Genomic DNA, 72,089 nt, shown 5'->3' on the forward strand with positions numbered 1-72,089 from the left:
TAGCAATCCTGACAGACGAAAAGGAGGATGCTTTCTCACAGAGCAGTTCCTCTGCTTTTCTCTGGAGTCCAGGACCACTACAGCGTCCCTGGAAAGGAGGCTTCGGGTCAGCAACCACACTTCATTCCCTACGAAGGCTAAATTTCCCAAGTGCTGCAGGAGACCGAGGCATTTTCCCTCCAGACATCACAGACTTTAATGAGCAGTGAAGACTCTCTGTCCAGTGCCGTCTCATCTGGTTTTGACCGTGGGGGAAGGTGGACAGGATAGACACTTCACGTGAGCCAAACAGCGCAGGAAAAAAAAAATTCCCCCCCAAACGCAGTTGTTCTGTAGTGTTTCAAATTAGGCGCTTCAGATTATCTATTCACCAATACATCAGAAAGTGGAAGTCTACCATGAGCAATTTTAGCAAAACTTTGTGGTTTAATTTGTAGGATTATTTGAAAGATTTCTTTATCATATGAAAGCTTCTGAGATTTGAATCCATAAAAACCATAGTCTAAGTGAAACTAACATCGCACTGGTGCTTATGTCTGTTGTCTTAAAAGAAAATGAAAAGAATATAACTACATCAATAGCCTTTTTAAAAAAAACCCTGATTCCATTTTGCTGCGTCCTGAGGCAAGCCGTTTAACTTTTCTTGTTAATTCCTTATTTTATATAAGGACATACTCTTGCCTCACAAGATTGTTTCAATAAATTAAAAATAAAGGCACTGTGCAACCCTGAAAATTGGAAGACAAAATTTCCTTTTCTTTAGCCTTTTTTTCCTAATAATCTATGTCTTTAAAACTTCTGAAATTTTGGTAGTTTTATTCAATGGGAAATGAAAATTTTACGAGGTATTTTTTCTTTGGCATTTACTTTTTTCCCAGTCACAGAAGTACTCACTGAAAATGTACAACACGTTCATCTTTCGATGTATCAGATAAAAAAAAAGGAAGTAAAAATATAAAGAAAGAGGGGCCAGCCTGGTGGTGTAGTGGTTAAGTTCACACACTCTGCTTCAGCAGCCCAGGGTTTGCGGGTTCGGATCCAGGGCACGGACCTACTCACTGCTAAGCAAATCATGCTGTGGCAGTGTCCCACGTGCAAAATGAGGGAAGATTGGCAACAGATGTTAGCTCAGGGCCAATCTTCTTCACCCAAAAAATGAATAAATAATAAAATAAAAGAAAGAAAGATATATAAATAATTAGGACATTTACAGGTTAATGAATGACTGACATCCATATTTAAACAGATTTATAATAATTTGTATTTTAACCCCTGAGTTATACTCATTCATTTTTCAGATCTCTGTTCTATCTTTGAAAAGATATGCAGCTTAGAGCATTGGCATTCTCCTAATCTTCAATTTAAAAATTACATTTCTAAATATCTTAGTATATTTACTAGCCATTCACCAGAGTCCTTCCCTCCACCACCAGGTTTATTAGATTAAAAACTTTTCTATATAAGTTATGCATTGTTGCTTATAATGTAGATAATGCAATGGCATGAAAAGGAGATTTAATGACAGAAGCATGGATTTATAAGAAAGTTGCAGAGATAGGTAGAATAATAAAACATTGAGTTGAGAAAGAAGAAAGAGAGAGACTACTTAAAAGAATTTTTTAAACTCTTAAATGCTATACATGATATAAAATATCAATACATTTTGATAACATATTCATTTGATCTTTCTCTCTCTCTCTCTCTCTTTCTTTCTCTCTTTCTTTCTCGTTCTTTTGAGGAAGATGGGCCCTGAGCTAACATCTGTTGCCAATCTTCCTCTTTTTGCTTGAGAAAGATTGTCACAGAGTCAATATCTGTGCCAATCTTCCTCTGTTTTATGTGTGGGACACCACTACAACATGGCTTGATGAGCAGTGTGTAGGTCCATGCCTGGGATCTGAACCCGTGAACCCCGGGCTGCTGAAGCAGAGCATGCAAACCTAACCACCGCACCACCAGGCTGGCCCCTCATTTGACTATTTCTTTTTTTTTTCTGAGGAAGACTAGCCCTGAGCTAACTACTGCCAATCCTCCTCTTTTTGCTGAGGAAGACTGGCCTTAAGCTAACATCCGTGCCCATCTTCCTCCACTTTATATGTGGGATGCCTACCACAGCATGGCGTGCCAAGCGGTGCCATGTCCGCACCCGGGATCTGAACTGGTGAACCCTGGGCCACCAAAGCGGAACGTGTGCACTTAACTGCTGGGCCACCAGGCCAGCCCCCTGTCTATTTCTTTTCATTGCAATTTTGGGCCCTGCTACTGTTATGTGGATCATGGAATAAAAGAGAACAAATGAAAATATTACATACATGGACATACACATATATCGAAAATCAATACCATGTAAAACGTGAAAAATAATCATCATGTCATATTTGGAAGAGTTCCAAGAAATAACAGAAAATAAAGTAAAAATGTTTTATCTAAATATTATCTGAAGTAATTTCCAACCATTTTATAGCAGCAGAATTTTTTCCAGTAATTGTATGAGGAAATTCAATAATTGCAAAAAGATAAAAGAGAATATCATTTAGAGGTTAATTAGATTAATTACTATAGATACATAAAACTATCTTTTTGTGTTTTTCCTTTTTTCTCTGATTATAATTTAACTCAGGTTTCCTAAAACTAAAACAGTACATGACTTAGAAAATACAATTCTCTTACATTATCAACACATTCCACTTCCAAAGTGATAACCACCTCTATTAATTGTGTGTCCATTTCACCAGATATTTCCCGCATAAATATAAATATGCAGATAATAATGGTGGTAGTAACTATTATTATATATAGAAATGTGATCACACCTTGCTTACTCTTTTGGAATACTCTCTTACAGAAAGGAAAACATATTGATTATCTTTCCATATCAGTCATATGTTTGATCTTAATCATTATGCACAAATTTGCAGGGGTTTTTTTTCAGGAAAAATATAACAAAAAATAGGTGAACATATTAAATCTAAATGTAACTTACAGATTTGGGATATTTTTGTTTAATTCTTCATTTACTTTACTGAGATGCTTTAAGTCAAATTGGTTGCATTCTAGAGAAATAAAAATAATGAAAAATTAACATAGTTGAAGAAGCATTTTTTACTGAATAACATAGATTTTAAAAGTTACATTATGCACATAGTAAATGCTTTGATTTGTATTTTTATTAGACAAATATGGGGTATAATTTAAATTTATCTCATCCACTTTGTTCTGTAATGAGCTAGACAACATGATAAAAGAATGTTCTAGATGCATTAAAAACATAGCCTAATTTTGCATAAGTTTATATTTCATATATTTTGGTTATGTGTTATTACTAGGCTGGAATTTCATTTTTAAATTGAAATTTGACTACATGAAAAAATATTATAATATTACTGGACATCTAAAAATCTTGAAAATTAAATTTTTACTGTTGCCTTAAACTTAGAACTTTGGTCATAAGGGTCAAATATTGTCTGGCACTGGCACTATTTTTGGGAAGGAGGGAAAATTATATATTTTGAGGCAAAACATAGACTTGTAGTTTTTAAGAAAATCTGTATGAGTGACTTAAAAGTTATCAAGGATCCTTTTTTCCACGTTTAAAAAATTTACTTGGTAGTGTCATATGGAGTTTTATTTATTTATTTATTTATTTGCATAGTTAGTAACAGAGAAAATATTAGACTTTAGTTCTACTTCTATTGAAGTTTCTGAAAGAAAAAATGTTATACAGATTTCTCCTTTGCTACATTTATAATACAAGTCTATAAATACACACAAAAAAGGTAGATGTGGACTGTGAAAAATACAGATTAAGGAAGGCAAGGAATATTGGAGGCAGAGATGATATTTTGAATGCATTCTTGGAATATTTTCTGACTTTGTCCAAAACTGGTGTGTCACTCTGCGTAAATCTCCCAGTTTTATTACACCAGGTCATAGTATTCCCAACAATAAAATACGGTGTAATGAACCAGTTTGGAAATGAAGGCTTGTGTGGGTGTTATTAGGCAGAAGGATTTCAGATCTTCTGGGTTTTTGAGTTCTGTTTTCTTTCATTGATTTACAGCATCAATTCCCTGCATGATCTGATCATTTCGAATTCTGAAGGGTTTGAAAACAGCAAGTAACCTTGTAAGAGTGATTTAAAAACCTTCAAAAGTTCCTAGTTTTATTTCTCATAAATGTCAAAACTCCACAAGCTACCTGTGGCCTTCACAAAGGGAATAATCCTACATCTTTATTTTGCTCTGATGGCAAACATTTCTCATCTCTGTCAGATGTGAGTGAATAACTCTGTCAGAAAACTATGGCTGTTGGTCATAGGGCTGTTTATCACTTGACATATGAACCACATTGTCTGTAGCAAAGTTGAAGATCTAGCAGTGTCAATTCACGTTTAGTTCCCTGAATGTCAACAGCCTCAGGGTCACAATAAAAGCCCACAGTAGGTACAGAGGACAGGGAGATAATTATGTTTATTTTGACTATTGCCATGGATATGAATAAAAATTAAGCATTCAAATAAAAAATACTGACCTTTGTGTCTATAAAAATTCCTAAATTAAGGCCACATCTGTGCAGTATTTTTGAATTAAATATAATTTCTCTTTTGATGTTGTATTTTGCCCTTCTATGGTAAAGAAAACATTATGAACAAAAGACAATGAGGGGCGGGCCCCATGGCAGAGAGGTTACGTTCCTGTGCTGGGCTTTGGGCCTGGGGTTTCACTGGTTTGGATCCTGGGTGTGAACCTGGCACTACTCATCAAGCCATGCTGAGGCAGCACCCCACATAGCAGAGCCAGAGGATCTACAGCTAAAGTACAACTATGTACTGGGGGTTCTTTAAGGAGAGGAAGAAGAAGAAAAAGAAGAAGATTGGCAATAGATGTTAGCTCAGGTGCCAATCTTAAAAGAAAGACAGACAATGAGTAGAACAGGGAAAAGACACACCAGTATACTCTAATGGGCAACTAGAAGGCTAAAGATAACTGAGCTGATTTTTAATATTCATAAATTTCTTGAAAACTATCATTTACTCATCTAGAAAGGTAAATGAGAATATTTGTTATTTGTCTTTTCACTCCTTGAAATCATTTTCTTATGGAAAAAGTGGTTATATGGGGAAAAGCAGTTGTTCAAAGCATTTTCTTTCCTCATAATGTCAGAAATATTTCAGACTTTAGCTTTTCTATAATTTTGCTTGCTAAAATATTACAAATCACAGCTTTCTACCATTAAGCTCACAACTGAGCAATGTTTGATTGGGGAATTATTTCTCCTATAAAAGATTATCTGCTTATGTAATTAATTTCTTGAAAATGAATGTGTACAAAACGATTTATTATCATATAATTTAGCTTTAAGACATCAAATTTTATAAATTTTATAAATCAAGGTTGGAAAGCATAAGACATGATTGACTTGTTAATAATTCTGCCATGATACTAATATTTTAGTAATATCATTAACAGTGGAAATTGCCACAATTCTGCCATTCATTTAGTTGGATCTAGGTTTTAAAACGTATTTGTTTGATTAAAACGTTTAAGCAATTTTTGAAATCTTTTTTTAATTTTTAAAAGACATTGATATCGGGACAACTGCCTTTCTCTCTTAGAAATTTGGATCTATGAATAAGAAAGGTAATCTCTAGCAAGTCTTTTTTTATTTTATTTACGTTATTCATGGAAAATATAATTCCATTTAAAATAAGGAGACATTAGCCTATCGCCGTCTAAGCTGAAGACACTGTAGGAATGTTAACATATCCTGATTTTAAACTAATGCGACAGACACAGAGAAGAGATCTTGAGAGAGAAGAAGACATGTATCAGAATCACCCTGAAAGTCTATTGACACACAGATTGCTGGACCCAACTTTGAGTTTCTGATTCAACAGTTCTGAATGAGGCATTTCTAACCAGCTCCTGGTTGGCAGTGATGCTGCCGGTCTGAAGACCACACTTTTGAGAATCATCTCACCAGGGCTGTACGGTATACCACGATGGCTTTAATACTTATACTAGGCAGTTATTTTTTTCTATATAAATTTGTGCTAAAAGTTGAAACTTTCATTTTTCCCAAAAAAGAAACTATATATCTAAAAATGGTGTATTAACATTCAGTCACATTGAGACTTAAAATATCACATTATCAACTGAAGAAATTCAGTTTAGAAAATAACGTAAGAGAGCAGTTTGATCAATGTTAGGAGGAAAACTTTGGCTCTATCATTGCAGGTTTGAATGATTGGGCACTTGGAAGTTAACTAACAAAAGACAAATTCACAGGAGAAAAGACAAAGCATATTTATATGCATAAGAAGGCGCACAAAAGAAATGGCTTTCTGAATAGCTAGGGGTTTATGTACACACTTAATAAGAGAAAGAGAGATGGAGAAAGCCTCTCAGGGGAAGAACACATGGATTTAATGGGAGAAAGACAAATGAATTTATAGGGAAACGAATGTAAGGTAGGAAAGTTTGTGATGATGTTTGTTTCTCATCAGATTTCTCTCCCTTCTGGACATGAAACTTCCCTAGAAGGGGAATTTAGGGCAGTTTCACTCTCTATCTCCTTCCTGAGAGTGAAGCTACCCAAACAAGGGGTTATAGCAGTCTCCCTCTCAGAAGGCAATGCCTTTACTCAGGTAAGGGAAACTCCAAAAAGACTTCTTTCTACATCTGTTAAATCTCAGATGCCTTCAGTTTAAAATAATCTCCATGCCAAACTGCGATCCTTTCACCAATGAAATATTCCCTCTATATAAACAATTAAATCCTTGAATACTGGAAGACATACTCAATTTTAAAAGCAAATTGAGTGAAACTAACTGTAACTAGTTTTAAGAATATATGTTTACAATTTACTGCTTAATTTGTTCCTATTTTTCACAGTAAGGCAGAAAAAATCGTAATCTATGAAAGTTTAATGAAGTAACTAATTTGACATAAGAAAGTTTGAACCTTAGAATTTTAGACATATTCTATATCCTAAAAGTACACTAACTACTGTCTAAACATTACTTTCAGTTACCTATTTCTAAATATTTTCCCACCAGTTTCTAGCTGGAAAGGTTTCTCTTCAACAACATTTTGTCGATAACTGCCTTTAATTTTTCCCTGTGCTGTAGTAGACGGTAAGCCAGTGTTTTGGACATTTAATGGATAACCTATTTTGGTAGAAAGAAGGCAGTCTTAATGGATTGGAAAGCAGTCATTGAACAAGGATCCCATTTACTTAAGCTGCACTTAAATATAAATTTATATTCATCAGTCATATGCACTCTTTTCTTTGCATGCTTCTTCTCTTCCACTAATAAAGGGTTTTACGGGATCCACATTCATTAGATTTTCTGGACTGTACCAGAAGTTGACTCTAAATTTTGGGCAACTGAAAAACTCCAAATTTACACTTTAAGGTTTACTAAGTGGGACTCCATTAAATGGAAATTTGGTCAGTGAAAGTAATGGTCAATTACATAAAAAAGATTCAGTTATCTAATTGCTGCTCTACCATTGCTGACTATCAAAAAGATATAACAATGAAAGACAAAGAACAAGTTTGGGTGACGCACGACTTTTCTTGCCACCCTGGGCAAAGTACAAGTCAAAAAGAGAAAGGGGAGGCACTGCAATTTGTCAGAGGGTGATAGGGAGGATGATGATGGAGAAGGAAACCAGGCTTCCTGACTTGTGGTGCCACGGTAAGTTTTCAAAAGAAAAATTGACAGCTTTCTTCAACTAATGAAGATTTAATTCTTCAATATACAGAAGAACTGTTTTATGACATTATAGATGCTTTAAAGTCAGGAATCAGGGGCTGGCCCCGTGGCCGAGTGGTTAAGTTCGCGCGCTCCGCTGCAGGCGGCCCAGTGTTTCGTTGGTTCGAATCCTGGGCGCGGACATGGCACTGCTCATCAGACCACTCTGAGGCAGCGTCCCACATGCCACAACTAGAAGAACCCACAACGAAGAATACACAACTATGTACCGGGGGTCTTTGGGGAGAAAAAGGAAAAAATAAAATCTTAAAAAAAAAAAAATAAAGTCAGGAATCACATTTCATACTTCCATGTCCACCATTTATAACATTTCATAGCACCTCAGACACTAACCAAATTGGTCTTTCAAACAAATACTGGATTATTTTGTAATGAGCTTATTGAAGCTATCGAGCTGAACCTACCCTGATGGGTTGGTAGATTTTCCCTTACTGGATATGAATGACTCTAATATCAATTATCTAAAAAGGTATTTTTAAATCTATGGCAGGAAATAAACTTCCAGCCTCATGAATTGAGGTATGATCATCTTTCTCCTATTCTGGAACCAGACATGTTTGGGTCCATATTGAAAGTTGTAAAAGGGCTGGAAAATATTTTGGCACAACCAAAAATATATATTTCTCTTTGCCCCAGGTTCCTGGCATAGAGCTCCTAAAACTCTTGGACTCTCCCAAGTGATAAGAGTATCGTTTGTATGCTAATGGGATAACTGCTGGCTCTGGGCCCCTAGATAGTTTCATGATGGGGGCTCATCTCTAGAAAGACTAAGCCATGATTAAAGAGTAGGAATTTTCAATCCCACCCTGTATCTCCAGGGAGAGGGGAGGGGCTGGAGGTAGAGTTCAATCACCAATTGTCGATGATTTAATTAAGCCTACATATGTCAAGAAACTTCCATAAAAACTCTTAAACAATGAGTTTGGAGAGCTTTGTGGTTGGTAAACACTTGGAAGTGCTGGGAGGGTGTTGTGCCAGAGAGGGCACAGAAGCTCTGCACCTCTCCGTCCATACCTTGCCCTATGCATCTCTTCCACTTGGCTGTTCCTGCGTTGCATCCTTCATAATAAATCATTAATAGTAAGTGAAGCTCTTTCTCGAGTTCTGTGAGACTTTCTAGTCAGTTATTGAACCTGAGGGGGGGTTGTGGGAACAGCTAAATTTGTAGCCAAGTCAGACAGAAGTGCAGGCAGCCTGGTCACCCCAATGTAGCTGGCATCTGAAGTGGGGCAGCCTTGTGGACTGAGCCCTTAACCTGTGGAGATGATGCTGAATCTAAGTAATTAGTGTTAGAATTGAATTGAATCATTGGACACCCAGTTGGTGTCAGAGAATTGCAGTATTGGTGTTAAAAAAGATACAACTGAGCCAGCTCTGACAGCCTCGTTGTTAAAGTTCTGCACTCACCACTTTGGCCACCCGTGTTTGTTTCCTTGGCTTGGAACCACAGCACCCATTTGTCAGTTGCCATGCTGTGGCAATGGCTCACATAGAAGAACTAGAACGACCTACAGCTAGGATATCCAACCATGCACTAGGGCTTGAGGGAGGGAAAAAAGAAAGATTGTATACTTTTAAAAAAATGTAAAACCATGTATTTGGTGTGTGTGTGTGGGGGGGAGACACAAAGGGTAAATTATTACCCTTGATTACAAGAAGGCAAGTGAGGGAGAGGAACTCACATGAGATAAAATTACAATCTAAAATGCTGTGAACACTCATAAGAAATAACCTAAAATCATAAATCTTCATTTCTATCTCAGTTAAAATTTATAAGATATATTTCTGCAAAATTAATTAAATTGATATATAAAAAAACTTCAAGGGACATCTTTTATAGATTCTTACAGGTATATATGTGTATATTCTCAAAAAACCTGGAATTACTGTACCTAACTATTGTATTGGATGTTCTCAATTAATAACCCTGTACAGATTTCAAAATACATTTATACAAACTTTCTAAATGATAAATTATTGCAATAATAAAATTTCACACGTATTATAAAGAAGATATGAATAATTCATGAGAAGAGAAACAGTGAGGAAATTAAACTAGGCATCTAGATGTGCCAAAAAATTCCACTTTATTGCATGCATTTCTCTGTAATATCTAATGAATCTCACAATTATAAGTGATTATCTAATACAAAGTTATTGTCTTGCCTTGTTTTAAGGTAATTGATTAAATACTAATCAACTAAATTGATCATTTCTTAATGCCCCTTTTTTTCTCCATAGGATTTATTTATAGTGCTAGCTCTTATTTCATTGAGATAGTGTTTTGATGAAGTCATTTCTGGCACCATACTCTCTTTTAAATGAGGAAAAATGTGACATAAGCAGTGTAAACATTCCTTATGCATATTCTAGATCAGATCTGCAACACAAGATGGGAGCAAGTTACTTTTACTCTCACCTTTACTGAGCCAGAGTAAAATCATTGGTTTCTTGTAGATCCAGTGGGCTGTAAACTGAATACTAAAATTCTCTGAAAATAAACAACTATTTTTTTCTTTTACATCAATCATGAATATTGTAATATCTACAACCATACAGCCAAAAAAACCCAAAAAAAGCTAGATATTGCGCCTCACCACTTTTTAATGAAATGTAGAGAGGATTATGCACTAATTTTCTATGGTTCCTGTAACAAATTACCTCAAATTTAGTGACTTAAACAACACAAATTTATTATCTTATAGTTCTGGAGGTAAGAAGGTCTGACATGGGTCTCACTGGGGTAAAATCAAGGCATTACCAGGTCTGTGATCCTTTCTCAAGTCTCAGGAGGAGCTTCAAGAAACCATGCGTATTACTTGGCTCTTGGTCCTCTTACTCCATTTTCAAAGTCAAAACTGTTGCATCTTTCTGACCGTTCTTCCTTTGATCATCTTTCTCTCTCTCTGAACTCAGTCAGGAGAACATCTCATATTTAATGTCTCATAGGATTTGGTTGGGATTACTTGGATAAAAGAGAAGAATATCCCCTCTCGAGATACTTAAGATATCTGCAGATATTTTTTACCTTATGTTTGTGAGGTAACATTGTCCCAGGCTCATGGACATTAGAACATGGACATCCTGTGTGTGAGGGATTATTGTCTTAAGAGAAAGAGAGAGAGGAAGAGAGAGGGAGGGAGAGACAGACAGAGAGAGAAAGAGAGAAAAAAAGAGAGAGAAGTAGGAGAAAAAGGAGGAGAATGAAAGAGGAGGAGGAGGAGGAAGAAGAGGAGGAGGAGAAGTAGTATCAGTAATAAGAGAAGTAATAGTATTTCTTATGGGATTAAACTAAGCATTTTGAAAGAACAGTTTCCACAAGCACACATACAAAAATCCAATTCATACATTCAGGTACAATTCTCTTAGTAATAAAAATGATTTATGATATTATAGATTAAAACAAAAGACTTTAAATTAATCTCTTTCTGTTGATAGAAGATACATAATTACTAACCAGCTATAGTTTAATATGCAATAACAGGAAAACACCGGTTTAAAGATTTAAAGGAGAGTCCACATTTATTTTCAGTATGTATACATTAACAGTGTGAGGCTAAGGGGGAAATCTAATCTAATTAAGGCAATAGCTCCTATACTAATTCACAGCTAGAAGGTCAAAGAAAAAATTCTTTGGGTGCAAAGTTCTTGGGTGCAACTTGATGTATTTTGAAAAGAAACGAAAGTACTTAATATTGTTGGTTAAGCCTCATTTGCATTTTACTTTGTTTCCATAAAAATAAATGTACCTAAAAGTCACTGTTTGAAATGATACAATTTACATTAAATTGCTTAATATGCTAACACTTAATTAGCTTTTCTTGAGATCCTATTCAATGGCCAATGGGATCTTCAAGGGACTCAAAATAAAGACATTGTCTGTTAAATACATGAAATACTTTTGTGCTAATCATTTTAGTAATATTTTCCTGAGACACACATACAAATGATAATCTTTGAAATACTTTTCCTAGTTATTTAATGCACATGATCATTCAATTAAAATGACATTTTACTTTGAGTTTATTATAGCACTTAAAAAGATGAATATTTGTTTAATTTGTAAACTGAAATCAAAACATAATAAAAATATTTTTTAAGAGACTCCTTAGTACGGCCGGGTGGCGCAGCGGTTAAGTGCTCACATTCTGCTTCTCAGCGGCCCGGGGTTTGCTGGTTCAGATCCCAGGTGCGGACATAGCACCGCTTGGCATGCCATGCTGTGGCAGGTGTCCCACATATAAGGTAGAGGAAGATGGGCACGGATGTTTGCTCAGGGCCAGTCTTCCTCAGCAAAAAGAAGAGGACTGGCAGTAGTTAGCTCAAGGCTAATCTTCCTCGGAGAAAAAAAAAAAAGAGACTCCTTAAGTGAAAGTGCTATAAATGTCTTTTTTTACCTACACTGGGCAGCATAATTATTATCCTTCACAATTACATAAGGCAATGCTTAGTACAAAGCAGGCAACTAGTAAATAAGTTTGGAATAAATGTAAGGATAAATATAGAAGATTTCCCCAATTTACTCACCTGCCAGAATATAATCCTAGATTTTCCAACATAAGCTTTCCCTTTATCGCAAAATATTGTTGCTATAATACATGATCATTAAAGATCTATATCACTCACATATTTTTAAATCAAGCTTTTAAGAAATAATTGCAAGTGTTAATGTATGTTTTATCAATTTGTAATTCCTAGGTCCAGTCTGTTTCTGAAATATTGCAATCAAAGTCCTTAAATATGTCCTCCTCGCTTCACCATCACTGTTAGATAGATATTCCTACACTATTTACTGAGAATATTTGGCCTCTGGCAAAGTCTAGTGCTGCTGTCTACCACCTACACTTCCTACTGTCATTGCCATTCTTAAGCTGAACAGAATTTTTCCATTGCTTGAATAATAACCCTTTTACAAAAAATTATTTTCTGCCAGACAATGCTTCATTTCAATCCTATGCAAGATGAAGGGCTTGTTTCTGTCAAAGTTTTAGAGCGTGGGTTGCAAGCTCAAATATCCAGAGTTAGTCATCTACAGCATTAAAGGGAAGAGACCTTGCTCTACTCCGGTATGTAAGACATTGTAGGATGTTCTGTTCATCTTTTGAATAAAATAATTCTCTTTACTTACTTTGAAATACCTCCAGCAGGGCTCTGCTGCTACTACAGCAAGTGTAGAGTTCAACTGCCCAGCCAGATGGAGCATCTGGGGCCAGATACTCACTCTCCACGCCCAGTGTTCGGGGTGCCTGGTGTAGTGGCAGACTAGTTGCTAAGCTGACACTCTTAGCTTTTGAGACGCTCCGTGAATGAACTTTCAATAACATTTGTATTCTTTTTCTGACTTAATGGAATGCATTTAGGCTTTCATTTTTTTCCTTCTTGCTAATTGCTGTGATGTATTTTCATTTAACGTATTTCCTTTTATTCCAACTATATCTAAATTTGTATTTTTCTAATTAACTAACTCTAACAGTAGAGTATTTTCTATGCTTTGCTCCCTACACACCTAGTGACACACAAAATAGATCATATCAGAAATATCCGTATGAAATATAAAAAAATGAAACTGTTGACTTCTACGTCTTCTTCTATTGGGCTCTTATTGAGATGTTCAGTGATACATAATTTTAATTGTCCATATATGTTTCCTTCTATTTTAATGTGAAGTCAGCAAAATATATTTCTTAATATGGCCTTTCAAAAGAACTAGCACACGAAATATTCATAGAAATAATTTATTTGTCATGCTGAAATACGTATTCCTTCTTGTTTAAGAAATATGCATTTTCTAAGAGATGAATGAAGAAATTTGTTCTTTCTGTACACGTGAAACACTTAGCACAATGTCTGTGCATTGGGGAATTCTAAATAAACTTTAGATCTCTCTTTGTATATCTGTGTAGAATTGAGCTCATATTCAGCAATGGAAGAGAACCAATATACTTTAAGCAGTATCCTGCAAATTGCCATCACTTTTGTGCCATTATCTCTCATTTCTTGCACAGTTGGCCACTGTCTCTGACATTGCTATATCCTGAAATGAATTTCCAGTTGCAGAGCTATTCACACATCTGAAAATATAAAAACTACAAATGCATATGGGGTAATGCAGAGGACTTTTGCTTTGGAAATAGGAGATGTAAGCTTCTAAGCCACATTTCATCACATAACATCTATGTGACTTAAAACCTACTTTTCTCATTTAACATTGTCTGACCTAATATAGTAAAGAAGAAAAAACTTAGGTCTAATAATCAGGCGTTATGTGAGCTTGAGTAATACTTAACATCTCCAAATACTCAGTCTTTTTATTTATAGAAATAGAAATATACATTTAATAAGACTTTTGAAAGTATGTTTTTATGATTGTGTATATGCGTGACCCCAGAACAATTCATGACTCATTTTTATATCATGGCACATTTGCTCAACAAATGATAACTTCCTTCTGCAACTGGAAGAAGATAATTAAATATATCACAATCTATATTTTGTGACTAGGGTAACCACATTCATGATAATATAATATTTGATGAAATAAAAGGATGTATGAAAGTGAGTAACAGAGTGTAGAAGAGGGCATTTTCAGTGATCCTAGAAAGTCAGGTAAGATAAAGCCTCGAAGCCAAGGACAATTTTGCACAACACAATTTGAGAGCTACCCTTCTTTCTTGATAATAGAAAATGTCTATTTCTGTTTCTGAGAGGAAGTTTTTAAGGGTCAAAAGCTGAAAGCAAATTATGAAATGGATGTCAAAGCATTTGTCCCATTACCAAGACCAATTTTCAGCTCAACATTGTTAAAGTTTGAGTAACGATAAGTATACGTGATCATCTAATTGCAAAAAAATTCTCATGAATGGGGCAAGAAGGAGGACTTTCACTGACATTTGAATTTTGCAAAATTCAAAATCTAAATGTGGAATGTGGAGGTTTCTATATAATGCTACTCTTTTCCTTGTGTTGGCAATGAACCAGAAATTTAGGATGTAATGTTTGAGATGATAAAAAAATATTTCTGTTGTGATCAAACTTTTCAGGATGTCCTTTCAAGAGGAGTTGTCAAAAAGATCTCATGTTTAAGCATGCAACTTGAAACTCCAGGCACAGACAGAAAAACAGTAAAATGTTAAAACAACAACAACACTGTTTAGCTGGGATATTCCAATTAATATCACTGCATAATAAAGTACATATAAATTAGTGACATAATCACAACTATCATTTTATTATCTTTCATAGTTTTGCATATCTGTGTCGGTGTCGCAATCCAATGTACACATCAGGATAGATGCGGAGAGGGCTGATGGCCACTCTGAGTTTATTATAACCAGCATTTCAATATATACATAGCTTACATCTGTTAAACATACACAGGTGTTCTAGATGAAGTAATTAGCGAATGCCAAGAATTCTTAGTGATTTCTCAAGGAGCCCTCCCTTGGCCTCTGTTTTGATATTATCATGTTGTTGCTGTGCTCCTATATTTTTATCTAGGAGCAGGCAAGGTCTCTTAGGCAATGGTCCCTCCTGCTCCTGATATCGATATTGTTTCTCCATCTGTGCCCCTCCAGCAGCCGCCGCCTGTCTTAGGTTGCCCCCCCGGGGGTCTTACCCGTCATTAGCTAACTGGCCTTCTCACCTCTGGGTAAAAGTTTGTTGGCAAGCTTTTTCCAGTGGTTACTAACCCTTCCTGTGTCAGGGGTGGCTATAACACATACAAATAAACATATGTTTTAAGAAGAGCAGATACGGGTGGGATTCATCCAATCAGTTGAAGGCCATAAGAGCAAAACCAGGTTTCTTGTAGAAGAAAGGAATTCTGTCTCAAGACAAACACAGAAATCCTGCCTAAATTTCCAGCCTGCTTCCAGCCTCCAGAAGACATACCTGACTACAACCGTATGTGGAATGAAGTTCCCTGTATTTTGTGCCTCATAGCTGAATTATAACTAACTTCACATCTTTATCATCTGTACTCTACAAAGATACCAACTCCTTTATAATAAGTGTTTAACATTATTTTTTTTCTAGTACATAACATAGGGCCAGACACCTACTTAATGCACAGATATTCATTGAATGAATGACATAATTTTTAAGACATGATATGTTGGTGCTGAAAGTGCAGTAGTTTCTTACAAATAGAATCCATAAAAGAGCAAAATTATACAAGATTTAAAGAGAAAAATGCTTTGAGTGATTAATATTAAGCATAATTTCCAACTGGAATATTTATGTTTGATACTGAAATTTCCAAGATTTAGGAGCTCCCCTGAATATGTGTATAACGTGTCACTAATAACAATCTACTACTTATAGCATTGCTTACCGTAAGCATCTCCTAATCATAATTTCTATGACAGTGGCAGATTCTACCACAACCGTACAAACAGATGTTAATTACAGAATGAATGAAGCAGATTGTTAGACCATGTAGATTGCACATATCTGTTATTTTGTGAAATTAATCATCTAATGACTCAGATGAATTGCATCCACATTAGCAATTAGATGTCTGAATCAACATTTGGGAACAAAAAAGGTATTACTGTTGGAAATACTTGATTAGTAAGACTTAGACTCATTTCAGTGGTACCAGATAAAAATATTTACCATAAGCAAACTACCACCTGGTGAGAGGAAATCTAGACAAATCTTACATAGGTCAAAAAGAGAGTAACCACAAGTTTTCTTCTATTATAAGCCAGACTGAAAAGTGGTCAGTTTGTCATTGTGTGCTGTGTGCGCATGTGATTCTTACACCAATTTGTTGTAATGGTTCAATTCATAAAACCAAATTATTTATAATTTTATTGTAACTATTACGGAATAATCATTTATATACATACTTTAAATATCACCAGATTTTATTCTACATCTTTAGTAAACATTAAAAATCAGATGAGTAAATTAACTCCTTTGAATTTTACCTATTTCATTACCCTCTTTATTATTAAAGTTCAAGTAATAGAAAAATGTTTGTCATGTTTATGAGAAATATAATTTTAAAATTAAATCCTTTATCTCTCTTGTGATTTTTTTTCAGTTGGACATATTTAGTGCGAATGCACTTTCAGAAATAAAAATCTATAAAAGTGGGAGACATACAAATACATGTGATTTGGATGAAGAAAAGCATATGGACGAGTAAAGACTGTGTATTGTACAAAAGTTTTACAGCTCCTTATAGCACATTCACTGTTCATCTTTTAATAGCTCTGTTCTTTTCCTGCAATGCTATTAGCAAGTAAAAAATAAACAATGGGTGGGGTATAATTTAGTGGAACATATGTCTGTTTATTGATACAAGTGAGACAGCTTCAAACAACTGGGATCGGCCCCTGTTCCTATTTCTATGCACAATTGTATATTACCACATTTAGCTACATATTAAAAGCCAGAACATTTAATTTTTGCTTTTTAGGTATAGTTTCTCAATCCATGAGGCTTTATTTTTATGCTCCATAATAACTACATTGTGTTTTATTATGTTGTTTTACTCAAAATCTAGCAACAAGTTTAATACAAGAATCCATATTTTCTCAAATAAATGCCTTTTAAATGACGTTCAAGCAAGCTGAAATTTAGACATTTGCTTGCAGAATATCAATGAGCCCAAAATGATTGATCAGGTAATAGTATTGAATTTCTAGCACTTTCATCTTTGAAAAGGAGAATATGTCCTAATTATTTTCTGATTGATTTAGAAATCTTATATGTAAATTTTATAATTCCCAATAGTTGGAGGCATAGAGCCCCTGAACTTCATATTGCTTTATTTTAACGTTTGCAAAACCTCAGCTCTGGGAGTACATGCAGCATTTAGATGTGAACAAACACACCCTATCTTCCGATATGTGATAACGGTGCCTTTTAAAACAGCATAATCATTAGTTTCCAAGCTCTGCAGAGCATGAGGGATTTGATTACAGTACTAAACTTTTCATCTCATTCCAAATAGGGATACCCATTTGAAGTGAAGATGTTAATTCACAATGCTAAAGCAACATCACCTCCGGTTAAGGAAAACGTCTCATTACATCAACAATTCTTATGAGTCTCTGAAGGTGGATTTCTCTATTATTTCCATCACCTATATGTTTATGTGACAGTAAAGCTAAAACTCCTTCCTACTGAAACAGTTTAACAAAATAGTCAAGGTTAAAATGCACTTTTAACAAGAACAAGAATACCAAGACTAATTGTCTGATAAAGGAAACATAATTTGGTGTCTGAAAATTAATAATGATTACAAACAGGCAATACATAGATCCTTAAAAAGTGCCATGAAACAACACAAAGAAAAATTAGAATCATCAGAAAACAGAATTAAGTTTGTTTTAGCAAGATCAGGAGGCAGACATACGTAGGCTGTAAGTTAAGAGTATTATCATTCAGGCATACTGGCTGGAGAAGAATAAGGCCCACAAATCAAATTGCACCTCAGGGGAGATGAACTGAGGGTCCTAAACACCTCAGTGGCTCTCCTATAGCCCTCTGCTTTCCCACCTGTCAATAGCTTTCAGAATAATCCCTGGATACTCAGGCTACTTGCTTTGCGAGTCACTTCCTATGAGCACTATGATTACATAATGCACACTTAGGGAAATGCCCTCTCTGATTGTCTTCCTGTCAATATTCGGATAACTTTTTGGGCTTTCAGATAAAGAGACAAAATGAAATTGTTCGAATAAAGCAGAGTGTTCAGTTGTTTTGCTCTTACTAAGCTACAAATTGCATTTTTGTGTGTGTGTGTGAGCAAGATTGGCCCTGAGCTAACGTCTGTTGCCAATCTTCCTCCTCTTGCTTGAGGAACACTGTCATGGAGCTAACATCTGTGCCAATCCTCTTCTATTCTGTGTGGGATGCCACCACAGCATGGCTTGATGAGCGGTGCTAGGTCCATGGCCGAGATCCAAACCTGCAAACCCTGGGATGCCGAAGCAGAGTGTGTGAATTTAACCATTACACTACTGGGCCAGCCCTGACGTAAATTGTATGTTTTATCTAGCATCTTCCTTTGAAAATATTTATGTGTATAAAGAGAAGGATCAATAATTTTTAAGTATTTATTAAATACTTAAGGATACTCAAAGTTTACCTACAATGAGACACTTTTTAATAGATATAGGAATATATTGGATATGTTAAAATTTTGAAAATACAGAATAAATATACATTTAGTAAAAAGCAATATTGGGTTATTAATAGAGTGCTATGGCAAAAACTAGGTGATTACCCTTCAATAAAAATAACCTCATCTTCCTTGGAACACTACTACACCATGTTTTCCAGCACACTTGCATCTATTTGGAGTCATGTGCCTGGTTTTCACCAGGGGAGTACGAATAGAAACGATGTGTGTCACCTCCAGCCTAAAATGGTTAACAGTGTATGTATCTTCTTGCGTGGACTCTGTCTTTCTTGCTGTCAGCCAGATGACTCAGCTTCAAAATTCCAAACATTTGAGCACTAATATTGATGGATTTTTTTTTGTTCCTGAAATATAGCTTGGAGCAAAGATCCTTACTTCATTTTGCATTTGCCACACCCTGGAATGTGGTTTGAGGGGGAAATAAGCTTTGTTCTGTAAAAGCCCCTGAGATTTTATAATTGCTTGTTATAATATTTGCCCTAACTTAATAAATAGGAAAAGTCACATTTGGGTGTTGCTGAACAAACAAACAAAAACTCCAAAATATACGCCATTCACTTAGTAGTTGTTTAGCAGTTGGAAAAGAAACCAACTTCAGAGGCTGGAAAGAAGCAGTTTTGTGTCATTGTCGAGGCCCCTGGAGAACTGTTTTCGAACACAGTTCCCTTGTTGTGCTGCTCAGCAATGTTTTTTCTAGCCAGTGAGAAAGTCCGAGATAGCTTGCTGGGTGATGAGACACATTTAGCCATTGCTCCACTTGACAAAGAGTAAATCAGAAGATATTTGCATAAAGTTGTTCCCCATACCAACCAGCCTGCTAATTCCCATAAGTTGAATGAGAACGCCAGAACCCTTGAGACTGTCCACATCCGCTGAGCTTGCCCAGATAAGAAAATATGCCCTGACAACCCACAGCACTATGAGAATGAACACATAATTCTTGTTTTAAGCTAGTACATTTTGAGATGATTTGCCACGCAGCAAGAGCAAAGTGGCACAAAATTTGATGTGAAGAGAAAGATTCTTCCTTAACCAAAATTTAAACCACTTGACATTGGCTGGAACCACGTCAGCTGGCAATGTGGCAAGGAAACAGTTAGCAAAGGATGGGAAAATGATGTTCAAATTTTTATCAGTGCAGGAAAAACAGTAAAAAAAATTTTTACCAAGCTGGTAAAACTACGACTATTGGAGTAGTGGCAGAACAATTAACAAAATGGTTGTCTGCAGTAAAAATGGAAGATGGAAAATGTATTTAATGTACTTGAGCACCTGACTAATGCAACCAGGCAAGGTGTTGTAAATGTCAATGGCTGGGCCTAGCAGTATGTGATAAGACAAGGGAAGAGAGAGATGATCTAATAAGGAAACTGTTTAGTTTGCAAGCAGGATTTAGAGGAAATAGACAAGATCCAGGTCTTGCTGAATATCAGTGTCATCTTTAGTCCCCTCTGCCGATAAAGATTCACAAAGTGAAATGAGATCTGGTATCAAAAATCAAATCAAGGTTCTAGCTCTAAGAATCCTATTGTTAAGACCTCTAAAAGATTTAAAGAAGTACCTACTAGTCATTCTCTCCTTGACTAAAAAGACTTCTAAGAATTTTAAGGGTGTCATCTCTCAGCAGCCTGACATGCAGGCTAAAGTAGACAAATGTATGATGGATGTGGCTTTTGGCACATTGAGTGGAACCACATCAGACGTATCATAAACTCATAAACTTTGAACAAAGTTGTACTGGTAAGAGCACCACCAGCTTGGAGCAAAAAGGAGAAGACAATTAAAAAGAAAAAAGGAAAAGAGCAAAAAGGACTTTGGGCTTCCAATTTGCTACTGCTGAGAAACAGGCTGAGAAATTAAATATGGGCAATTTCTTATGAAATTTAGACAAATACAATGCATAATGATGCACTGGGAAGCCACTCTCATGGAACAAAACGAGATCTTCATCAAGGAATATTTTCTCTCCTGAAAGGAGGAAGACCTGGCAACAATTGCTTGCCTGAAATTCAAAATTGCCAAGGGCTGGTGGTTCTCAAGTTCTCCCAAACCTTTTTGAATGGCATTGTTATCATAATTATCCTGTTCCTATTTCAGAGTTGCGTGTTGGGTAACTTGGTGAATGAATTACTTGACTATGCAGTTCACTGTTATCTGTCAAGAGAAAGCCACAATTTGCCAAGATTGGCAGACTCATTGCCTGTTTCCATTTGCTTCCTGTGTGTACACTGCCGCAAAATTTCTAAGCTTCTTTTGCAGCAAATTTATTTCAAGATTCTTCTAGTCAGAAAGAAATTCAACTTTTATTTTAATGGTCTGAAGAAAGAGAATTTGGTCAATGCTGGAAATAATGATTCAGTCCCTTTTGGTTCAAACCAGAAAGTAACACGTCAATATTTGTAGCTTTCCCAAAATGAATGGTGTTGTCTTATTATGTAATAAGTTCTTCATTCCTGGAAGTGTTCAAGCAGAATCAGGACAATATTCTCAGAGGTATATGTGACAGAGAGAGAATTGGATGAAATACAGAATGAAAAATAGAGTTAATCTTGACTCCTAAATAGGATTCATTGAGTGGCTGCCTGGAGGGAGGTTGAAGAGCATTGGGAAACCAAGTCCATGATGTTCACAGTAAGAGTGTTATGAGCAATAACCAATGCTTTGCTTGAGAAAGGAAAAAGTAGTGAGTGATAACATATTTAGGTGACATTTAGGATCTAATTCAAATTCTGTAATTGTAGCAAGTAATCTCTTTTATATGGCCTATGATCTATATTATATTTCAAAACTGTGCTTATTATGTCCAGATGAAAGAATAGAGATTACATTTAAAATATGCAATGTTGCATTTTCCTTTGAAACAAACAATGATAACTTTAGCTCTAAATTCACAACACGTTTAGGTATGTAAGTGTATCTAAACTGAGAGTGTTATCTTAGAAGTGTTTTACTGTGATTTACAAATGTGTTTGAATTTCTCTTTTAAGAAGTAAATTTCATTTGGAATACGGAGCTTTTCAGAGAAAGTAAAAAACTTGCTAATAGTAATGTTCTTCAGGCAATAAATACCCTAGGGACATCCTTAGTGGAAAAGGCTGCTGAAAAAAATCTATTGACTTTCAACAGAACTTCGTAATTAACCTCCTGGCAGTTTCCTTCAAGCTATTTTGTCAGTCTCAGCACAACAATGGTAACTTAATCCTACAAACAGAAATTAAATAGGCTTTGGACCAAGATCCTTTGAAATAATAAACTTAATATTCCATGTTTACTAAATGTACCTTTTAGGACTGACGTGAAATGAGATTTTATTCTCCTGCTCTTCTATCTTACAGTAGAGAATTTGTTGGTTGTAAAGAATCAGAAAAAACTGGCTTCACGTTATATATTGAATGTGGTTACAAAAATAAGAATTATTGAAAGGAAAACACAAATGTTTTTGTGCACTCCCCTTGATACTTAACACAATACAAATAATCTAGTATTCATTTCATAAAATCAGATTATAGAACATTTTATAGTATGGCACAAAATTATAAAACAGATAGAGATAGTATTCAGACTACTTAATTAGGACATTATTTTGAGAAAGGCATTGCACTAAGAATAAAAATTATCAATATTAATCCTCAAATTAATCCTATGAGGAAAAAAAATGATCTTTTCAATTATGCACATAAAACGAAGCCTAGAGCAGTTGAGCAAACTTCCCAACATCACAATTTAGGTAGAGAAGGAGACAAGGATGGAAGTCCAGGCAGGCTAATTCCAGAACCTATGCTACTACCTACAGTAGCCCGATGGCTATTTATACACGGAAAGCTATATAGCATTGTAATTTTTTGGAAGACTGCCTTACTTTCCAGCACTGAAAGATTTTCCAGATTCATCTTGTCCCTTTCATACCCCAGTCCTAGGATAAGTCATATCTCTAAGAAGTCACGATTCCTTTTATTGAAGAATAGATAAAGGCTCTAGATGCGCTCATTGCTACTGGGGTGTTTTTGCTTCTAGGGCCTCTCATTCAAAAGAGCAAGCAAGCAAATATGTGTATAATAACCCGTGTATATACACACATCTATAAATATTTCTATATGCAACAATTTATACTCATATTAAGGTAACTGTGAGTTCTTACTGATGTCTCCGACTCTATTTCATTAACTAATGGAGAATTCTAGCTTTCTCGCTTGCTTCTCTATAAACTCCTTCTTCAACAATAGGAAACTTGGTTTCTACCATCTGCCATACATTAACTTAACTGTTCAGTGCCAGTATTGATGCATGGCAGTACCAGAATTGTTAACAAATAAGAAACTTTATAAACTATAGCACAGTGCATATACAGTTTCTTTTGCCTTTAGTCTTACAAACTCAGTTCATTTCCAAAGTTCCGTAGTCAGCACATTTTCCCCCAGCCACGTCAGTGAGATAGTGTCAGACATTTGTAATGCAGTTTGATTGTTTTGTCGCACTCTGCACAACATCCGAGGATCCCAATACCTGAATAATTTTATTTGCATACGTTAAGATTTACTCATTATGCTTTAAAGTTTTATAGATTTTGATAAATGCTATGCTTACATATCCACAATTTTGGTATCAGACAGAATAGTTTCACCACTCTAAAATATCCGCTTTGTTTCACCTGTTTACATCTCCTTTCCTCCCCCAAGCCCCTGGTAAGTTCTATAGTGTTGCCTTTTCCATATAACTGAACATACCATATGCAGTCTTTTTAGACTATCTACTCTCAGTTAGCAATATGTATTAAATATTCATACATGTATTTTGTTGCTTGATAGCTGATTTCTTATTACTAAATAATATTCCATTGTGTGGATGTACCACAGTTTTTCCATTCACCTATTGAAGGACACTTTGGTTGCTTCCAGTTGTAGGAGATTATGAATTAATCTGCTATAAAAACTCACATGCATGGGGCCGGTCCCGTGGCTGAGTGGTGAAGTTCGCATGCTCTGCTTCAGTGGCCCAGGGTTTCACCAGTTTAGATCCTGGGCGCAGACATCGCACCACTCATCAGGCCATGCTGACACAGTGTCACACATAGCACAACCAAAAGAACCACAACGAGAATCTACAACTACGTTCTGGGGGGCTTTGGGGACAAGAAGAAAAAAAACTCATATACAAGTTTTTGAGTGAACGTACATTTTCTATTCAGTTTGGATTGTATGGTAAGACTATGTTCAACTTTGTACAAAATTGCCAAAATCTCTTCCAAAATGCATTCCCCCTAGTATTGAATGAGAGTTACGTTTGCTCCACATCCTTGCCAGAATTTGCTATCGTCAGATATTTTTAGATTTTAGCCATTCTCATAAATGTCTAGTAACTCAATTTTGTTTTACTTTGCAATTCCCTAATGACAGATGATCTTGAGCATCTTTTCATATGCTTATTTTCCCTATGTAAGTCTTCTTTGCTAATATGTCTGTTCATATATTTTGTCTATTTTTTAATAAAAATTTTTTTCTTATTTTTGAGTTTAAAGTGTTCTTTCTATATTTTGAATACAAATCTTTTATTAGATGTGTGTTTGTAAATATTCTCTCTGGCTTATATTTGATTCTCATTATAATGTCTTTTGTAGAACAGAAGTTTTTAATATTAATAAAGTACAACTTATTATTTGTTTCCTTTATGGATCATGTATGTGATATTGTATCTAAAAACCACTGATCTTCCAAATTCAGCACTGGCAGACTAGTATGAAGTATTTGGACTACTCTATAAGAAAAAAAAAAAAGTAGGAAGACCACTGAGTCAGTATCGAAATAACAACATGAGAAAATGGCCAATAAATATTAGGAATCTCAGATAAAAGGATGATAGGCAAAGAGATTTTTAAGCAAATGATCTCTCCTACCTGATTGACCACTCACCTCAAGCCATTCAAAATACTAAATCATTTTTCTTAAAACACTTAGCAATATATGATGACAGCTGACAAAGTTAGCAACTATTTAGATACATTAATTTGTTTCAAGATGTTAGAATGTAGTAAAATTAAATAATGAAACATAACTCAGTTGTTTTTAAACACTGCATAAACAACTACAGGAACACAGTCACTGTATCGTTATTTCAATAATATGAAACATCAGCTGATACTCTAAACAAAGGGAACATTTTTTTAGTTTCTTATAAGATTTTAAGACAAATAATTTGGCAAAGTGAAGGGAACTCAGAGAAAGATATTTATGTTAGATATAGTTCAAATGAAATTTTAGAAAGTGAATAAATTTTAAATTAATGAGAATACATGTCCCCTTGAGTCTTTAATCTGCTCCTTGTTTCTTCTATTAGACTTGCAAAGGCATAATTTATTCCAAAAGAATGACAGTGTTGGTGTGGGTTCTAGCTCAGAGGACAGGAAAATGGCACAGAGGCCCTTCCCTTTAATTTTTATAAATTTTCAAGAGTTTAAGGCCATCATTGCTTTCCTCATGATATTAATCAGCTATTCAAATTATAATATTATCCACACACCACTTTGAAAAAAATGCAATTCAAATATTTGAATAAAATATTTACTTAAAATAGATTCTGTCTAGGTGAATTTTAAAGAGTTGGATACAGTTAAGATTTATAGAAGCTCTTCCTGGAATATCTGGTAAAACAGAAAAGTAATCCACTTTGAGATTGAAAAGTATTAAACAAGAATTAATAGAGAATTACATGTGATTGGAATTGAAAAAAAGCTCTTTTTCTCTTCCACTTTGATACCATTTCTGTTCCTATGTTCCTTTTTACAAATATATGTGAAAACTGTATATAAAAGTAACAGTAGAAGCTTGGTATTTCATAGCAATAAGAAGACAAAAGTTGTATTATATTCACACTATGTTATTTTTTTCAATCAGTACAGCAGAGTTCCACTTTCAATCATAACTGGAATATGAGTATATTTGAGTAAAGATAATACCCACCTTTCAGTGCCACTTCCATTTCCCCATGACTTGGCATTCATCTTTGGATACAACAGAGTCAGTGTAAGCCATATTAAAGATGAGATTTTGTACTGTCAGACACTTCCACAGGTCTAACAGTCAAAAATAAATTTATTTACAAGGTTTCTTTCTTTCTCTTTTTTTGATGGCTTCAACATAGGTATTCTAAGTCTATGTATATAGCATATTTACACACAGGCTGAGCAATTTCATTTACATTCTTATTGAGTTCAGAAAGAAAATGCCAGATATGCACCAAAATGTATTTAGAGCTCTCTATTTTACTGTCAGCACAAAGATTTACAAACATATCTCCTCACAAATATGCACATGCATAACTCCATGCAGGCCAATAAGTTAGGGATTAGAAATGCTTAAAGCAGTCTTTGTGCAATATGATTTTCCCCTCCAGTATTCTGTCATTTTCCTGCATGCAAGATATACAAAAATGCAGGAAGTAGTTTTCCCAAAGGGATGCTAAGTATAAAAATTATATGCATCAACTTCTTTCATAAATTCTTTGCAATCTGACCTCAATCTATATTTTAACAAATAGATATCTATCCAGCATTTACTTAATGCAAATCATCATGATATTAAGGAGTTTGGGTTAATAGTGGTAGAAAATTACTAAGACCCTTGTCTTGCCATAAGGATCATTTAACCCGATTGAAAACAGACAAATGAACCATTCCATTGATTATAAGAATATACAATTTAAATAATTTATATTTATATGATAGTTAGTGGGAGTACAAAGAAAAAAACTAATTAAGTTTTTCAGAGGAATACCAAGCAAGGCGTTAAGTAGGTTACTCTTAATCTGCACTTTGAAGAATAGATAGGAGTTAGGAATATAGAGAAGGAACACAGTAGGCCAAGGGCAAAATCAAAGAAATAGTGGCATTTAGCTGTGCTATTACATGCTCTGATTATAAAAGTACCCTTGATTGTCAACAGTGGCTATCTGTACGATGTGTGAGAATTTGTGCTGTATAAGCGAATAGGTAAAGAAGAAAAACTTATGGCAGCCTGCATCAAATGCATTTAAAGTGAGCAAAAATCTACTCTGGGTTGATTGCATCACAAATCTCCATAGCCACCAAAAAGGAGCTAAAATATTAAACACACACCACACAGAACTGAAATACTAAATTCATACCATACTTCTCACACACACACGTACACTCATAGATGTCTTTTTCCTAAGTGTTTACCATTCACCAATCACTAAATTAAGTTGTACATGTTCTTTATCTCCTGGAATCCTCTTTAGAGCTCTAGATGGTCAGTATTTATATTTGCATTTTATTTTCAAGTTAGTTCAGGCTCAGGAAACCTAGATAACTTGCTCACCACCTATAATAATGAATAGAATCAAGATTTATTTCCATAGGAGAACAGAACCAATATCTGCTTTGCATTGAATTCGAACAAGAGATTCCCTGGAATTTAAACCCAAACAACAGCTCAAAAACTTGGTTAAATATACTGTTCCCCTCCTTTCCTGTTTCATGTGTGGTTAAGACCATAGTCTCTGGAATTAAAGTGCCTCTGGCTCTACCCTCTACTGGTTATTTGGGCTTAGAAAAGAAATCTTACACTCTCTGTGAAACAGTTTATTCATAAGTAGAATGGAGGAAATAATGATCTGATTGTTGCCCTGGGGGTTATATAAGATGTTACGTTTAATGTGTTTATTATTATTATTAACATGTTTTAATTTGAATCTCAATATGTTGATATATCTCTTGATAAGGTGATATTTATATAAATATAAATAAAATGGCAGAATAATACTAAGAAACAGGATGTAGAAGGTTTATGAAGCATCTGCTTAGCTAAGTTTGGTTCTGAAAAATTGTCAATAAGAACAAAACATAAATATACAGACACAACAAATAGACCTCCACAAACATTAGTTCCCATGTAATTTGTGAGGAAAGGACCAAATTCCTCTCTTGGGGGAGAAACATTGATACTTGCAGCATCCTCACTTATAAACTCAAAAGTTCTAGCCAGTCTTCTAAGCTTCAGACTCCCCACTTTAATCTATCTATGACAGAAATAATTTTCTCAAGTGTCACTGTGATGATACCAAATCTATCACAGAAACCTACAGTGACTCACAATGTTTGTTGACATGGAAATACAGCTCCTTTTTGCAATATAAGACATTTGAATTCTTCTAATTCAACCTTTTCATTTTAGAGATGTAAGACTTGGAGATTCTGAGAGGTTGTGACTTTCATTTATTCTCACATTCAACATTGTCTCCACTGGATATAGTCAATATGGCAGACATTGGAGATATAAATATGAATGAATAATGTTACTACTACTCATGGGCTCGTATTTTATTGTGGGACATTGATATGTAAATAAATACATACTGAAAAGTGTATGTATGATCTAGTGTTTCATAGAATCTACTTTTGCATCAGCCAGAGTGTATTTGAATACCAGCTTACAACTTATTGCTTTTGACCCTAGAAAATTTTACATCTCTGAATCTTAAATTTTATCTGAAGGATGAGGATGAAAACGCCTTTCAAAAAGAATACTAATGAAGATTAGTTTATACAATGTATATAAAATACACATAAGTTGTCTAGACATAGTAATTATTTCCTGTCTCTCATTTGTAGGATTTCTGATAGAGTTAATACAGGGTTTTGGTTGGGAGAATATTCAACTACACATAGGAAGTTGCTCCTAACTGACCCAATTAGGAAAATGAAAGATTGTCTGCCTTGTCCTAAAACATATACTGAATTTCACAGGAGAAAAAGAAAGAAAGGGAGGGGTGGAGCTTCCAGAATGGCAGAATGAGGACCTCCAAAACTATGCTCCATCCTAAAAGCAACAAAGGCATTAGCAACAGATTGTCAAAGTCAAGATTTTCAGAACTCTGGAAATTAATGAAAGTATTGAAACAAACGAGGGAATGTTTCTTTGAGAAAATCGGCTGAGCATCAGTAAGAACTGCAGGATTTACGGCACTATCACTTGGCCTATTCCCATCCCCATCTTCCAGCTCTGCGGCAGCCTGGAAAACTAGCAGTAACTGAGAAAACAAGCAGCCTTGTGGCCCTGGGTGAGGGCAGGCCAGATCTGGAGTTCCTCAAAAAGTCCCATACCTAGAGTTGGTTCATTATTTGAATTGTCTGGCAGCTCCCTAGAAAAGTCTCAGTTGCAAAGTAATGTCATTATTTAACCTAACTGAGAGTTTACACCAAGGGAGCAGCCCTATCCCCAGGGTCTTTGTTGAAAATAATGAGTGAAAAAGTTTTTAAACATCACAGTTGCCTAAAGCTGTGACAAATGCTGGAGCAAAGAAGAGATGGGACAAAAAGGAAGATCTAGAGAATGAGATGTCCATAACGGACTCTGAAAAGCTCTGAAGTATTACAATACACCTACAGAGTGTGCAAGTGCAAAGATGTGTTCAGATCTTAAAAGCTGGGAGACAGCCCAAACTCTGACTTTTGGCTGACCTTGAGGTCCTGTGTGAGCAGGAGGTAAAGGTCAAGGCAGAATTGTAAACTGTGTGAGCATTAAAGGCATGCCCCAAAATGCATACAGTTCCTCTGGCAATAGGGAGAAGATATACAGTTCAAGATGTTTCAAAGAGAAAATTCTCACTAATCATTAACAGCCCCATAAGCTAACCGAGCAGAGACATCAGTGGTCACACGTGACAGTGAATACTGACTTTAGAGAATTAGTCCTGAAAGGCAAAACTATGGAGACAACAAATAACAATATCAGTAGTTGCCAGAGGTAGGGAGTGGGGAGAGATGAATAGGCAGAGCACAGGTTTTTAGGGTAGTAAAAACACTCTGTATGATATTACAATGATGAACATATGTCACTATATATTTGTCCAAATCCGTAGAATGTACAACACCAAGAGTGAACCTTAAGATAAATTACTGACATTGTGTGATTATGATGTGTCATTGTGAGTTCATCCTTGGTAAAGACTATACCATTCTAGGGGCCGGCTCCATGGCTGAGTGGTTAAGTTCACGCGCTCTGCTGCGGCGGCCCAGGGTTCGGATCCTGGGTGCGGACACGGCACTGCTCCTCAGGCCACGTTGAGGCGGCGTCCCACATCCCACAACTGGAAGGACATGCAACTAGGATATACAAGTGTGTACAGGGGGATTGGGGGAGATAAAGCAGAAAAAAAAATCCCTTTAAAGACGATACCATTCTAATGAGTAATGTTGATAAAGGGGAAGGCTATGCATGTTGTTGGGCAGGGAGTATATGGGAAACCTCTGTACCTTGCTCTTAATTTTATTGTAAACCTAAAACTGCTCTTTAAAAAAGTCCTAAAAAAGAAAAGAATTAGTCTTGAAAATTCATTAAGCAAACAAACAGCAGCAAAACAACATGAGAAAAACAGAAAGCAACAATATGGTCGCTTGAAATATGCTGCAGTCTCTCCATCAAAATAGAAGCTGCGGCATACCTGGCGAAACAACAAGAGGAGGGAGACTTCCTTAGGAGAAAGGTAGAATACTAGACAGTAGATTAGAACGATGTGAAAAGAAAAGTGGGATCTTGAAGGTCAGGATAAATAAATGTCAATTTTAAAAAACATGTTTTAACTGGTCTTACAAAAGACATTAGAATGAACTAAATATACTTGTTATTAGATCTAAAAACATGACTGAGGCACAAAGAAACTTAACAGGAAAGGGACAAGACATTAGAAAACTATTTAATGAACATATGTATAGGTCAAAGGGCAAATGAAAGGGAAGGACTATATTAACTCAGATCTAGTAAATAGTAGTAGACTTACATGATACAGAAAACGAAAATGATCTATTTAAGCTGTAGGTTGAACGATTACAAATTAAGTTAAGGCTCTTGAAAGGAGTAAGAAGATCAAGTGAAAATGAAATACTACAGGTATAGCTTACTATAGATGAAGGAATAAATGAAGCCAAAATAGCTATTGTTCAACACGAGAGACATTCAAGATCTTGGGAATGAAATAGGCACCATGAAAGACCATTTGTAGAGATTTAGTCCTCTCTAACCACCTAGAAATCTAAGATTCCCTATGGGGAAACCTTATTTCTTAATTAGCCGCATATTGGAAGACTTCTTTCAATGTCATTTAAAGTCCCATGTTATGGATTATACTCTCTCAGAACGAGTGGTAAAGCTGAACCCAAGAATTACAGATCTTCTCAAATGTAACTGAGTTTTCTACAACCTTTTGTACTGTGGATATTACTTTTCTTGGTATAACTGCTCTAGGGACAAAGCATTTCTGTCTTTTCTAAGTTTTATGAGTGTGTGCATGCATGTGCGTGTGTGCGTGCAGTGTGGGTGTGGTTGTGTGTGTGTTGGGGTAGTCAAGGTAAGTGTTGCACAAATCTTATGTGCACCTTTTATTTATTTGGATTCTTTAAATGTGATTCACAGGAAAAACAAATTCCCTTGTGATTCTGAGGACACTGCTTCCATTCTAGTGTGAGACCCCATACTCTGTAGCAATCAAAGAAAATCCCACCTCTATCAAGGTATTGGGATAAACATCTGTCTGATAATGATCAGAATAAAAAACTGGGACATATGAATTTTGGGTTTTCATTTCTTTGAATTTTAATTCAGTACTGAAGTGGAAATTGATATTTGATTATGATTCCACGAGATTTTAATTCTTAGGCACTTGAACGTGCAAACAAATTTAATATTTAAACTTCAATATATATAAAGAATTTTAATATATGACAACATTATATTCAAATTTATGGCATCTCTGTCTCTATGTTATCACAGTTTTATTACTGGCATTAGCTTACAATGTTATTCAATTTTGCTGAAATACTTCTGATGGATTTTATGGGATAAAATGATTAGGAAAAAATATTCTTTAGCATGTAAAATAACAAGTTAATTTTCTGTTTTCGATAAGGATGGCTGTTGAGTTAGTTTAATTAATGGCCCATTTTGTAGTATTGCTGACACAAAAGCAAAATGACTCATTGGTGGTTCTGTAAAGGCACCCAAGGAAGCTGTGAGAATTGGAGGCTACGAGAGGAGACTGAAGAAGGTAGAAGCAGGGCTGTCTCCATAAATTGATAATCTCCTCCTCACAGATTTAAGGTTTAAAGCCAAATACAATATGAGAAAAAAAGGTGGAGAGTGGTGAAAAACAGTGCTTAAACTCCTTGCCTCAGGCTGTGATGTGTAAGAACTTCCTTAAAGAAGCTCTTCTGCCATGATCTACACCCTTTGTCACATCTCCCCTTGAAGGAGTGAGTTACCTGATTGGTGGGATGGGGAGAAGGAGCCGAGCCTGTTCCTCAGCCCTTGCCCCTGGTCCTCCTTGCTTAAAGATACGTGTAAAGCTTGACTCTGTGATCATAGGAGAGACGTGAAGTTTTGGGCTGAATAGTTATATTCAGGTGGGTTATTGACAAAGTCACTTGGGCACAGAGTAAGACCACATCCTCCAAACAATTTTTTCAGCAATATAATGATATATTGATATGAACCTGCTTAACTCTTGGATCTCTCTCAATTGTTCAACTCAGGTGTGGACAGAGGCTTATCATTTACTGATTTCCTAAAATCTCAGGTTTTTCTCTAATAAGGAAAAGCATTAGTTGAATGACTGAAATAATTGTGTTTAAATAATGCTACCATAACATGAAGTGCTCACTCATATGATGCCTCAGATCTGTGGTTTTTAAAATGCCTGGTTCATTGACAGTGTTGAAAGACTGACAAACATTTTGGAATTTCTCCCCAGACAACAGGTACTTCTGTATAAAGTTAGTCACACAACTTTGGAGATTCATGGGCTCCATTATTAATAACCACTTCTTAGAAAAAATTTAATTGAAGTTCAAGTGAACCTACAAATTAATTTCCATGATATTCAGGATTTGCTATACCTTTCACATTTAAAACTGCATTACGTCTCACGAGTTACTTTCCAATTCAGTAGAAAGTAAGTGACTGGAAAAATTAAATATTAAGCAAATGTTATAGCTGAGTAAAATTCGCATATTAAGACACAGAGGTAAAAAAAATGACTCATTTTCATTATTATTCTACATATATTATTTTGATTTATAAAGTGTCAGGTACTGAAAAAATTACCAGTACTTTAGTACTAATGTATTTTTCCATTACTGGAATATCGATGTTTTAAAAACAATGGTGAAATATATATATGGTGCAAAGTGTTTCAAAATTTTGTTATTTTCAAGGTTCATTATCATTTTATTTCTAACTTAATTTGGAGAAAAAGCATATAAGATATAAAGTGGTTCATGTAAGTATATAATAAAATCATATAAAGAGAGAATTTGATAATAAGAAATATGCTAATTTAAAGCTTTAAACTTAGTAAAAGCTATTTTTCTTATTTCCTTGTATACTATATCCTAAACTCATGCACATGGATGTAACCTTGTGCTAATTCATCAAAAATGTTTTAAAAAGTAGTGTTATACAAAATCTGATATACAATATAATGAAAAATATTAAGTAATAGCAAATAAATCTCTTAATAACAATGGTAGGCTGATAATGGCTCCCAAAGTTATATCTATGTCCCAATACCAAGAACCTATAAATGTTAGGTTATTTGGAAAAATGGTCTGTGCAGATGTGATTAAGGTAAGGATCTTGAAATGAGAACATAATCCTGGATTATGTGGGTGGGCCCTAAATATCATCATAAATATCCTTCTGAGAAAGATGCAGACGGACACCAGATCTCCACCCATTCAGGGGAGAAGCAATATGAAGACAAACAGAGAGAGATGTGGCCACATGCCAAGGCATGCCAACAGCCACTAGAAGCTGAAAGAGGCAAGGAACAGATTCTCCCCTATGGTCTCCAGTGGGGCCTGTCCTGTCCTGCCGACACCTTGTTTCCAGACATCTGGATTCTAGAACTGTGAGACAAAATTTCTGTTGTTTTAAGCCAAAAATTTGTGCTGAATTGTTATGGCAGCTAATAGAAACCATTAGAATAGGTAATGTCAATTAAGTACTGACTGCTTGCTAGGCATTCCTCAAGGGCTTTACTTTTGGTTAGTCATTCTAATCTTTATAAGATTAAGTAGTACCTTATATTTATGGCATTACTTCTCTAAAGCAGGTATTGTTCTAAGCATTTCACATGAATAAGCTCACATAATCTTCGAAATATTTGTGAGCTAATTAATACTATTATTCTAATTTTACAAAGGTAAAAACTGATGCAGAGAAATTTAATTATTTTTTCCCAAAGCTAAACAGCTAGTAAATTGCAGAATTGAGACTTGAATCCAAATTATCTGGCTCCAGATTTTATACTCTTAATTACTATACCATCATGCTTTTCTACGATGTTAGACTCAAAACCTTGGAAATCAAGACTTCTTCTTTCTCTTCTATTTCAGATAGTGAAAGGGAAACAAAGAAGGTTAAGTAAATGCCCTACTGTCATATGGTTAGTGATATAGGCAGGATTTGAATCCATACAGTTGGACAAGACAATCCGAGCTTTCAGCCATTATGCCACCCTCTCTTTCAAATGGTTTTTTAGATTGAGTCTATTTTTCCCTTATATACTCTCAAGGGGAGCAAATTCTCTGAGATATCTATGAATTAAGGCTACATTGAAAAATTGCACAGGTACTCAGTAAACATTGACCAGAAATTTGTCTTAAAAACTTTCTTTATAACTTGAAAATATAACTCAACAATCATGAATTTTACTCAATGTAAATGAATACTGTTACAACCTTTACTCAAATTTGAATTTCATAATCAATTTTCAGCCTTTCTCTAATGAGAAACGGCAAAATACTCTTAATAATGAACTGGCATATTAATTCCAAATATTCCCCAAGCAAAATGTTTTGTATTTAGACACCTCTTTTACATTTCAAACAAAATTCAAGAAATTATTAAAGAATACCATTTCAATTAAACTTCTTATAAATCTTAGAATACATATGCTATTGTAGAATAAAATGTTTGAAATTCACTGAGTAAATAATTAAAAGTTTTGTTACTATTTTTTCACAATGATTCAGCAAGTAGCTGAGACCTACTTTCCATATTCTTTTTCTCTACATATTGTTAACATACCCCCTCATTAACATCCTACATAGATGCCACACACACCTACAGATACTCACACACATGGTAATTTTAGATATTTAGGGAAAACACAAAAGAAAAATATCCATTACACTTTTCCAATGCTAAAACAATCCTATTCAAAGGATTGTAACAACAAGAGTAGCATAATCTAAAAGCACTAACCGTATATAAATATTATGTATATACATAGGGTTTTAATTCAAAAATTCACATGGTGACTTCACGTTCAATCTATTTTTAATGTCAATAGGTCTGTAGGAAGCAGTGTAAACCATGAACAATTTGTTATATTAGGACAGGTACAATAAACTACTGTTTGCTTAGACTACTGAAGCAATTGAATTTATATCTTTTGGAAGATTTTGAATTTGCTAAATACTTTGGAAATAAATAATTTATCTGTCACTTCATGTTATAAAATTGGAATTATATGCATTTAATACATTTATACCTCACTGTATAGTGTTTTGTCATTGAGCTTTTTCAATGAACAAAAATGCCAGTCTCAGGATTAAAGCAGCTTTGGGTGCCCTGTTTTAGACTCCTTCCCACTGTCTCTAGCCAGAAACCCATGTGTCCCCCACCCACAATCTAAATCTTTTATAGGGTTCATTATTCAAGAAAGGAGTGAAGACTTCCTCTTAAACCTTCAAAATACAAATAACTCGGTAAATTTTTTTGGACAATTGTGCTTAATTTCCTCTTATCGACATTTATGGAACCTCAGGCTATTTACCTCTCTTAGGAAGATGAGTAAAGTGATTCTCCAATGCTTTGTTGATCCCAAGAGTTTTCGCTTTCCCTTTAATGTTCTGAAGTAGTTACCATTTGGGGAGTGGTGGTAGTAAGAGGCTGACAAAGAAAAAAAAAATAATCTGAAGCAGGTCACCCTTGAAGCAAGGCACCATCATGTAGATACATACTCATGAATTCTTTGTTTCTTCAGCACTGACTTCTCTCCTTAGTTCCAGTTACAGCCCAAAAGTTTACGGAAAGAAATCAGTAATATCTAACATGTATATACATATGTATGCTAGGCATTGTTCTTAGTGAATAAATATATATATAAATATCATTTAATCCTCAAAATACCTTATGAATTGGTATAATTATTATTATGCTACTGATGAGGAAACAGAAGCACAAAAAGGTGAAATAATTGGAACAAGATTTACTCAGGTGGTATGTGTTAGAGCTGGGATTTGAACCCAGATAGATAGTCTGGTTCTGATATTTATTGTTTGAGCCACTAGGCTCTACTGTTTGTCTGCCTCTCGGTACACAGGAAGTCTTCAAAGCTAATATTATCTGATCTTGTATTAGAGAAAGCTTTTGCCCTCTGTCCCATCACCTAAATTAGAAACATCTTGTTGACTCCCTACTCTTCTTCATGTATACTAGTTTTACTGGCTCTATTATTAAAAAAAACAAAAACAAAAATCCGCCCTCAAAAGCATCATCTTTTTTATTCCTCTTCTTGTTGCCTTTTTTAAAGCCCTAAGCCCCGCTTATTTGGAATTTGAGAACCAAACATATTTCTTCTCCTGACACTGGACTCTCCTGTTTTGTTCAGTCTTCATAATACCTCCCGGGAATTTATCTAAAACACAAATCTGATTGTGTTGCTTCCCACTGCCTTGAAATCTTCTTCTTTCCATCTTCAGTCAGTACCTGAGCTGTAAGGAAACCGAGAAAAGTCCTGGATAAATTGCTTGGTATTGTGAGTAAAGATTTGTTAAAGTAGTTTGGAAGCTAATGTTAAATACTAAGTTTAATGAAGAATTAAACACAGAAATCAACAGCAGATAAATAACCTACTCAGCTCTCTCTCTTTCAGGCAGACTTTCAAACACTAATATTAATGATTTGAACATTTCTTCTCTTTGCTTCAATAACTCTTACTTGTCTATCAGTTCTCAGTTTTGGTCAGACTTTCTCTGAGAACTCTTCTTGATACACTAAGCCTGGATTAAACTTTGCACAAAATATGACATATAACTATTCATTTTAATTGCCTTTTTTAGACTTCACACGCCTCACTAGACTCTCTATAAAATAACCCATTGGCCTCTCTAATAATTTGGCTTGTACAGAAAAGATGCCAGCTTCAGTTATCCTGGGAAGTCTTGTATATAATCAGTTTTCACTCTGATGGGTCCTGGGGGAGTGGAGTGGGAGGTATGAGTTGAAATATAGCTTTGCATATTTGTCTAAATTCATTACAGTTACCTCTTCTTTGAGATGGAGTTAAACCTTTCTCTGGTACCAGAAGTTTCTACAGTGAACCATTGGGCAGCTTTTGATAAGTAGTGTTATAGGTCTTCTGAAGTGTCTCTCTATTCCTTTTATCATTTTTCCATTTCCATTGCTATCATTATTACTGATTAAATATGTGAATGCCACCAACATCCTTGTCCCTTACACACACAAATAGAAATTCTGGATAAAAATAATCTTAAAATGTACAGCTATGTTAAGAAGAAAATGCAGAAATAAAAAATTGAGGAAGCATGGAGTTAGTCCGGAAAACAAGGTCTTAATCACTAAAAACTTGACAGGATTTATTTATACATTGTACTATTATTAAATATTAAAAATCAAAAAGCTTAGCTTGTCAGACAAGGTAAAAGACAGATCAAAACATACTCCAAAGGTGAGTAATTAAATCTGACACCCAATCATAAAGCCTGGAATTCGGAAGAACTACACTTTAAGAAAAATGGTAGGCCTGGGACTGGGGGAGGGAGATGCATATTTACTTGTCAGTCTTTGCTTTAACAATTTGAAGGGAAAACATGCTCCATTAGAATTGATAAGAACAGCCCTGACATCATTGGAGTTAGGGTTAAAATGGACATTATGTTGGAAATCGTAAGAGTGTTCATCTTAGTCTTTGAATCTGCATGGCATCAATTAACACTTAGATATCTTTGAGTGGAAAAGAGCTTCAATCCAGGTCCACCGAAATTTCTGCGGATTCATTTCAGTCAAAACACAAGTCTAAATCCAAAACTTGAAGTACCAGAAAATTGTGAAGAAAGGAGACACCAAGAGAGACAATCAACAAGAACAGCAAACTGAGAATCACACCTCCCCCAAAAGTATCAGATGCTTGGATATTACAACACATGCTATGAAATAAGATTTTGAACATTTTCAGGGGAAAAGAGTATATCAAGTTTTAACTGAGAACATTGAAATGGAACTTCAAAGGTAAAAAGTATAATAATAAAGATGAGAAACCTAATAGACAAGTTACATATCAGATTAGACATAGATGACCAGTGGACTGGAAGACACACATGAACTGATCACCTGAAATGTATCACAGGAAGACAGACACAGAAATTTAAAGGACAGTAGGAGACCAAAAACATAATAAGGACATCTAAATATATCTGCGAGGCACTGTTGAAAGAGACAATGACTAAGAACATCATAGGAATGTTTTAAAAAGTCATCCTTAGATTCAGGAAGCACAACTTATCTCAAGAAGAAAGATAGATAGAAATAAATTTATAATTTTATATATATCCTAGCAGGTGCCAAAGGGGTGGAGAAAGAAAGATTTAAAATAAATGAGAGGAAATTCTGATAACCTACATGATGATGAGTTCAGTCATAGGCTCTTCAGAAGTTAACAGTGGAACTGGAAAGACAGTGGGACATTGTTTTTAAAAGGGTTAAAAAATCATATTGGCCCTGAATTGTATTCCTACCTAGCTGTCAATCTAGAATGAAACACAAATAGAAAATTGAGAGGAATTACTAAAACAAGTACTAAAAATATTCTTTGGGAAGAAAAATAATCTCAGGGGTTAGCCTGGTGGTGTAGTGGTTAAGTTTGTGTGCTCCACTTTGGTGGCCCAGGGTTCACAGGTTCGAATCCTGGGCACAGACCTAGCACCACTTGTCAAGCCACACTGTGGCAGCATCCCACATAAAATAAAGAAAGAGTGGCATAGATGTTAGCTCAGTGACAATCTTCCTCAAGAAAAAAGAGGATGATTGACAATAGATGTTATCTAGGGGCAAATCTTCCTCAAAAAAAAAAAAGAAAGAAAGAAAGAAAAATCTCAGGAGGGTCTGAGGTGCAAGAAGGAATCTTTAAAAATAGAATTAGTAAAATTATGAGTAAACATGAGCTCAATTTGACTTTAAAAAAATCACAAAAATATGTAAAATCAAAGAATGAATATACAAGATATCCAAAATTTGCAAGACTCATAGGGGAAAGGATGACTTGATTTAGAGTGCTTCAATTCATTGCAGAGATAACTCTTAAATCTACAGTTTAAGTATAATTTTACTACACATTTTATATGGTTTAAAGTTTAAAAGATTAAAATTGATTCATTGACTTCAAATAGAGTCTTGAGAAAAGGAGAATTAAAAACTACTGTAATGAATTCAAATTTATGCAAGAAAAGAGAAATGAGAAGGTCATAAATGAGAACACATAGCATAAGATAAAATGGTAAGAGATTGTATTACTATAAGAAAATATTTCAGCTACAAGTTGTTTAAAAGAGGCTCTCCTTAAACTATTATAGAGAAAACCACAGCAAAGTAATGGAAAGAAAAAATGCCAAGAGAAGACTAACAGCAACAACAGTACTCAGGGCCTGTTAATAGTCATGAAAAGAGAAATGAGAAATTTATTTGGAGACTATAGTCTTACAAAGAAGGAGTAAAGACACGAGCAGATTCGATTTTTTAAAAATCTAATAGTGAGGAACGGCTTGGAAATATGGGAAAAAAGAACAAGGGAGAAGAGTCAGAGGGAGGAAGGAAGGAAGGAAGGAAGAAAGGAATGTAGGAAGGAAGTAAAGAAAAATCAGTAGACACAAAATCCAGAGAACCAACGGGAATGTGTTCCTCTCACGGCGGAAGAATTAATGATGCAGAGTAGCAGCTAAAAGTATCAATGCGCAACAAGATTCAAAGGGAAAAATAAAGTTATTAATGAAAACCTGGAGAAGGTTGCTGAAAAAATAGCATTTTTCTTTGGTGATTTTCCCCCTATATTTCTGTGTTTAGGAGGCTTATGCTACCGTGTTAAATAAATTCATTTAAAAAGTAAAATAGAAGACAACTTCAACAGTTTCTGAGAGGGACGAATGGTAGCTTAAGTTATCAGAGCTGTGGATCTTAGAATCACTGCCTCTAAACTAATCACGTTTCTCTTTATCCAAAAACTATGCCTGTCGAAAGTCAATTACTGGATTTTACTTTTCTAAAACGATGAAAGGATTTTGTAGTCCAGGTTTCTGTTATACTGTTAACATGCGAAGCAATTAACAAACCACTCCACAATTCGACAGCTTATGTTATCCGTTATAAATCATCATCATAAAAGCGTGTTTATAGTATCATTTGTTATTTCTTCAGCCTTGGATTTGTCTTCAGATTTTCAAGACCTATAATGTAGAGTAGGATGTATTATAATGAATGACGCAAAGTGAATTTATCTTTATTATTGTTTATTATCAGAGGTATATATGAAGTCTAGTCAATACAACAAATTCCTAAAGAACATAAATTATTTATCGCTTTCAATTTTTTAAAGATTTTTTCACTTGGGAGTTATAACTTGAAATGTTGTTTTAATGATGTTCACATTGGCATAGTCTATAGAACTTCCATAATAGTTTCTCATGCATGCTATTTCATTCTAACAGCAAGCACTGTCTACATTGGGGATCCAAGTTTTGCAGCCATTAGAATTCCATCAAAGCAGTCATTTATAGTCAGGAATAAATCTTGAAATTACTGATATCCACTACTTGGGAGACTGAAACATTTTTCAAAAATCAAGGATGAAAAAGAAAAGGATTGGGAAAGAATAAAGGAAGAAGCCATATTGGAATCCAAGAATCAACTGCCTCCTTGTATATTACTGAAAAATATCCTTTTGCCAGAACATTGTCTTCTAATTTAGTTTCATGAAATTGAACACAAGTGCATAAAACACTTAAATCTTTAATTTATTGGAAATCAAAAAGTTATTTTTTGTTTCTAAATTTTGTTTATTTCTTCACCAACAGTAATGTTTACATATCCAAGTGTATTTTGCATAGTTACTCTACAATTCATATCTGTGTTGGAATACACATTTGTTTGCTATGCCATGAATTTTTTAACTCCATTTTCCTTTTTCATGAAAAATTATGGGGATTAGTATATTTTTATGATGTTCTGACATTATAAGGATAGTGGAGAAAGTTTTAGATTAATACTGGGGGCCAATGTAATCTATGAGTGTACTACAAAAAGATACTATTCTTTATGTCTGAGGATTAAATGAAGAATTGTGGTGCTTAAATGTTTGTTTTCTATATAGAGATATTCTCGAATATCAAAAAACAGAATTTAAATATGAATCAGTGTTAGAATTATGACATCTTAAACACTGATGAGTATTAGTTAGGAAATAACCATTGTTTCAAAAATCATATTGTTCATGGGTCAGGTGTTTACTAGCCCTGTAGTTGCACATGCTTCTTTAAATGGCAGCTCTTAGCTTAGTTTAGTTTAGTTTAATTCCTTTTGTTCCTCGTGCTTCGTTGGCATAAGTTAATGTTGGCTCTTTTTCTGCTCCAGCTCTAGAAGCTCTTCTTAGCCTTATCAAAGTCTTTCCCATCATATGCCAGATTATTATCTCTAATGATATAATTAATAGTTAAAGTGTCGTTTCCTTTTTGATTTCTCTAATGTGTTCCAAATACTCCACTGTAGCTTGGTGGTTTTTGCTTTTTAATTAAAAACGTAGTCCAGAGGACTGGTATGATGCATTATATTTGGGTAAAATCAGACAGTCATCCAAGGTGTTGTAGCAATAATAATAGCAAAATAGTAATAATAATAATAATTGTATTTAATTTAAATTATCCTGTTTTCCTTCATGAAAACTCTGTGAGATATTACTAACTCTGTTTTAAAAATATGAGAACTAAGACATGGAACGTTTGTGACTTTTTTGTAGATTACACATCTAAAATTGGCGGAGTCTAGAACTGAATTCAGTCCTTCTGGCTCAGTTTTCCTTCTACAAAACCACAGCTGCTAGTCAAGAAAATTCTCCAAGGAAAGCAGCCTTTAAGCTGAGTGTATCAATTTTATTTATGTAGACTTCCAAACACCTGTACTGACCACCTTCCAGCCCTCCATGCGTTTTCCTCTTCCCAGAAGTCTCTAACATTTGCTCATTGTATTTCTCCTTGAATAACCACAATTTCTACTGAGGCTTCCCTTCCGTTTTTCTATACTAGTTGAACTAAATTATTTCTTCAGACATACAATCAAGCTGTTTAATTAAACTTCCACTGAAAGCAGAGAACTGTAGATACTAGTGTCTTATTATAGGGAATGACCTATGAGAGGCAAATCTAGCAAATAGTAACATTAGTTGGGGAAGGGGATGTTAACATTAAATTCTTTGTTAGAGAGCATTTCTCCATAAATTTTCTTTAAATAGTGACCCATTAGTTTTTTGATATAATGTAGTATTTCAGGTGTATTTTTTGAAGTATTGTAGTATTTTGATTAAGCGAAATTTAACATGAGGCCCTAAAGAGTGGTGGGAGTTAAGCAACATTAGTAAAGGTTTTGGAAGGAAGATAAATTGGTTTGTTTCTCAGAACTTAGTATGTACTTTGGAAAACTCTAGACATGATTATGTACTTTCTAAGGGAACTACACATTAGGAAAAAGACTGGGGAAGATTTTGTTTATTTTTACTTTAATAAAGATACCTAGTCCCTATCATCTAGCTGGCAGTAGAGACAGCCATTATGTGTTTTTTATATGCTCTCCAATTGATAGTAATAAAACCAGGTTTAACTTGACCAAGAACTAGCATTTGATAACCACTGTACTGTATTAGATTTTACTTTTCCTTCCATCACCAAAATATTATAAAATGAAGGTCTGATGATTATTATAAATATCATAAGCCCAGATATTGAATATGTCACAAGTGAAAGTTAATTATAAACTAAAGTAAAACATTTAGTAGATATATAAGTTGACTTAAAGTGAAGATGAATGTGTCCCAGCTTACCTGACAGTTTCAATTACCCCTTGCTGTTCAGTTGTAGTAATTAATAATAACCTCTTTTACTCTCACAACTGTCCTTTTTAGATAACAATTATGTGGTATGTTAGTTAAAAATAACTAGTTTTAGTATTATATGTAAAGCTAGCATGTTATATTTATTTATTTATTCTTTATAAACTTTGTTTTTTAGAGCAGTTTTAACTTAAGCAACATTGAGTGGAAAGTACAGAGAGTTCTCATATAGTCCCTGTCCCCACACAGGCACAACCTCCCTCGCTATCCATATTCTGCACCAGAATAATACATTTATTGCTATCAATAAACCTACATTGTCACGTCATCATTCAAAGTCCATAGTGAACTTAAGCTTCACTCTTGGTCTTGTACATTCTGTGGGTTTCAACAAATGTATAATGACATGTACCCACAATTTCAGTATCATATAGAATAATTTCACTGACCTAAAATTCATAAATTCTGGTGATTCATCCCACCCTACCCCATAACTGCTAACAACCACTAATCTTTTTACTGTCGCCACAGTTTTACCCTTTCCAGAATGTCATATAGTCAGAATCAAACAGTATGTAGAATTTTCAGATTGGCTTCTTTCACTGAATAATATGCATTTAAGTTTCTCTTCATGGCTTGAAATGAAGCTCATTTCTTTTTAGCACTAAATAATGTTTTATTGTCTGTGTGTACCACAGTTTATCCATTCACCTACTGAAGGACATCTTGGTTGCTTCCGAGTTTTGGTAATTATCCATAAAAGTGCTAGAAACATCTGTATGCTAGTTTTTGTATGAACACAAATTTTCAACTCTTTTGGGTAAATATCAAGAAGAGTAACTGCTGAATAATATGGTAAGAGTATGCAGAATTTTGTAAGAAACTGCCAAACAGTCTTCCCAAGTGGCTATACTGTTTTGCATTCCCACCAGCAATAAGTGAGTTCCTGTTGCTCCTTGTCCTTGTCAGGATTTGCTGTTATCAGTGTTTAGGATCTTGGTCATTCTAACAGGTGTGTAGTGGTATCTTATTGTTTTAATTTGCAATTTCTACTGATACATGATGTTAAACATCTTTTCATATAGTTTTTGACATCTGTTTATCTTCTTTGGTGAATTGTCTGTTCAGGTCTTTTGCCCATTTTATAATTGGGCTGTTTGTTTCCTTATTGTTGAGTTTTAAGTGTTCTTTGTATATTTTGGATGACAGTCCTTTATCAGATGTGTCTTTTGAAAATATTTTCTCCCAATCTGTGGCTTTTCTTCTCATTCTCTTGACATTGTCTTTTGAAGAGCAAAATTTTTAAATCTTGATATCCAGCTTATCAACTATTCCTTTCATAGATCCTGCTTTTAGTGTCATATCTAAATTGCTAGGATTTGATTGAGATTGCATTGAACCTATAGATCAAGTCAGAAAGAGCTAATATCTTGACATTGACTCTTCCCATCCATGCACATGGGATTTCTCCATTTATTTAGTTCTTCGTTAATACCTTTCATCAGAGTTTTGAATTTTTCCTCATATAGATATTGTATATATTTTTTTTAGATGTGCATCTGAGTATTTCATTTTGGGCAATGCTAATGTAAATGCTAAAATGTTTTAAATTTCAAATTCCACTTGTTCATTGCTGGTATATTGGAAAGTGGTTGACTACTATGTATAAACCTTATATCCTACAACCTTCTTATAATTGCTTATTAGTTCCAAGTTTTTTGTTGTCCTTGTTGACAACCACCTTCACTCATTTCTTCCATCCCTCAACCCCTGCCCTTGGTAACCACCAACCTGTTCTCTGTTTCTATGAGTTTGACTTTTTTAGATTATATGCATAAATGAGATCACACAGTAGTTGCCTTTTCTCTGTCTGACTTATTTCACATAGCATAATGTCCTCAAGGTCCATCCATGTTGTTGCAAATGCCAATATATCCTTCTTCTTTATGGATGAATTTCATTGTATATATAACCGCATTTCCTTTATCCATTCATCTATTGATGGACATGTAGGTTGCTTCCATGTCTTCACTATTGTAAATAATGCGGCAGTGAACACGGGGGTGGAAATTTCTCTTTAACATGATGATTTCATTTCCTTTGGATATATAGCCAGAAGTGGAATTACCGAAACATATGGTAGTTCTATTTTTAAGTTTTTGAGGAAACTGTACTATTTTCTCTAGTGACTCTACCAATTTACATTGCCACCAACAATAGGGTTCCCTTTTTCCCACATACTCACCAGCATTTATCTTTTTCAGAATAGCCATTCTAACACGTGTGAGGTGATATCTCATTATGGTTTTTATTTGCATTTCCCCAATGATTAGTAATGTTGAGCATAAGATGGGGTTCCAGTTTCATTCTTTTGCATGTGGATATCCAATTTCCCCAGCAACATTTATTGAAAGAGATCATACTCAATGGTGAAATATTCAAAGCTTTTCTTCTAAGATCAGGAAAAAGTCAAGGATGACTACTCTTACCACTTTATTCAACATACTGGAAATCCTAGCCAAAGCAATCAGGCAAGAAAGAAATAAAAGCCATACAAATCAGAAAGGAAGAAGTAAAACAGTTTCTTTTTGCAGATGACATGATCTTACACATAGAAAATCCTAAAGACTCCACCAAAAAACCTGTTAGAACTAATACATGAAATATGCAGGATATAAAATCAGTATACAAAAATCAATTGTGTTTCTATGCATTAACAACAATCAGAAAGAGAAATTAAAAATTTCAGTGTACATGCCGTGTACATTTTGATGCCATGTACAATAGCATCAGAAACAGTGAGGGATAAATATAATCAAAGAGGTGAAAAATCTGTACACGGAAGACTAGAAAATATCAATGAACGAAATTGAAGAAGACACAAATAAATGGAAAGATAACCTGTGTTCATGGAGTCGAAAAATGATGTTGTAAAATGTCCATACTATCCAAAGTGATCCACAGATTCAATGCAATTCCTATCAAGAGTCTGACAACCTTCTTCACAGAAATAGAATAAACAATTCTAAAATTTGTCTAGAATCTCAAAAGACCCTGAATAGCTAAAACAATCCTGAGAAAGAAAAACAAAGCTGTATGCATCACATTTCCTGATTTTAAACTATATAACAAAGCTATAGTAGTCAAAACAGTAGAGTACTGGCATAAAAACAGACACATAGACCAACGGAACAGAATTGAGATCCTAGAAATAAACCTATGCATATATGGTTAACCAATATTTCACAAAGGTGCCAAGAATACTCAATGGAGAAAAAAAATATTCACTTTAATAAATAGTGCTGTGAAAACAGTGCTCTTCTTTATGTAGATCCTCATATTGTACCTGGATTATTTCCTTTCCCTCTGATGAACTTCTTTTAAAATTTTTTGCAAGGCCTGTCTCCTGGTAACAACTTCATTCTATTTTTATTTGCCTGAGAAAATTTTTACTTCTCATCCAGTTTTGAAGGATAATTTCACTGGGCACAGTATTCTAGGTTGGTGTTTTTTTCTGTCAATGCATCATTTCACTCCACTCTCTTCTTACTTGCATAGTCTCCGAGGAGAAGTCAGATGTAAGTTTTATCTTTACTCTTTATGGCATTTTTCCCCTCAGGTTTCTTTCAAGAGTTCTTCATCTTTGATTTTCTGAAGTTTGAATGTGATATGCCAAGGCTTATTTTTAGTATTTATCCTGCTTGCTCTTCTCTGAGCTTCCTGGATCTATAGTTTTGTATCTGATATTAATTTAGGGGAAATTCTCAATCATTATTCTTCAAATATTGTTTTTGTTCCTTTCTTTTTTCTTCTTTTCATATTCCCATTTCATATACGTTACACCTTTTGTACTTGTCTCAAAGTTCCTAGATATTTAGTTCTGGGATTTTTTTTCAGTCATTTTTCTCTTTGCCTGTCAGTTTTGGAAGTTTCTTTTGTCACATCCTCAATTTCAGAGATTCTTTCCTTAGCTGTGTCCAGTCAAATAATGAGCCCATCAAAAAAATTTCTTCATTTCTTTTGCAATGTTTTTGACCTCTAGCAGTTCTTTTTGATTCTCTCTCAGAATCTCCATCTCACTGCTTACATGATTCATGTGTTCTTGCACATTGTCTACTTTTTTCATTAAAGCCGTTTACATATTAATCATAGATTCTTTTTTTTAATTTTATGATTTTAAAATCCAACATTCCTGCCATATCTGACTCTGGTTCTTATGCTTGTTTAGTTTCTTCAAACTGTTTTGGCCTTTTAGGGTGCTTTGTAATTGTTTTTGAAAGGTGGACATAATGCATAGGCAAAAGGAACTGTAGTAAACATGTCTTTAGTGATGTAGTGGTAAGGTGTAGGGGGAGGGTAAGTGTTCTTCAGTCCTATGATTAGGTCTCAGTCTTTTGGTGAGTCTGTACCCTTGGACTACGAACTTGACCAGAGCTTCTTTCTTTTTTCCCTGACTTCTTGGGTGGGGTAGGATGGCTAGAGGACGCTAGAAATGAGTATTTCTTTCCTCCACATGGAAAGCTAGAGTGATCTGGTGAGTTTTGGATAAGATCTGATAAAAGTCCAGCATTTGGGGCTCTTGTAAAATAGTTTCTCCTAAGGGCTGGCCTTGTTAAGAATAGAATACTATGCTGTATGTCAAAATTGTTCCTTTGCCTTCCACTTGCCAATAGCATGAGGGAATTTTTCTTTAATATTCATTGTGAGGACCAGATAGTACTCTTAGGGATAAAACTCACAAAAACGTGGAGGCCTCCCAATGACTAAATTCCTTTGAAGTTTTTAACATGCAGAATTATCCGCATTGAGTCTCCAGCAATTTGTCAATTACTGCTCAGGTTTTCCTGTATCTACTTGTGTCTCCAATTTCTGGGGCAGTGCTTTGCTCTGTGACCTCAGATCTCTGAGGAATCTAAGAAGAGTTGTTGATTTTTCAATTTGTTCAGATTTTTTACTTGTTAGGACAGAGGGACAACTTCTATGCTTCCTGAATCCTGGATCAGAAGACGGAAGTCCTTGTGTTATATTTAGAGCTAGCATTAAGCATAGGTCCTACTTGTTTAGTAGCAACAATCTTTTTGAAACTTCGTGTCTTCAATACACTTTTATTAAGAATATAACATGCCACAACTAGAAGGACCTGCAACTAAGATAAACAACTACATACAGGGGAGGTTTGGGGAGATAAAGCAGAAAAAAAAAAAGAATATAACAAATTTCCAGCGTGATATTGGATTGCTGGTCAACATATAAGTAAATTAGCATTGTTTAGTTATTCCATTTTCTTGTGTATTTTTAACCCATTTTTCTCACTTTAATTGTTGATCCATACCCTTCAGTAATAACTTGTTTCTTTTTAAACTTCGTTGTTTCAAATACTCTTTATTAATAATGTAATGGTGACCAGCATTATTGAGGAATATTGGTAAATATATAAACAGATTTATTATAACCCTTTGCTCTTTATTTTTTTCTAATAGCGCTTTTTTCAGTATTTTGCCTTTACTTTGTTCAAAGTATAAGTTTACTTGTACCAACAAGTATTTATTTCAAGTTAAATTTCAATGAAATCTATACAATTGTTTCCTACATATGTTATTACTTGTTTTCACATGTGTATATTTCCAAGCCTTTCATTATTAAATGTTTAATCAAACAACTAAATCCAAAGTTATTAATCCAATTAGACATTTAAAAAATAGTGTTTCAAAGGTATAATCATTCTTATTAGTCTCTATATACAGTACTTTATACCATCAAGAATAGTTTATATAATCAAGAATAAAAAGTTTCATGAGTTTTAAATCTATGAATCAAAATGAAAAAATATTTTTTATGTTAGTGAAGGAAACTTGAAACTAAAAATAAGGTTGACTTTAGGAGCTCCTTTGTGATGCTATTTGACTTCATATGTCATAATTTTCTAATATTAATGTAAAATAAGAAGTTTCAATATTGCACATGTCCTCCAAAAGTCTTTCTTTTCTTTTAAAATCAAATTAATTAGGTCATACATTTTTGTTCCTGACTTTTAATTCCTTTCACCTTCTGTCATTTATTATTTATGTTCCTAAATAAATTATTCTTTTGTCATGAGTTATGTATACCTTGAACCTTGCAATAGGTTATGTATACCAATACCTACAAGAGGCTCTTCTTATACAGAATATAGCTCTACTGGAAAATAATTGAAAAAAGACCTTGCTATAAAGACTAAAAAATTCTAAGATAATAGAGTAAAATGGATTATAGAGATCATCTATTTAAATAGTCAAACCATTGAAGTGTACAATGACAACATCTCTGAGTACATTTGGTAAATACTTTCAAAGGAAAAATACAATATAATACAATGGATTTTGTGCCATGTTTTATCTAGGCTTCATTGAGTAGATATATTTATATTAGCAAGTTGACTATATACAGAAGGAGATGGTAGAGGAATTTTGGTTTTTATAAAATTGATATTTTAAAGAAGAAATTCACTTAAAACTGATTAAAAAATATTTAGGAATTCAGAGTTTTTGCTATCATTTCAATTTCTCTCTCTACAGTCAACATCATAATCAAAATTCACAACAGCACAGGTTTAATAATCCATACTTATTATTCTAATTATCTTATCACTTTTAGCTGTAGTTACTTAAATATTTATATAAATGCATATAAGTATATGTAAATGTGTACATATGTATTTGTGTGTATACATCACATACAAATATATCTGGCATAGACATCCCTTGCTTTTCCTTTTTCCTCACTTTTGCCTGTTTTAAAATGAAGTAATATTCGTAGATAGGTAAAATGTATACTTAGTTTCTCAGAGGGTTTGTATAACTATTTTTATAAAGTAACATAAAATGTTATTTAAGAATATTTTCAGTCTTTATATGTACTTTAAAAAGTTTTAATTTGGCTACATTTAACAAAAAATTGTATCAGTTTTCTGGCCTAGTTATAGAAGCAGACTATAGAATTTCTCTACACAGCATGAGTTTGAACTAAATCCACACAAATCATGTAAAATTTTGAATTATTGATTGCATTACAATATACTCACAATATGGAATTTAAAAAAGCATTTTTCCCATGACATAAAATCATAAAATCTTTCATCTAACACATATAGGGAAAAATTATTGTTAGTATAACAATTTGGATGAAGTCTTATAAAATGAAGCCTTTGTCCTCAAAAGCTAGCAAAGTCAAGCTATTTATACTTGCTTGACAAAGTAATGACTTGTTGCTGTTAACAGATAGAAGTCAAGCAATTAATCTGGATCCATGTTAGGCATGTGTATCTCGCACTCTTCTGATGCCGAGTAAGTAACTTATTTCTTTACTTTACAAGTTTTCTATATTATCTTCTGAGCACGTGTAAATATACTTTGTAAGAAAAGTAGCTTTTTGCTTAAAAGGGACAGGGCAGAAAAATCCACTCAAAAAAAAATTTGACCCACAACAATTGATTCAGCTGCTCTAAACTCCTCATTGAGGAAATGACACTTTTTTGTGAGTAGTGAATTTACTGTTAGAAAAAGTAAAAGGTAAGCAAGAGGAAGTAGCAGAAAATGAAATACTTAAGGGTTATAGGTTATCCATGTACAGCACACATTTCTAAGATGACAAGGGTGCTTCAAGTACTTTGTAAATTTTCTATCCTTTTGAGAAAAGTGACATGACATTTAGAAGAACCAATATATAAATTTTTTTAAAGAACTGAGATTAATAAAGAGCTCTCAAGAAATACACACACACATACATTGTGCCAGAAAGAAATCTTAGTCATTAGTCCCTTTAGAACAAATTTCATCCCCTCCTCCGTATTCTCTGCCCCAAGAATAGAGAAGAAGGAAAACCTCTAATTCTGATTAATTATCTCTTATAGATAAAATGGAAAATGAATCTTTCAGAGTTGAAATCTTACTCATGAATTTTTATTGTGAATTTTGAGCCTGCACAGATATTTTATGATTTAAGATAATTATACTATGGAATATAGGCAATTTTTAAAGTACTCTGAAACTTTTCTGATACTGAGTAGTTATGCAACATGTAAAAGGACAACATCACACTCTATAACCCTTATTGGATTCAGGAAAAAAAAAGAAAAACATGAAAAGAAAAGAAATACACCATCTATGTTTTTAGTACCGGAAATCAAGATGAGTCTTGCACATCAGAGAAAAACATAAAGCATAGAGGCTGAAGAAATCAGTTAATACATATAAAACAGATGAGAGAATGATATTTTCAATTGATAGGGAGGCTATGTCTGACAAGATCAAGTATATTTTTCCTTGTTCTTTTCAAAGAGAGAATTTACTTGGGCTGGGATTTTATTTTATTTTTATCTTTTCCCAGATTTATTGAAGTATAATTGACAAATAAAATTGTAACTATTTAAAGTTCAAAACGTGATGATTAGATATACATATAGATTGTGAAATGATTACCAAAACCAAATTAATTACACATCCCTCACCTCATATAGTTATCGTTTTTTCGTATGTGGTGAAAAGGCTTGAGATCTACTCTCTTAGCAAATTTCAAGTTTACGATACAGTCATTAACTACAGTCACCAGGCCATACATTAGATCCCAGAACTTATTCGTTTTATAAATGAAGGTTTGTACCCTTTAACCATCATCTGTTTCCACCACTCCTAGCCCCTGGTAACCACCACTGGATACTCTGTACCTGAGTTCAGTTATTATTATTATTACTTTTTGTTTAGATCCCACATATAAGTTACATCATGCAGTATTTGTCTTTCTCTGTCTGGCTCATTTCACTTAACATAATCTCCTCCAGGTTCGACTATCTTCTCACTAATGGCAAGATTTCCTACTTTTTTATGGCTGAATAATATTCCATTATATAGATCACATTTTCTTTACTCATTTTCCATATCTTGGCTATTATAAATAATGCTACAATGAACATGGGAATGCAAGCCTCTCTGAAATACTGATTTTGGTTCCTTTGGATATATATTCAGAAGTGATATTACTGTTACATAAGGTAGTTTTACTTCTAATTTTGGAGGAAATCTCCATATTATTTTCCATAGTGGCTGCACCAATTTATGTTTCCATCAAGAGTGCACAAGGGTTTCCTTCTCTCCACATCCTCAACAATGCTTGTTATCCCTTGTCTTTTGATAATAGCTATGCTAACAGGTGTGAAGTGATATTTTGCTCATTTTGATTTTCTTTTCCCTGATGATTGGTGATGCTGAGCACATTTTCATACACCTGTTGGTCGTTTGTACGTATATTTTGGAGAAATGAATATTTAGCTCCTTTGCCCATTTTTTAAATCAAATTATTTGTTTTTGTTTTTGCTATTGAGTTGTAGGAGTTCATTATATAATTTGGAAGTTAACCCCTTATCAGATATATGGTTTGCGAATATTTTCTCCCATCCCATAGATTGCTTTTTCACTCTATTGATAGTTTACTGTGCAAAAGCTGTTAGTTTGATGTAGTCCCACTTATTTATTTTTGCTTTTTGTTGTCTGTGCTTTTGATGTCATATCCAACTAATTGTTGCTCGGATCAGTGTCAAGGAGATTTTTCCCTATGTTTTCTTCTAGGAGTTTTATGGCTTCACATCTTACATGTAAGTCTTTAATCCATCTTGAGTTAATTTTTGTTAGTGGTACGTAATAGGGGTTGATTTTCATTTCTCAGTGTTTATATCTAGTGTACATCTAGTGTGAATTCTTTATATGTATACCCAGTTTTCTCAATATGATTTACTGAGGAGACTATCCTTTCCCCAAATATTGTTCTAGGTGTCCTTGTCAAAGATTGGTGGACTGAATATTTGTGATTTTATTTCCGAGCTCCCTACTTTATTTTGTTGGTCTGTACGTCAGTATTATGCCAATACTATACTGTTTTGATTGCTATAACTTTGTAATTTAGTTTGAAATTGAGAATTTTGATGCCTCCAGCTTTGTTCTTTCTTAAGATTGCTTTGGCTATTCAGGGTCTTTTGTGATTCCATACAAATTTCAGGATTGTTTTTTCTATTTCTGTGAAAAATGCCCTTGGAATTTTGATAAGTATTGCATTGAATCTATAGATCTTTTTGGGTAATATGGACATTTTAACAATATTAATTCTTCCATCCATAAACTCAGGTTATCTTTCCATTTATTTGTGTCTTCTTCAATTTCTATCATATCTACAATGTCTTACCACTTTCTACAAGTTTTTCTACAATATCTGCAATACATTTCTACAAATCTTATAGTTTTCAGTGTACAGGTTTTTTACCTTCTTGTTTAAATTCATTTCTAAGTATTTTATGTTTTTGGTATGTAAATTGGATTATTTTTGTAATTTTTCTTTCCAAAAACTTGTAGTGTATGGAAAAACAACTGATTTTTGTATGTTGATTTTGTATCCTGCAACTTTACTGAATTGGTTTATTCTAAGATTTTTTTAGTGGAGTGTTTAGGGTTTTCTATATCTAATATCATGTTATCTGCAAACAGAAACAATTTTACTTCTTTCTGATTGTGGTTCAATTCCAACATTTCCTTGTTCATTTTCTTTCTGGATAAACTATCCATATTGAAAGTGGGGTATTACGTGCTCCAATGTTGGGTGGATATAATTTACTGTTGTCATAGCCTCTTGATGAATTGACCCCTTTACAATTATATGCTCTTCTTTGTGTCTTATGACAGTTTTTTATGTAAACTCTATTTTGTGAGATATAAGGATGACTACTTTTATTCTCTATCAGTGTCTATTTGCATGGAATACCTTTCCATCCCTTCATTTTCAGGCTATTTGTGTCCTTAAAAAAGAAGCGAGTCTTTCCTTGGCCACATACAGTTGGGTCTTGTTTTACTATTCATTCGTGGGCTGGGATTTTAATTGGTCTACAAAGGCCTGTGGTAGTTGTCTCCAAATTTATTTTACTGACCATATGATTTAGTTGCAATAACCAAGCATCTATTATATCTCAGAAGTCATTAGTGTGTTTTATACAGAATTTTATAAATAAATAAATAATCTTAATAATTATATTATTTATGTAACTATGCTTTTAAATGTTGTTCTATTAAAGATTTTTACCTATTCTGGTTGTATGCATGCTACACACAAACTAAACACAGTTGCAAAAATATGTTAAGAGTGAAATATAAAACAATGATTTAAAAACATCATAAGAGATATATATGAAGAATTGTTAATTAAATTTCATGATATAAAAGTATTCATTTATTCTCCAAATATTTCTTAAACCATTACTTTGTATCAGGAACAATTCTAGGCATTTCCTCTGTATCAGTGGGTATGATTGAGTTTGCTCAAACAGTGCTACTTTAGAGCTGAAAAGGCTTATGTTCATTTTCATCCAATCCTAGACATATGGATAATGTTAGGAAATAATTTGTTATAGTGCTAATTCTGATGATTTGAGTAACTTCACAAAATGTTCTTTCTAGAAGGAATTCTGTAAACTTAAGCAAAAATATAAAATATTCTCTGTAAACCAGAAACCTATCTCAATATCCCAAACAGAAAGGGCATACCATGATATTGTAGAAAGCTAGGATGCAGAATCTTCCACCTGTAAAGATGAGGCCAGATTTAATAAATCACTGAACAGTGACCCAAAGTCACCCTCATGAAAGATAGATTGACAATTGAACAAAGTGGGGATGACCCTGGCAGAATTATCCTTAATCCTCTTAATTAGTGGCAATTAAAGGCATTTATGCAAAACATACTGTAGAAAACTTGGATTCATATGTAGTTACAGAAAACTGAAGGCCAATAAGAAAACAGGTACTTGTCATTTAGCGGAAAGTATTTGGAATAGTCAATTGCATCTGCCTGCATGGAAGACAGTTCAAAGAACAACCAAAGTTCAGAATGTATATAACATAATGAAATTTTGCATATAAAAATTGAAGTAAAAAATGAAATAAAAATATTATAAAAATTGAGGCCAGCCCCACGGCATAGTGGTTAAGTTTGACATGCTCCACATCAGTGGTCCAGGTTTGCAGATTCAGATGCTAGGCACAGACCTACACCACCTGTCAGCCATGCTGTGGTGGTGACCCACATATAAAGTGGAGGAAGATGGGCACAGATGTTAGCTCAGGGCTAATCTTCCTCAGGGGAAAAAAAAAAATGCTCAGATGACTAAACTTTTCATTCATCATATCTTTCTGGGGAAAGTGTTAGGACAAAATACTTGTATACATCCTAAAAAGGTGTCTAATTCCTGTGTGGTAGTTCTCCACTAAGGTCATTTACTCCTACAGTCCTACTCTAACAATTGTATTCACACAGACTGTTTCATATCCAGATATTTCACTCTTTATTTATATATCTTGAACATTTCATTTAAATTAATTTATCATCATTAAGCTTGTTATTCAATCTCACAAAGATCCCTCAGAAATAATTATTGCTTTACTTGATATTTATCTTTCAACTTTCTGCAGGCTTTACACGTGTGTCTACCTAGTTTTTATTCCGTACTCAGTAAGTTGATGTTTTCCATGGCAATGATATTAATCCTCATACTTGCTTAGTGAAGTTTATGTTCAAGTCTCAAATCAATTAATCTTCTTTTGCCTCTACTAATAGCTGATGGTAATTTAACAAATTTATAGAATGGAATTACAATAAATTCGCTGTCCTCAACTTCAATTGCATTGTACTCATTAGCTGCAAATCACTTTTTTTTTCCAAATTAGCAGCTCTTCATCTCTCCACAATTTCTTTTCTAAACCTTCTCTATGCCCCTCAAAACATCCTTAGATCATCTCATTTCCTACTACACAGTGAAAAAAGAAGACGTCAGAGGGATCCTGTTTCCTGCACATCTGTCTTTTCATTACATCTTTTAAACAAAGTCTAGTATTTCCTATTTCTTTGAAGACCCTTCCTATACCCTTATTTTATTTCAGTTTTATTTTCCTTTTACTTCCTTCATGTAAGAGAGATAATGTTGTCCATTCTCTTGTCTTCCCTTTCAAATACTTCAAAAATTGAGAACATACACATGAACTAGATGATGCTCAGGTACTCTACCAGTGTTATTTGCATAGTTCGATTATACACCTTGGTGGAGCTCCCTACTATATTAATAGATGAAGTCTCTGACTGATATCTTTGCAACAGAACTCAATCTGGTTGTATAATGAGCCCCATATACCAGAATAAAAATTACCCAGATTTTGTAGTCTTTTTTAAATAGAAAGATCCAAATTTGAAAACAACAATGACAAGCATACCTCCACATATTAAATTTCCAGGGGAGAAATGTATGCCAATTGACTTTTCAATGGTGCAGTAGTCCCCCGTTATCCATGGGGGTATATGTTCCAAGACCTCCAGTGGATTCCTGAAACCCTATACGTACTGTTTTTTTCCCCTATACATACATATCTGAGGTGAGACAGCAAAACTAGCACAATTTCTTTTTCCTTCTTCCCAATTTCATGGATGGAAGATTTTTCTTACTAAAGATCTTAGCAACCTCAGCATATGATTTTTTTTTTCTTTCCTTATTAAGTTGAGAACTTTCACCTTTTCACATAAATAAAGAACTTTATAGCTTCTCTTGGGCATATCCAAATTGCCAACATCACTCCTCTTGCACTTTGGGGTCAGTATTAAGTAAAATAAGGGTTACTTGAACAGGAGTACTGTGATATTTCAGCAGTCGATCTGATAACCTAGAGGGCTACTAAGTGACTAAAGGACAGATAGTATAAACAATGTTGATACTCTGGACAAAGGGATGATTTATGTCCCGGCAGGATGGAGCAGGACAGTACGAGATTTCATCATGCTACTCAGAATGGAGGTGGGCAATTTAAAACTTACGAATTTATTTCTGGAATTTTCCATTTAGTAATTTCTGACCAAGCAGGTAACTGAAACCTTGGAAAGCAAAACCACAAAATCTTGGATAAAGGGGGACTATTGTAAATTTTAAAACACACATTAATTATTAACTGTCAACTTAGATATCTCCTCCTGGAAACCGCATTGCTGCAGTATGATTAGCACAGCTGAACTGAAACTAAGCCATTTTTCAAATGTGCCTAGAGTTGCCAGATTTTAGCAAATGAAGATACAAGAGTCCACTTAAACTTGAGTTTCAGATAAACAGCAAAATTACTTTTAGCATAAAAATTGCGATTGCCTGAGACATACTTATACTAAAAAGTATTTGCTGTTTATCTGATATGCAAATTTAACTGGATATCCTTTATTTTACCTGGATACAACCATATGTGTCTTATTTTACAAAAAAAAAGCTCACAGAATCACATTTTACAAAAAGCCAGAAAAAAAATCACAAAACGACCATCACACCTGTATAAAATAGGTAACACAAGAAGATTCTAAGCCTCTATAGTGATCTCAAGTAAGATATTGTTCCCAGAAGCAAATAGATGGTATAAGATAGACCCATATTGCCACTAAAAGCCAAAGACCATGACAGAGAGGGCAGCATTTGGTGTTAAGAATAAGGAGAGGAGATGGAGGAAATTTCAAAAAAGGAGATGGACAGGAAAATTTGTTTTAATTTTATATACATAGGAAACATTTGGATTTTCTGAGGTTTATGTCTTGTAACACAAGCTCAAGAAAAATAACATCTCATCAAGGGATGTCTCAATCTATTCAAGCTGCTGTAACACAATACCACAGACCGTGTAGTTTAATCAGAAATTTATTTCTCATATTTCTGGAGACTGGAAGCCTAAAATCAGAGTGCCAACACCGTGGGGTTCTGGAGAAGGACCTGTTCTGGGTTGCAGACTGCTGATTTCTTCCTGTGCTCTCACATGGTGGAAGGTGCAAGGGAGCTCTCTAGTGCCTCTTACAAAGGCATCATTCTCAATCATGAGGGCTCTGTCCTTATGACCTAATCAATTTCCAAAGGCCCCACCTCCTGATACCATCAAATCGGGCATTAGGATTTCAACATATGAATTTTGGAAGGACACCAACATTCAACCGTAGCAAGTGGGTAATTGTCACAACATAACTGCCATATTTTGAGGGGAGAAATATCTATGGATGCTAGTACTCATCCTGTGAAATTAGTCTGCCATCTTGAAAACTCCAGAAGATTTCAATATCATCAACTCCAGCTTCCACATTTTTGTTGAGAATTCTTTCTTCATCTTAGTGTTTTTGATACATGTTTTTATATATTTAATTTTATTTCTCATTTTGAGGGCAGCATCCAATTCCACTATATATTGAATATGGTGAGAGCTGTATCTAGTTAAAAGCGAGCTCTGTACTTTAGAGTAAATGTTTGTAGTAAAATTCATGGAACACCATTTCTAAAATCTTCATCTATGTCTCTTTGGTTTCTCCAACCCCAGCAAAGTTCCAAGGCAATAAAAATTTACTATCCTTATTGTTTACTGTTGCCCCCTACTCTGGTATTCTTTGACATTTGAAATTCTGACTCTAAACGGTCTTTCTCTTGCCTTACCATTTGTATCACTTGGAAAATCAGCCTTAAGATTCTTGTTTTGAATGAACTAATGATGCTTCAAATCTGGCCACCATGGACCCGTTAAGAACAAATTTACCACTTTTCCTATTAGCCTCAAAACCCTCAACTTTTCTGAGCCATTGAATTTTACAAGACAAATAAATCATACTAATTTAGTGGTAGCAGAAAAAAATATTTCTAACATTTTCTTACTGAAGCAGGTCTAGCAGATACTACTTTGTTCTATGTAATCATATCTAAATTAGGAATATATATAGCTAAATTAAAAATACATTTAGAATACTTTTAAAACTGTCTATCTTTATGATCCATCACCTACAGAGTAAATATTTACTCACAGTAGGTCTTCTCTTTCCTAACACATTTTTAGATAAGATTCTAAGTTTCTTAACATATACCTTCAAATTAGGCATGTACAGTCTCAGTGGGAGAGATATAAAGTCAAAATAATTTCTGATATCCTAAAAGCAGTTATTTTTTTTTTTTTAAATAATGTGTTTAACTTCACCTTCACCTCTTTGTATAAGATAATTTTACACAGGACATCTTCCTGTGTGTCTAATATCTTGCACATTTTTCATCATGATCTGCTCTTATCTTGCTTTTCTATCTTTACTGTGAGGCTCACTTTCATCATGTCTTCCCTTAGCTACCTAATGCTATAAATTCACAGATATTTAACCTCACGAATGTGATATATGTTTGGTTATCTATAATAACTGTGTTACTATGATTCACAAATTGGTATCTTAAAAATGTTATGCTGATGCACCTGTGTTTCTTTATCAAGAAATCTGTACAAATTATAGTCACAGTTTATTTTGACTGTTAGTCATTAAAGGCATTATCCCTAAATGTTTTCTTGTTTTTTTTTTTTAGGAAGATTGTCCCTGAGCTAACTGCTGCCAATCCTCCTCTTTTTGCTGAGGGAGCCTGGCCCTGAGCTAACATCGTGCCCATCTTCCTCCACTTTATACATGGGATGCCTACGACAGCATGGCTTGCCAAGCGGTGGCATGTCCGCACCCAGGATCCGAACCACGAACCCCAGGCTGCCTAAGTGGAACGGGCACACTTAACTGCTGTGCCACGGGGTCGGCCCCTAAATGCTTTTTTATTATTGACTATTTTCATGTTTAACAGGGAAACTCTCAATAATTTATTGACTCTAGAAACTCTACAGAGATGAGTCATGATTTTGTTCTTTCTGCTTTAGGTGCCACCAGGTTGTCCTATCCCATAAACCATTCTAGACGTTTTGAGAGATGCATTTTTTATTTAAATTAATAGAAAAAAGAATTTTTAAATATACAGATACAACAAACACTATGAGAAATACTTGTATTTTAATAATAATATGTGCTTTGGTATTTTCTACACATGCATTGAGAGGAGATATCTTGAGTATTTAATTTGATGTGTATAAAATACAGTAAATTAATTATAATTACAGTGTTGTTAAACTACTACTTATATAAAGTGTTTGCTTAATAGTGGAGTATATACAGTTTTCTATATATGTATCATCTCTAGTCAAAAATAGTCATCTGTTTTTGCTCTTCCAAGTTATATGATACATACTATGTAGTGTGAGGATAAAATCAGTGTTATTATAAAGACAAAAAATTGATATTCTCTTAGCAACAGAAGTCACAGAGGAATTCAAGTCAAATTTTAAATATCTATAAAGAGGAAATTTAGGATGTGAAAAAAATGAAAACAAAAATATACAAATAAGAAATATGAACTGGAGTCAAGGGTTCCTGCAAGTGACTTAGTTGAAGGTAGATTTGGTACCACAATGAAAGGATTCTCAAATGATAGATCAAAGTAATGTTTTAAAATTTTAGGGTACCTCAAGAATACATGGAGCTTAGCTTAAAAAAGAAAGAGCAGCATGGGCGGGCCCAGTGGTGTAGTAGTTAAGTTTGCATGCTCTGAATTGGAGGCCTGGGTTTCACAGGTTTGAATTCTGGGCAAAGACCTATATACCATTCGTCAAGTCATTCTGTGGTGGTGTCCTACATACAAAATCGAGGAAGATTGGCACAGATGTTAGCTCAGGGACAGTCTTCCTCCCAAAAAAGAAAGAGTGAAAAATAAAATAGAGGCTGACCTGGTGGCGTAGTGGTTAAGTTTGCATGCTCCACTTCAGTGGACTAGGGTTTGCAAGTTCGGATACTGGGTGCAGACTCAGCACCACTTGTCAGGCCACACTGTGGCAGTGTCCTACATACAAAATAGAGAAGGATTGGCATAGATGTGAGCTCAACAACAATCTTCCTCAAGCAAAAGGAGGAAGACTTGCAACAAATGTTAGCTCAGGGCCAATCTTCCTCACAAAAAAATAAAAAATAAAAACATAGTAACAGATACCAAATGCAGATATTTTGATTTGTTATGACTGTGTTTGGGGCCACACATTTGTATTCTAATCTGTCACAGAGGAGATTTTAGTGTAGTTTGCCCATAGCTTTCCCATTTGAAACAGTACTAAGTGTTCACAGTTAAACTTGAAAAGCAATGGGGACATTTTGGTTAGGAACAAAGCATCTGTATATGTGGTTTCAAAACTTTCTGTTGTTTCCTTGCCTGTAAATAAGAGTGGTAAAAAGTACCTACTCCACAGGGTTTCTATAAGAAATAAATGAATTAATATTCCTAACTCACTTTAGAAAGGTGTCTAACACAGTAAACTCTCAATAAATGTTAACTGTAATTATTTCATAGCTAATAGTGTTATTTAATATGTCACCTATGAACTAGAAATGGCTTACTTATCATCACTGATGCCTGTGATGAGCAGAAAGTAATTTTAAAAATCTGATAGCATTTTTCAAAACTATTTAGAAAGAGATTTTACTTAAAAGCAACTTATAATGATTACCTGTGATATGTTAATATAAATTGGAAAGCATAGGGTTTATTTTAACATCAAATATTATCATAGTGTATACTACACCCTATTGAAATGCCTCATTTCAAAGATCTGTATTGAATAGAATAACATATTAGATACTATAGAACATATATATTTTTTTTTTTACTATTCCTTCATATTCTTACACAATCTTACTCATCATAGACTCTAATAGTATAATAGTTTCAGTATACATCCAAAAAAATTTTATATGGAAGTTCATTTTCATTTCCACAAGTGCTTTTTCAATAAGGAGATCTCAAACAATCAGGTTACTAACACGAAAGTAAATGTCCAATGGATTCTCTGTAGATAGATAGATGATAGATAGAAACAAAGAAAGAAAGATAGATATTCTACATTCTTATATCCTACTTTTCAGAGTTTTAAATTTGAGGACAGGCAATTAGGTGAGCTATCATGATAGAACATTTTAAAATGCATTTAGAGATTGGTGGGAAGACGGTGGCATAGGCAGACTCTGAACTCACCTCCTTTCACAGACACAACAAATTTACAACTATCTTTGGAAAAGTTACTCCTGAGAGAGAACCAGAAACTGGATAAAAAAGAACCCCCACAACAAGGGACAGTGCTGAATGAGGTGGAAGAGGCAGAAGTACCTTTCTGGAGAGGAAAAAGCCACCTTCTAGCCATGGCACTTCACAGCCAGGAGCAATCTTAAGGTAAGAATCTTTTCCTGGAGGAGCTGGGGTCTGAGAGGGAGAGCTTGGCCACAATAAGCAGCTTTTCAACTCAGCACAACTGAGACAAGCGTCATAATGTATGGCTTTGATGGATATTAACAACAATGGGGAGTAACTGCAGAAAAGCTATCAGATATAAGAGAAAGAAAAGCCTGCTCTTAAAGGGCCCATGCACAAATTCATCCCTTTTGGAAAGCAACACAAAATCACCAGAAAGAAAAGTGCACAGTACTTCAATGAAAACAGACTCACTTGATAGGCCCTGGGTGCATCTCAAGGAGGCAAGAGGTGGCCAGGAGAACCTCCCCAGGGACTGAGACATTGGTAGCGACTGTTATTGTGACCTACTACAGGTGTGCTGACACAGATGTTGGCAGAAGTCATTGGTGTTCTTTCCTTGGACTGTTAGCCCAGGGTCTGCCGTGCCCACTGGAGAACCAATTTACTCCAGCTCAGTCAGGTCAGGCAGCACCACTAGGGACTGGCCCCACCCACCAGCAAGCCCTCACACAACTTGTAGGCCCACATAGGTGGCATGTGTGGGACCTCTGCAGCTGGACAAATGTGTCCACCTCTGTTGGGCAGGGCACACATGAGGGGAAGGACTGCATTGACAGGATGTGTAGGCCTGTAGATGGTTGGGCTTGTCAGCTGTAATAGACTTGTGTTTCTCAAACAGCCACTTAGGGGATCTGCCCCAGCTTCCAACTCCTGAAACAATTGTGCACTGCCATGCCTGGGTCCAGCCCCACCCAGCTGCACTACTGAAAGAGCTGACAACAGCCTTGCAGGTCAGAGGCTTTGAGAAATCGTGACCTCCTGAGCCTAGCAACCAGCCATGCTGGGGGCCTACTCACTTAACAGGAGTGTGCTATTAGACCTTGCAGCCAACTGTGCTGAGGGTCCCTCCACCCAATAAAGTGAGTGAGGGGAATGTAGCAGCTGCACACAGCTGAGCATTACAACCAGCTGTCAAAGGGACAGTCTAATTTCCCCATGAACCTGCAGCAAGAGCAACCTCACCACAACAGAAGGACACATGTAGCCTACACAGGGGATACTCCTGGAACATTTGGAACTGGTGATGAGAGGAAAACACATCTGATCCTCATAGGTCATCTCTTACATTAGGCCAATTCTCCAAGATGGGGAGAAGTAGCTGATCTACTTCATACATAAATATAAGCACAGAGAAATAGACAAAATGAGTAGACAAAGGAATATGTTCCAAATAAGGGAACAGGACAAATTCTTAGAAAAAGAACCAAATGAAACAGAGATAAACAATCTACCTGATAAAGAGTACAAACTAAATAGGCATAAATATGCTCACTGATCTTGGTGTAAGAGTAGATGAATACAATGAGAACTTCAACAAAGAATTGGAAAATATAAAAAAGAACCAATTAGAACTGAAGATACAATAATGAAAATGAAAAATTCACTAGAGGGAATTAATAGCAGAGTAGATGATACAGAAGAATGGATCAGTGAGCTGGATGAAAGACTAGAGGAAATCATTCAAGTTGAACAGAAAAAAGAATTAAAAACAATGAGACAATCTAAGGGACCTCTGCGACAACATTAAATGCACTAAAATCTGTATTATAGGTGTCCCAGAAGGAGAAGAGAGGGACAAAGGGGCAGAGAAGCTATTCAAAGAAATAATAGCTGAAAACTTTCCTAAACTAAGGAAAGAAACAGGCATCCAGGTACAGGAAGCACAGAGAACACCAAACAAGAGGAATACAAAGAGGCCCACATCAGGACACATTATCATTAAAATGTCAAGAATTAAAGATAAGGAGGGACTGCCCCAATGGCATAGTGGTTAAGTTTGCACACTCTGCTTTGGTGGCCCAAGCTTGGCCTATTTAGATCCTGGTTGTGGACTGCTTATCAAGCACTGCTTATCAAGCCATGCTGTGGCAGGCATCCCACGTATAAAATGGAGAAAGATGGGCATAGATATTAGCTCAGGGCCAGTCTTCCTCAGCAAAAAAGAGGAGGACTGGTGGCAGATGTTAGCTCAGGGCTAATCTTCCTCAAAAATAAAAATAAAAAATTTTAAAAAAATAGAAAATAAAGTGCTGAAAGGAAAAATCCTGCAGCCAGGAATATTCTACCCTGCAAGGTTATCATTCAGATTGGAAGGAGAGAGAAGTTTCCCAGACAAGCAAAAACTAAAGGAGTTTATCACCAAGAAACCACCCTTATAAGAAATGCTAAAGGGACTTATTTAAGTGGAAAAGAAAAGACTATAAATAGGAATAATAAAAGTATCAAAAGATAAAATAAAATCACTGATAAAGGCAAATACACAGTAAAGGTAACAGATTAACCACCTATGAAGCTAATATGAAGGTCAAAAGACAGAAGTACTAGAATTACCTATTTCCATGATAAGAAGGTAATGGATACACACACACAAAAAAGAGGTTAAATATGATATCAAAAACATAAAATCTGGGAGGAGGGGAGTAAAAGAGTAGAGCTTTTAACAAGAGATCAAACTTAAGAGAACATTAACTTAATATAGATTGCTGTCTATGAAGATTATTATATATGAACCCCATGGTAATCACAAACCAGCCATCTATAATAAATACACACAACATTAAGAGAAAGGAACCCAAAAATCATACTAAAGAAAGCCATCAAACCACGAAAGAAGAGAGCATGAGAAGAAGAAAGGAACAGAGAAGAAGTACTAAAGCACCCATAAAAAAAGTAACAAAACGGCAATAAGAACATACTTATCAATAGCTACTTTAAATGCCAATGGATTAAATTCTCCAATCAAAAGACATAGGATGGCTGATAGGATAAAAAAACAAGACCCTTATATATGTTGCATACACGAGACACACTTCAGACCTAAAGACACTCAAAAACTGAAAGTGGAAGGATGGAAAAAGATACTCCATGCAGGTGGCAATAAAAAGAAAGCTGGGGAAACAATATATCAGAAAAAATAGTCTTTAAAACAAAAACTGTAACAAGAGACAAAGAAGGGCATTACACAATAATAAAGGGAATAATCCAACAGGAGAATATAACACTTGTAAATATCTATGCACCCAACATAGGAGCACCTAAATGTATAAAGCAATTATTAACAGACGTGAAAGAGAAATACACAGTAACACAATAATAGTGGGGGACTTTAACACTTCACTTTCACTGACGGATAGATCATCCAAACAGAAGAACAATAAGGAAACATTGGTCTTAAATTACACATTAGGTTGACCAAATGGACTTAGTAAATATATATAGAATATTCCATCCAAAAACCACAGAATGAACATTCTTTTCAAATGTACACGGAACATTCTCCAGGATAGATCACATATTAGGCCACAAAACAAGTCTCAATAAATGTAAGAAGATCAAAATAATACTAAGTATCTTTTCTGAACATGATAATATGAAACTAGAAATCAACTACAGGAAGAAAACTGTAAAAGCTACAAATAATGTGGAGATTTAACAAAATGTTACTGAACAAGTATTGAGTCAATGAGGAAATCAAAAGAGAAATCAAAGAATACCTGGAGACAAATGAAAATGAAAATATGACAGGATTAAATTTATGGGCTACAGCAATAGAAGTTCTAAAAGGGAAGTTTATAGAGATACTAGGCCTCCCTCAACAAACAAGAAAAATCTCAAATAATCAAACAGTGCATCTAAAGGAACTAGAAAAAAAGAACAAAGCCCAAAATCAGTAGAAGGCAGGGAATAATAAAAATCAGAGCAGAAATAAATTAGAGACTAAAGACACAATAGAAAAAAATCAATGAAACCAGAGCTGGTTTTTTGAAAAGATAAACAACATTGACAAACCTTTAGCTAGACTCACCAAGAAAAACAATAGAGAAAGCTTAAATAATTAAAATTAGAAATGAAAGTGGAGAAATTACAATAGACACCTCAGAAATACAAAAGATTAAAAGATAATACTATGAAAAGCTATACACCAACAAAATTGATAACCTAGAATAAATGGATAAATTCCTAGAATTATACAACTTTCCAAAACTGAATCAAGAAGAAATAAAAAATTTAAATAGACCAATCACCAATAAGAAGATTTAACAGTAATCAAAAACCTCCTAAAGAACAAAATTCCAGGACCAGATGGCACCCCTGGTGAATACTACCAAATATTCAAAGAAAACTTAATACCTGTCCTTCTCAAATTCTTCCAAAAATTTGAAGAGGAGAGGAAGCTTCTGAATTCATTCTAGGAGGGTAATAATACCCTGATACCAAAACCAGACAAGGACAACACAGAAAAAGAAAATTACAGGCAAATATCACTGAAGAATATTGATACAAAAATCCTCAACAAAATACTGGCAAATCAAATACAAGAATACGTTAAAAAGATCATACAACGTGATCAAGTGGGATTTATTCCAGAGATGCAGGGATGGTTCAACATCTGCAAATCAATCAACATCTACACCACATCAACAAAATGAAGAATTAAAATCACATGATTATCTCAACAGATGCAAAGATAGCATTTGAGAAGATGCAGCATCCATTTACGGTAAAACTGATTAAAATGGGTATAGAAGGAAAGTACCTCAACATAATAAAGCCCATATATGACAAACCCACAGCTAGTCATACTCAGCAGAGAAATACTGAAAGCTATCCCTTTAAGAACAGGAACCAGACAAAGACACTCACTTTCACCACTCTTATTTAACACAACATTGGAAGTCCTAGTCAAAGCAATCTAGCAAGAAAAAGAAATAAAAAGGATCCAAATTGGAAAGGAAGAAGTGAAACCGCCACTATCTGCAGATGACATGATTTTTTTTAAGTTCTTTTTTTTTTAAAGATTGGCACCTGCACTAACATCTGTTGCCAATCTTTTTTTTTCCCTTCATCTCCCCAAAGCGCCCCAGTACATAGTTGTGAGTGCCTCTGGTTGTGCTATGTGGGATGCCACCTCAACATGACCTGATGAGTGGTGTCATGTCTGCACCTAGGATCCAAACCAGCGAAACCCTGGGCTGCCAAAGCAGAACACACAAACTTAACCACTCAGCCATGAGGCCAGCCCCAACATGATTTTATATATATAGAAAACCCCAAAGAATCCACCAAAAAACTATTAGAAATAATAAATAAATACATTCAAGTTGTGGGATACAAAATCAACATACAAAAATCAGTTGCATTTCTATACACTAACAACAAAGTAGCAGAAAGAGAAATTAAGAATACAATCCCATTTACAATTGCAACAAAAAGAATAAAATACCTAGGAGTAAACTTAACCAAAGAGGTGAAAGACCTGTACAATGAAAAATATAAAATATTTTTGAAAGAAATTGAAGAAGATGCAAAGAAATGGAAGAATATTTCATGCTCTTGGATTGAAAGAATTAACATAGTTAAAACTTCCATACTTCCTAAAGCAATCTACAGATTCAATGCAATCCCTATCAAAGTTCCAACAACATTTTTCACAGAACTGGAACAAAGAATCCTAAAATTTATATGGAACACTAAAAGACCCTGAATAGCCAAAGGAATTCTGAGAAAGAAGAACAAAGCTGGAGGTATCATACTCCCTCACTTCAAAATATACTACAAAGCTCTAGTACCAAAACAGCATAGTACTGGCATAAAAACAGACACACAGATCAATGGAATAGAATAAAGAGCCCAGAAATAAACCCACACATCTATGGACAACTAACTTTTGACCAGGGGGCCAAGAACATACAACAGAGAAAGGAAAGTCTCTTCAATAAACGGTGTTGGGAAAACTGGACAGCCACATGCAAAAAAATGAAAGTAGACCATTATCTTACACCATGCACAAAAATTAACTTAAAATGGATTAAAGATTGAATGTAAGACCTGAAACCATGAAACTTCCAGAAGAAAACATGAGAAGTATGCTCTTCAACATCAATCTTAGCAGCATATTTTCAAATCCTGTGTCTTACCAGGTAAGGGAAACAAACAAACAAAAAATAAACAAATGAGCCTACATCAAACTAAAAAACTTCTGTACAGCAAAGGAAACCATCAACAAAACAAAAAGACAACATAACAACTGGGAGAAGATATTTCCAAACCATATATCTGATAAGGGGTCAATAGCCAAAATACATAAGGAACTCATACATCTCAACAACAACAACAAAAAGACAATTAAAAATGGGCAAAAGATCTGAACAGGCATTTCCCCAAAGAAGATATACACACGGCCAACAGGCATGTGAAATGATGTTCAACATCATTAACTAACAGGGAAAGGCAAATCAAAACTGCAATGAGATACCACCTCACTCCTGTCAGAATGGCTATCATTAACCAGACAAGAAATAACAAGTGTTGGAGAGGATGTGGGGCAAAGAGAACCCTCATACATTGCTGGTGGCAATACAAACTAGTGCAGCCACTATGGAAAACAGTATGGAGATTCCTCAAAAAATTAAGAATAGAACTACCCTTTGATCCACCTATTCCACTGCTGGGTATTAATCCAAAGGACAAGAAAACACTAATGCATAAAGGTGTATACTCCTCTATGTTGTTTGCAGCATTATTAACAATAGCCAAGGCTTGGAAACAACCTAAGTGCCCATTAAGGGATGAATGGATAAAGAAGATGTGGTATAATACACAATGGAATACTACTCAGCTATTAAAAAAAAAGATGAAATCTTGCCATTTGAAGGAACATGGATGGACCTTGAAGGTATTATGCTAAGTGAAATAAGTCAGATGGAGAAAGTCACATACTGTATGATCTCACTCACAAATAGAAGGTAAAAGCAACAACAACAAACAAACACATAGACACAGAAATTAGATTGGTGGTTACCAGAGCGGAGGGGGAATAGGGGAGGGGGAGGGTGAAAAGGGTGACTGGGCACACATGTATGGTGGCGGATGGTAATCAGTCTTTGGGTGGTGAGCATGATGTAGGCCACCCATAAATCAAAATCTAATGACCTATACCTGAAATTTGTAGAATGTGATAAACCAATTTTACCTCAATAAAAATGAGTAGAAAAATAAAGAAAAAAAATAATAAAACGCATTAAAAGACCAAGAATATAAGACTACTTTATCTAAAGATAAGATTATCTGTTTTATTTTTAAGAAAGAAATAAGAAGCAATATTTATAAAAAATAGTATTGGGGCTGACCTGGTAGCATAGTGTTAAGTTTGTGTGCTCCTCTTGGGCAGCCCAGGGTTCACAGGTTCGGATCCTGGGCACTGACCTAGCACCATTTGTCAGTCCATGCTGTGGCAGCATCCCACATAAAACAGTGGAAGACTGGCATGGATGTTAGCTCCGTGACAATCCTCCTCAAGCAAAAAGAGGAATATTGGCAACAGATGTTAGCTCAGGGCCACTCTTCCTTACACACAGACACAAATAGTATCATATATGGGAATTGTTAACTGTACCAGAAGTATTAAAGTGTTCAAGTCACTCACAGAAGAGGGATATATCATCACTAAAGTGAAAATTGTGTCCTTTAGAATATTCTTTAACTTATCTTGTGTATCTGTAATAACAATAAGGATAAAGATCTTAAGTATAAAAATATATGTTCGAATCAGGAACAGCAGGAAACAATATGGAAAACCACAGAGTCAAGTATTTTTAACAATGTGAACTATGCTTACACTATATTCTTAGTCACCTAAGATGGTTAAGGATCATTATGTCTTGCATTTAATATATGCAAGAATTACTCACTTAAACCTTCAATAATAGAGATAGTATTGAAACTATTTATGAAAATATTCAACATTATATAGAAGCTAAAGATCAAAAAGAATCCACTCAACTATATTTCAAATATAGGGTGATGTTTGGTGATATTAACAAACACCTATTCAAATAAATAATTATGCCACCCTTTTGTAAAATACAGATCTTCTTTAAACAGAATTCATAGAAGCCTTTCAATCTCAAAATCCCGTTTGTTTAGCGCTACAGGCTACCAAGTAGGCAGGGTTTTATTAGTAGTCTATTAAAAGATCTTTGAAGTTTGTTTTGAGAAGGATTTATTATTTTGTTTGTTCTACATGTTGTATATTTGTTTCTTTATTTTATTTTTGCCCTCCCACAATAAAAAGATCAGGTAATGAAATCATAAAGGCCCATGAGGCTCCCCCATTGTGCATTGTAGCTCTCTAGCCAGTATGCTACGCATCTCGAACAACTGAAGATGCTGAAGAATCTGTTTAAGTACAGGTTTAATGAGCACCACATAGAAGTTTTATTTGTGATTTCTCACTGGGAAATTTCAGAAATAATTAGTGCCACTGAAACATCGTGGAGTAGAATCAGACCTCTAGTTACATGATGAATTAGAAATGAGAGTTGTTAAGATATTCAAAAAGAGAATAAAACATTAATGAATTCCCAGGACATTTTAACTTTTCTCCAATTATTCCCTTTAGAACATTCCTTGATACTCAGGTATAAACAGAGCTACTGCCAGTAGCAATGCAGGCTTTCTCTTCTGGTGCCCACTGCTTACATTCTCTTTATTCCTCTAATTAGAGTAAATGTCTATTTCTGCAGCCTCTAAGTGTTTTGCATGATGCTGCCATTTCCCTCTAGGCTCGGCCACTAGTGCTCCTCTTCCTCTGAAACTAGTAGGAAACTGTTTACACTTCTGATGGTCAGCTCTTTTGAGGGACAATTACAACAGAGATTTTGTTCTAAAAACGTCTTTTGTTTTGTTTTTTTGTTTTGTTTTTTCATTTATTCTTGGGGAAGGGGAAGGGGAAAATAAGTTGAAAGATATTCAGCTGTGTTAAAAATAGACTTATCTGGGCTGGTCCTGTGGCCCAGTGGTTAAATTTTCACATACTCCACTTCGGTGGCCTGGGTTCACGAGGTCAGAGCCCAGGCATGGACGTACTCCACTCATCAGCCATGCTGTGGAGACATCTCACATACAAGGGAGGAAGACTGGCATGGGTGTTGGCTCAGGGCTAATCTTCCTCACCAAAGGAAAAAAGAAAATAGACTTATGTATGTCCATGTTATTATGAATTGTCACAGTGGCTAATCAACAGATATCATTTCTCCCATCGCTCTAGCTCAACTGTATATTAGGAGAGATCTCATCAAACCCTTTAAGTGTCATTAAACACAAAAGGAAGATCAAAAGTAGTTGTTTTCCACATCAATATAGAAGATGGAGTAAACGAACTCCATTTCTCCTGGTGTAATTATAAGACCTATACCACGAAATCTTGTCCTGGCTTTCTTTTTATTAAGCTAGATCTTAATCTCCCAAACCTAATATTTAATTTTTGGTAGAGTCTATAAAGTTATAGTTCCATTTTGTGGGAAATAATCATGTACTTTGAAATGAAAGTTATCTGTAATAATTCCTATGATTACAAATTCTCAGAGTGTTTCCCTTTATCTGAGCAAATAGAAGCAAAAGACCCATGCAACTGTGTTTTGTGTGTGCTTGTGCTTGTGTGCGTGCATGCACACCACAATAGGATACATCTGGTTATAATGCCTTAATTAATTGATTATTGTGGTATCCCGTTACTCGTTCCAAGGAAAATAGTCTATGGAAAGTGAGGGACCATCAACTTCTCAGAAGAGCAAGCAAACCTAGGAACAAGCACAGCTAAGTTTATTAGGCCTACTGCAATAAGGGAAAATAAATCTTAATATAAACTTAGAGTATCTCAAAATGTGGAAATTAAAGGAACATATTTCAAGAGTTTTAGGCTCAGGACATTCATTAAATAACAGCTTTGCATCGGTGAGCAGTGAGGCTCTCAT

Source organism: Equus asinus, chromosome 11 (genome assembly GCF_041296235.1).
Source record: "Equus asinus isolate D_3611 breed Donkey chromosome 11, EquAss-T2T_v2, whole genome shotgun sequence".
Classification (NCBI taxonomy): Eukaryota; Metazoa; Chordata; class Mammalia; order Perissodactyla; family Equidae; genus Equus; species Equus asinus.